This window comes from Dendronephthya gigantea, unplaced genomic scaffold (genome assembly GCF_004324835.1).
Source record: "Dendronephthya gigantea isolate DGI-Jeju-01 unplaced genomic scaffold, DenGig_1.0 000046F, whole genome shotgun sequence".
Lineage (NCBI taxonomy): Eukaryota > Metazoa > Cnidaria > Anthozoa > Malacalcyonacea > Nephtheidae > Dendronephthya > Dendronephthya gigantea.
The window spans coordinates 382233-454321 of record NW_021163056.1 but is presented as its reverse complement, the minus strand read 5'-3'; the positions used below and the strand labels follow the sequence as shown (position 1 = coordinate 454321).

General features: G+C 38.7%; 3 protein-coding genes, 1 long non-coding RNA gene and 2 pseudogenes across 4 annotated transcripts; 3 read left to right on the top strand and 3 right to left on the bottom strand.

Annotated features, from left to right (window-relative positions):
- Window positions 1-2052: 2052 nt before the first annotated feature.
- On the top strand, window positions 2053-3970 carry LOC114527724. Its single transcript, XM_028549421.1, has 7 exons — window positions 2053-2152; window positions 2510-2644; window positions 2842-3013; window positions 3125-3273; window positions 3370-3558; window positions 3746-3837; window positions 3914-3970. The coding sequence occupies exons 1-7, from the start codon at window positions 2053-2055 to the stop codon at window positions 3968-3970; spliced, it is 894 nt and encodes a 297-aa protein (XP_028405222.1).
- Window positions 3971-4067: 97 nt separating this feature from the next.
- LOC114527723 lies at window positions 4068-5401 on the bottom strand (annotated as a pseudogene).
- Window positions 5402-37591: 32190 nt separating this feature from the next.
- On the top strand, window positions 37592-40186 carry LOC114527722. The gene is made up of 2 exons (XM_028549420.1): window positions 37592-37790; window positions 39057-40186. The coding sequence occupies exons 1-2, from the start codon at window positions 37592-37594 to the stop codon at window positions 40184-40186; spliced, it is 1329 nt and encodes a 442-aa protein (XP_028405221.1).
- Window positions 40187-46445: 6259 nt separating this feature from the next.
- LOC114527721 lies at window positions 46446-47506 on the top strand (annotated as a pseudogene).
- Window positions 47507-58700: 11194 nt separating this feature from the next.
- LOC114527773 lies at window positions 58701-59151 on the bottom strand. The gene is made up of 3 exons (XR_003687444.1): window positions 59096-59151; window positions 58840-58962; window positions 58701-58762 (listed from the first exon to the last, which is right to left on the bottom strand). It is a non-coding gene; the product is annotated as an uncharacterized LOC114527773 (long non-coding RNA).
- Window positions 59152-59516: 365 nt separating this feature from the next.
- Window positions 59517-62897, bottom strand: LOC114527720. The gene is made up of 6 exons (XM_028549418.1): window positions 62840-62897; window positions 61818-62269; window positions 60114-61711; window positions 59866-59977; window positions 59650-59742; window positions 59517-59534 (listed from the first exon to the last, which is right to left on the bottom strand). Exons 1-6 carry the CDS (start codon window positions 62895-62897, stop codon window positions 59517-59519), a joined length of 2331 nt encoding a protein of 776 aa, XP_028405219.1.
- Window positions 62898-72089: the final 9192 nt, after the last annotated feature.

Genomic DNA, 72089 nt, shown 5'->3' with positions numbered 1-72089 from the left:
CAAGGTGATGTAAGAATGAAGTCCTCTCAGTATAGTGTTATAATAGATCTAACAAATAATATTAGCAGGCAATGTTTAATATATATACAGTACTGTGCAAAAGTTTTAGACCCCCAGTCAAATTGTCACTTGTTAGTAAAATTCATGGCATTGCAAGACATGCTAGGTAGAAAGACTTGTAGTGGTCTTGCACTTGGTACAGCCACCATGAGAGACCATTATTGCGGCACAATGCCCAGTCATTGACCTAACAAGCTTGTTTCTTACATCTGGATCAACAGCCTCACGTGATGTGAAGATGGTCTCTTTGATTCTTCCAGATGTCGAGATGGTCTTCTATCTTACCTCTTCTTCACTTATTCCCAGAGATATTCGAACAGGTTTAGGTCAGAATTCTTTCGTTACCCTGAACTGATTGATATTTCTTTCTGTGGGGTTTTTTTCTCTGTAACATGGTGCTTTATCTTGTTCAAAGATAAAGTCTCAACCGCAAAGCTCTCTCCACCTTTTAGAAAGTCCCAAGATCGTAAATTTTCGACTAGATACGGAAAATAGCATGTTTGGCTTGTATCTAGAACTTTCCTAATAGATGAGATGGCTTTGTGGTGGAGATTATATCTTCCAGTAAGATGGGGCACCATGTCATTCAGAAGAAAGCCTGAAAGAGATATTGACCAGCCAAGGGCTATAAGAGATTGCTGATGTAAACCTCATTGAACATTTTTGGGAATAAGTGAGGAAGAGGTCAGATAGAAGACCATCTCGACATCTGGAAGAATGAAAGAGACCATTTTGCATCACGTGAGGCTGTTGATCCAGATGTAACAAACAAGCTTGTTAGGTCAATGAGTGGGCATTGTGCCGCAATAATGGTCTCTCATGGTAGCTGTACCAAGTGCAAGACCACTACAAGTCTTTCTACCAAGCATGTCTTGCAATACCATGAATTTTACTAACAAGTGACAATTTGACTGGGGGCCTAAAACTTTTGCACAGTACTGTATATATATTAAACATTGCCTGCTAATATTATTTGTTAGATCTATTATAACACTATACTGAGAGGACTTCATTCTTACATCACCTTGCATACTTCTAATTTATTCTGCACAACTTATCTTTTTTAGTGTCGATGCAACTTCAACATCAGTTAATGAGCCAAAATTTATTGTTTTTTACCATTCCCTTTTTGCTTTATTTTCTCTTTTTTGTTTTAAATGCAAGACAGAGAAACAGGAAGTGTGAATGGAACAAAATGGTACTATGGTCACTGTTGAGCAGCAATGCTCAAATTGTCATTGGAAAACCATACCGATGGAGGAGCCAACCATTTATACTAGGCAGATATCCAGCGGGAAACATTCTCTTGAGCTTTGCAACATTAATGGCTGGCGCTTCTATCAGCAAGGTTCTTCTTGTTTTTTGGCATTTTGGTTTGGCATCCTACTCAAGAACCTTTTTTTACCACCAACGCAAATTTATTTTGCCAAGCATTGTTCATTACTAGGAGTCCTACCAAGCTAATCTGGTACAGTCATTAAAGTCTGTTAAAGATAGTGTGTGGAGTGGGGATGGGAGGTTCGACTCCATGGGCCATTCCGCAAAATATGGAGTGTACACAATGTTCTGTCGTACCTTGATGAAAATTGTCCATTTTGAATTGTTACAGGTGAGTAAATAATGCTATTGTAGAAGTATAGTATTTAAGATTGGTTGGCTGTCATGTTTATTATTAGCCATTGTTATGATGGTCATGGTTTTGTTAGTGAAATTTATTGGTGTACCCAAAAAATTGTGCCAAACTGTAATGATGACCAATGATGCATAATAAAGTTTAATTTTTTTTAGGCTAACCAATCTGGTAGCAGCAACGCAATGGAGTTGGATGGTTGCAAGAGATGTTTCGACTTCCTCATGACAGCTGCAGGATTGACAATACCTGTCTTCATTTCAGATCGGCACAAAGGGATTGTCAAGTATATAAGAGAGACACACCCTGCAATCAAGCATTTTTTTGACCAATGGCATGTTGCCAAAGGTCTTGTTAAAAAAATGCTTGCTGCCAGTAAAACGAAAGGCTGTGAAAAAATCAAGGATTGGACGAAAGGTGTATGCAATCACATATATTGGTGTTCAACAGACACCGCGGAAATTGGTAGACTTAGCCGTAATTCTCAATACTTAGACTTTAAATTCGGCAAGCTAAAAGATTTATAAATACTCAACAAAATATCTCTTGCACAAAAGATTTGAAGCTTGCACACAGCAAAAACAAATCATCTGAAAATGTCTCAAAATGGCCATTTTACAGTGGCAGATGCATACGAAGAGCCTTCAAAAGTTTCCAAAACCGATATTGGAAGAAAAATTGAACTTGTTTTCAACTTATTTGATAGTATTTTCTTTGACAGCAGTTTCTGAATACTAGGATTCAAATGTGAGCAACTGATGAGATATTTGACTTCCAACACCAATTTCTGCGGTGTCTGTTCAACATCAACTGTTAGATGTTTTAAGAGCCTGATTCTTGCAAAGTGGAAGTCCTTAATGCAGCACATAGCAAACAAGCATGAGGACCATCCCGACCATCTTTTTCCAAAATGTGCTCATGGTGAGATTGAGAAGAGAAAATGGATCAAAGTTGGTAAGTTTAGGATGAAATTGATATATTAAAATTGAAAGATGGATACTGGTATAACCACATAGAGCACTGTGTGCCTGTCGCCACTAAAATCTCTCTTGAATAAATGAGTGATTTATGTGGCAAGAGTAAAGCATCAAACAAGTGATAGCCAGTTGTACAGTATATATATCTATAGTGATATTTTCATTATTTATCAGGTACAAAAGCATATGACAAACTGCAGGGCATTCTTATGAAGAAAACTGTGTTAAATGACATACAGCAATTGTCCCCAGATGCACAGACCAGTGCTCTTAAAGGGTTCCATTCTACCTTAAACCAATGGCACCCAAAAATGCTTTGTTTTTCATGGTTTGGAACATATTGTAGGTAAGAGAAAGACTATACATTTATTCTATAACTGTTTTATATTATGATATAAACCTAGTTTTGCTTACTCTATGTATGCATGCATGTTGTAATTGTATAATTTTGTTTCAGACATATCCTAGCAAGTTTACATTTCAATGAGAATATTAATCGGAAAAGTCAAACATCAAAAGATGGAAATGCCTATGTCGATGTCACATACCCCAAATTCAAGCTGGGTGATGAAGTTGTCAGAGAAGTGAAAGTGCCACCAACATATGGTGAGTTATGCTTATTAATTTTTAGTGCATGATAATTGTTACATCCTAACATTTAGGATAATATAGTAATATCTTTTTCATTTTAATATTTTTAAGAATATGTTACTTGCATCAAAGAAGTTCTACTCACTTTGAGCAAGGCAGACCTGACCAAAATAAGAAATAAATATTTGGCAAAGGTTCCAGCAGCACTCAACACACAATTTGCAGACAGAAAATCAAAGGTTGATGCTGTGCAAGATCATGAGAAAAGAAAACAGCAAGTTGTTGAACTTTATCCATCAGGTAAGAGAAACTTAAAACTCAACATGCACTAACACACTAGTCAGTAGAAATCCCTGTCCTAGTCCTGGTAGATAGTCAGAGTGGAGGGTGATAGGCAATAGACTGCAATGGTTTATAAGACCATAAAGTTTAAGGCTTTATTTATCAGTTAAAAATTTATTGATGATCTGTGGTAAATATTTTTTAGCCCAAGAGCAAGCAACATGTAAAAGGAAACTTGAAGAGGCTGAGGCTGGAAGGCTAGCACAACCACCTGCAAAGTGGTCATTGTCCAAACTAGTAGAATTGACCCAAAATAAAATTTTGTTTTGTTCATTAAAAAATAGGTCATTTAAAATATACCCTTTTTATACAGTCCCAGGTACATACCAGCACTGTACCCTGGAGCTTTGATACAAATATAAGCATGTAGAGTGTATAGTTGACATAAAAAACTATCTAAATTTTGAGTTGGTTTACATGGTACCTAGGATCATACATAACAGTTTGCATAGTGTATCAATAGTTTGTTATGTAGTATTTGCTCGTTCTTGCCCTGATTGATATCCTTGCACCTGATTACTAAAATATTCACTTCTTAATTTGTGGTACAAGCAAGCAAGCAGTGGCCTGGTGTTCTCCCAACCCATGTAGCCAAATAGCCACTTTGGCCAGCCATCGATAGCCGACTGCTCGAGCAAACCTACAATTGAAAGCATATAAATCTTCAACTATTTAATTTATAATTATAAGTATATACATGTTATAAACGGTACATATGGCTGAAAACATGACAGAAAGGGTGCTATGGTCTGAAACAATGGGACTATGGGAGAACTCCCAATTTGTCATAAGTGATAAGAAGGTTTTATAAAATAAAGTCATTTATAAACTAAAAATTGCAAAATCAAACTTACTGGTGCTCTGTGTTACCAGGTTGTCTTCTGTATCATTTTCCATCCTTATTCCTCAGTAATGGGGCCACTTCGAGAAGAACAGTTCTATTCATTAGTGAACTGAAATCATCATGATCTGTTATGCAACGAGCGTTCTGTCCAATAAACGTAAATTTCGCAACGCATTCAATGACCTCGCGACAACAACGATATTCTCTTGCACCAACAAGATGTAGGTCATTGCAATTCCCACATATACACCTGTAAAGTAAAGCAGAACCCATTCAACCCAAAACGATTTTCGACGGTTATCAAAGATACTGTAACTTCCGTTAATTAGAAATTAGCATAAGAATAGAGTATTAAGATTAGAATACGTAATAAGCTATAAAACTGACAGGACCCTTATACAGGGGTGAAGATGACTAAGAAGCTAAGGCTAAAAACATGTAGATGTAGACGTACAAAATACTAAGATATTCTACGATGCAGAGTAAAGTTGGATAACGTCAGAGTGATTGTAAGTTATATTGATTATAAGAGTGATTGTTTAATATTTGTAAGCTATGTAATATTTGTATTTACCTTTGTAAATTTGTAGAAACCGTACACTATGTGAGGATTGATTGATATGAAATAAATATCTACAAGAACGAGTTGATCACGACTAGTTAATGAAATCTAGCATCTACAGATACAAATAAATGAAATGAAATACAAAAGCTCTTAAAGACTTACCATTTGTCCACAGGCACTTATTTTTCATAACGTTGTCTCAAAATCTCAACGGAAAGCCCATCTTCGTCTGGTTCATCGACGTCTTGCGAACTAGACTCACTTTCGCTTGCCAATGGCTTGTTTTGGTAAGGTAAATACTCGCCAGAAAAGACGTATTCATTTTCAGAATCATCGCTTGCAGCGTTACTCTCACTATTTGGTATGTCAGAAGTCGAATCGAGATCGGACATCATAGAAATTTACTTGCCAAAGTCGTAGAAAGTCATTTAAAAGTGCTAACATTTTGAGTCAAAACAACTTTGTGAAAAACAACTCTAACGTGTGACGTCACAAGCTGTTATTTCTAGTTCCCAGTCCTTTGGAAAATTCCATGTCACTTTAGGCAAAAAAAAGACAAATTTCCCGCAGTTTAAAAAAAAAATTATACCACGAGATTCCTCCTATCAAAAAGTGTCATAATAAGGTATAAAGTCGCAGACAAAAATTTCGTTTCATAGGCACTTTAAAATGGACACGATCAATTATGAGCAATTAACGTTAAATATCTATGGCTTCCAAATGGGGACAACTTCAACAATGGAAGAAAGCACACAGTTTGGCAAAGGCAAACAACCAGAAAAGGAATTGGTGGACAATTCTGATAATCTGCCAGCTATAAAAGATCTTTTGACCGAATGTTTTAAATGAACTTCATACAGCTCACATGATTCTATAATATTGACCGTTTGTTTGCATGATTTCATAATATTGACACACGATTCTATAACATTGACTGTTTGCTTACATGATTCTATAATATTGACTGTTTGCTTACATGGTTCTATAATATTGACTATTTGCTTACATGATTCTATAATATTGACTGTTTGCTTACATGGTTTCATGATATTGATACAATTAAGGTTCTATAATATTGACTTTTTGCTTATATGGTTCTATAATATTGACTGTTTACTGTATGATTAATGATGATTCTACTGTACAGGGTGAGTAAAAAAAACTGACACCTTTGAAATTCAAAGTAGCTGCAATGTGTCTGTAAGAGCCAACCAGAACGAGGAGGCAAAGAAAGACAAAAGGAGCCAACAGAACGAGAAGACCAAGAAAGACAAAAAGAGCCAACAGAACAAGGCTGAAAACGTAATGAATGCCCACATCATTTGCGACGGAACATTTTGACGAAATGGTTCATTTGGGGGTATGCCAATCATTCGTTCCCCTGAAGTTAATTGCAAATGTTAAAGCAATTGCTATGTAAAAAAGAAAGTTAGAGTAGTTTTCGACTGCAGCGCAAAATACCATGGGCAATCCCGGGACGATAAGTTGATCCAAGGACCAGATCTGAGTAGTTCATTAGTTGGAGTCCTGTTAGGTTTCGGCAGTCTCCAGTGGCCTTTACCGCCGATAGAGAGGCAATGTTCTACGAAGTTCGAGTGCCAGAAAACCATTAGGATTTTCTTAGATTCTTGTGGTGGCCTGAGGGTGACCTTTCCAAGGAAGTAGAAGAATACCAGATGAATGTTCATATTTTTGGCGTGCTCTTCTCCCAGAAAAGCACATAACGAACCACGCCAAACTATTTGAGCTACACAATGAACATATTCCTCTCGAATGGGTACTTGGTGTAGACTGGCTGGTGGAATCAGATATGTTTGGATTTCGAATTGTCCTTAAAGATAAAACGCTGACACTAAGAGGAATTTTGGCTACACTTAGCTCAATTTATGATCCTTTGAGTATGGCCGCCCCCTTTGTGCTTGCGGGTAAGAAGATTCTGCAGAATCTCTGTAAAGAAAGGTTAGACTGGGATGATGTTTATCTCTGATGTATATCGGATGAGATATGAAAGGTGGCGCAAAGAACTTTTATTGTTACAAGGATTTCAGATGCCACAATGTGTGAAGCCAGACAACTTTGGAAACGTGAAGTCTTGACAACTACACCATTTTTCCGATGCCAGCTCTGACGGTTATGGACAGATTTCTTACTTGCATTTGGAGAGCGAACAAGGAGAAATTAAATGTAGCCTTTTTACTGGGAAAGTCTAGAGTTGCCCCAGCAAAAGGTTCAACTATTCCTTGTTTGAAGCTAACAGCAGCCACATCTGTTAGGGTTAGAAATATGCTTATCAAAGAATTGGACTGGCAACTGGATAAAGAATTGTTTTGGAAAGACAGTTCAACTGTTCTACAGTATATCAAAAACGAGACGAAGCGTTTTCCGATCTTTGTGGCAAATTTTGTGCAAACGATCCGCGAAAATTACGATTCCTGCCTAGTGGCGCTACATTGAGAGTAAAATGATTCCAGCAGACGATGCGTCTCGAATTCTTAGCAGGAAACAGTTTCTTGAGCAAAGAAGATGGATCAACGGACCAAGTTTCCTACGGAAGCCTGAGATTGATTGGCCAAATTGTCCAATAAACCTCAACCTCCCTGCTGCTTGTGATCAACCACCTAACATATGCTTTGCTAGTGTAAGTGAGGAAATTCAACGCAAAGGTCTGTTGCAGCAACTTGCTGGTATTTCCGGTTGGCATCGGCTGAAGAAAATAATTGCATGGTTACTAAGAATGAAGTTCCCAGCACATCGACCTTCTGTACCGACGACAGTGAACGCTTGGAATAGCAAGATTCAACCAATTTCTCTGCAAGAATTAGAAAGAGCAGAAACATCCATCCTGAAATTAATCCAAGGAGACGTTTTACGAAGAGATAGAAATCCTCGGGTCGAAGAGTAGAACAAAGGAAGACGTGTGTGGTGCAGTACAAAATTCCAGAGTGAAACGGTCTAGTCAGTTGTGCCGATTAGATCCATTTCTCGACCAAAACTGGCTATTGCGAGTTGGTGGGTGTTTGCAGAGATTGGAAGAACTAGAAGAAGAAATCCAGCACCCAATTATTACTCCAAGGAAAGGTCACTTCACTGACTTGATCATCTGACATGCACATGAAAATACAGATCGTGGTTTGACGATGAACGAACTTCGTAATCGATATTGGATCATAAATGGTAACTCTGCTGTATCAAATGTAGACTACTACGGGCAAGTGTTTATGATCAAAAGATGGCTGATCTTCCCACGGAACAAATTTCACCTGCACTGCCTTTTACCTTTTGTAGACTATTTCGGCCCATTTGTGGTTAAAGATGGAAGGAAAGAAGCAAAAAGATAAGCAGTAATTTTCACATGTATGTCAAGTAGAGCGGTCCATATTGAAGCAGCTGTATCTCTCAAGACAGAATGCACTGAGGAGATTTATTGCTTGAAGAGGACCAGTATGTGAGATCAGATCTGATCACGAAACTAATTTGGTAGGAGCGGAAAAGAGTTGAAATTGGCTTTGCAAGAAATGAAACACGATGAGATCCAAGGTAGACTGCTAAGAAATGACACCAATTGGCGTATTACTTGGAAAAGAAACCCTGCTTTCAATGAGCGGATATGTACCTGCGCAAACGTTGGAGAAGGGTCCAGTATCTTGCGAATTTGTTTTGGTCACATTGGCATAAAGAATTCATTCTTGGTTTGCAGAAAACGTCAAAGTGGAATCAAATTAAAAGAAATATATGTGTAGGGATGTAATCTTGGTGGTTTACCCTGATTCCAAGGGTTTGGTTCGTTCAGCCTGTGTGAAGACTTGTTCGTCAGAACTATATCGACCTATTTCTAAGTTAGTTTTGTTACTAAAAAATAATGATAATCAAGGGGACTTCCCTGTCGGAGAACCAAATTTACTTTAGGAATCATTTTATTATAGACAAAAAACAAAACAAAAATATTTGATCAATATATAGTAGTTGTAAGAGTATAGAGGACTCTTAGAGGAGCCAGATGTTGCTCCCATAGCAACATGTATTAATTAGCAATTCAAATGTTAGTGTAAAGGACTAGGTTTTCATCATTGGCTTCATATCCGACAACGTTTTTAACAGTAAGCCAACAAAATAAAATATATAAAAAAGTTACATGTTAGAACGAATACTACATTATCTTCATGTCCTGTCGAAATCGCAGGGACAGCCACGGTGGACATATCAAGGTAAATCAGCCAAGTGATCCAGTTTGAATGGATGATCTACTATCCACAGATTCAAAAAGTGAGCATTGTGGCATAACCATGGTTTTTCGATTGTGAGAGGCATTACAAGATGAGGTAGGGGAACACACCCTAACATGCCGACCAGAAAGGTTGCTGGGAATCACATACCTGACCCTTAATTAAAACACTCTCGAAAAATGTCGGAAATGCGGAAAAATCGACACCTCTCTTATCCACTGTAAGACCTGTTTTTGTTTTATAGTCGGGTGCTCACCCACCATTAATTCCCACTGTGCACAGTAGTTATGGAGCTCCCCAGCATGAAAAGAACAAGGATCACGAAATAACAAAGTAGCTGCTGGGTCACCCAGCTATATATGGGGAAAATAACAAACCACTGTTAGTGGAGGGGCGACCATTCTGACCCAGTAAATTAACCAGGGGAAGGTTTTTGAAGGAGTTTCCTTTTTCAGAACCATCACTCTCCATAAGGTGACTTGACAAAAACAGCCGCAACAAGCCCGGTTTTTTTGCTTTTGTTTTTTATTTTTGTTGCATTTTCAATAACACACTTACATGCAAATAAGGACACATTCTTTCATAATACAATACAGACATATGTAAATATATTGATATGCTAACGCACCAACACACAGTCAATAAAGTTTGGGTGTAAGCGACAAATGTTTAACTTGGTGGTCCCTGCTCTGTGGGTTGTTGAATTTCGAGAGTTGGATGACCACGCCCGGACCCCAGTCGTCCTTGCTTTTGCATCCAACAGTTCACCTGGAAATGACCTTGTCTACCACAATAGAATCACCTGCCACCATTAGCAGGAGGATATGGTTACCACCGTCAGGGACGGATCTCATTAAATTGTAGACATTGACTATCACAATCTCATGTTTCTCTGCCTTGGACACAACATTTAAAATTTTCTCATAATCCTCATCGCCTAAGAAAGGCAACAACAGAGCTTGGAACTGGGCGACTGTCCGATCTAATTTTCCGCGTAATGTTTTGTAAACCAGACGAAAATAGTTGGCCTTATCATGTTTTGAGTCAAGCGAGGCATTTTTTAACGATTCGACAAGTTCCAACGCCTCATGCTTATTGAATTCGACCAGGGGCACGATGGAACTGGCAGAAAAGTTGCTGTTGGAATGGCATGTATCCCTCAAGAAGTTTTGCAACACTATAAGGTTAGAATAATAGTAATAATAACAGTATGGATTTATATAGCCATTTCTGTTAAGCTCAATAGCACTTTACAATTAAAAAAAAAAAAGAAATAGAACTATAGGTAATCTAAAATTATTATAGGTAATCTAAATTTAGGTAATCCAAAATCTAAAAAAATTGTTGATCACTATATAAACCAAGGTTTGTAAATGCATCAACTTTGAATAGCTTGCTAGCTATGATGTAGAGCAGCTCTCTGAATTCACCACACCTGGTAGCTCACTGGATTTAACTGACATCTTAACTTTGTCTGAATACCCACACCTAACAGTAACACCAACCACAAGAAATATAGCATATGTGCTGCTTGATGAACAAAGTTATAACCAAAAGAATCCCTGCACTGGACAGTGCTGGTGTATTGGGAACTACCTGTCTGGATGTTCTCAATAGATGGCCAGCATTAATTGAAAAGTTGGTTACCTTTGAAATTTTTATTTGACCTGAAAACAGCATTCTGCCGGTTAAATATGCATCCTGATACTTCTTTCTGTGTCTAAAGTAGACCATCCAAACTTACCTTCTTCAGCTTATATCGATAATAAATAAGGTAGTGAGCTTGTAAATTACTCACACTGCTATTTCTTTGCAGAGTGTTCCTTTTCCTGAGGTAGACGTGATCAGTTCATCAAATTGTGCAAGCGTATCTTATATGACATGACTGACAATGAGGAGAACAATCGGGCAAAGTCATTTTTTGATATGTATATTTCTGAGTTGGATGAAAGAGGTGCGAAAATTATACGTTTCAAGTTCTACTGCTAGAAAACTACAAATATGCTATAAAATATGACAGTTTTAAATCTATATTTCTCCTAGAATTATCGCATGAGGTGACATTAAATGACTTGGTGCAGTTTTGGACCAGTTCTTCTTCTCTTCCTAATGCAAACTAGAAGTCCGGTGCCTCGAAGCTACAAGAAATAAGATTCTTCCTGAGGCAAAGATGTGTCTAATGATTCTCATTATTGCAACTGTTCATACTTGCTATGAGGAATTTCAGAAGGCCATGGATAAGTGGTTGCGCTAGGAAAGTCAGGTTTTGGTAACATGTGAGGATATTGTTAAAAGATTACAAATAGTTTGACTTTGGTTGATATTAGAAATGTTATGTTATAGAAAGGAACTGACTTTGCAACCGGATTGCTAGACGACAATGTTCTTTGTCTATAGACCAACACACACCGAACGCGATTCGGCAGTGTGATGCAATTTTAGAATATTTTAAGTATATAAATAAGAACGTCCATGAAAGGAAATTTAAAAATACAAAGACCAAATAATTCAAGATGTTGCAACGCAAAACCGTGAATCGCAATCAAACTAATCTTTCAGTGAAAATCGAAAAATCGTATTCAGTTGTCGAACCGCGTCCGGTTTGTTTCGGCCTTCCGGATATAACTGAGTCCAACTCGAATAAAAATCTGCGGTATATACTTGTTGTGTAATTAAATAAGGGAATTCTCTAGTATAGCTCTAAGTAATATATAAGCTCTATTATAGCTCTAGTAAAAACTATAATTCATAAGCTGAACTGGCTTTTTGTTTTATGGGACCTGATATTATCAAATTTTTCTATTGTTGAAATGAAATGCATATGTGAGGCGAATTTGGTGAAATGTTACCGTGGACTTCTTTACCCTAAGTTTTAATTCATCTTTATTAGCTATATGTGTCAACCCCCCTGGTCATTCCCCGGTCATTCCCCGACCATTCCCCGGTCATTCCCCAACCGTTCCCTTCCCCGTTCCCTTCCTCTATTCCCTGTTCTAAAGATAGCCATGACAAAATAGAGTTTGATGGTCTGGGGTGAAAACAAAGTCCTCTAGGTGATTGCAAGGTATTCACAATGGTAATTAACTGACCATTCAACAGGGACTCGTCAAGTCGAACTGAATTAAATTCTGTGCCTGCTGTTATTGCCAAGATTGTGGAATCAATAACTGTTAGTCTCTCGGGTCTCCACTTCTCTGGTACAGGATGTATTTTCAGTGTTCCTACATATTTGCGACCATTGATGGTTTTAATACCAGTAATAAAGCGAACAAGTAACAACATGGCTGCCTTGATCAGCAATGAAACATATCTCCTTCTTTTGGTCACGACAAACCATGACATTCAATCCAGCTGGATGACTGAAGGATGCTTTTGATGTTGTAACATTATTTTCGTCAGCTGAGCTTGTCAAGTTAGGTTTTAATAAAATCATTGTTTGGTCAAATTCTTTGTAGATTATTTGTAGAACTTTTAGAAAGGGCAGCGACTGTAAGTTATGCCTAGCAATGTAATGTGGGCTTTCAATATACTATGAGTGAAATAGTTTGTTCTTTTAGGGTGTATGATCCACCAAATTAAGAAAAACTCCTGACCAATATGTGTAAAAGCAAAGTATGCTTACCTGGTTCATCCCACTTTCCAAGAGAAATGCATTTTGTAGGATTGTGATGATTTCCCATAACCACAACTTCAAACTCAGCATCAGCCAAAAGATTTATAATTTTGATTAACTAAGTTTTAGGGAACAAAATGTAGACTGTATTGCTATATTACTTGTTATATTTGACTAACAGACCAGATTAACTAAATTTTAAACATTCATCATCTTAACCAGACTAACTAAATTTTTAACATCCATTTGTATTTATTTCTAAACTTCTTAAACCTCTCTTCAATTACAGGTAAACATGACTTTTCAATGTATTTTTACATCTTATTTACCTGCAACAAGAAATCTCCATTGGAATTGGTAGTTATATACAATGGTCTTCCAATAAGTGAGTATGTTTTTGCTTTCACAGCATATGTTCTATATTGTTCAAATACCAATGTCACAAGCACATACTTTGTGGAATTGACAATATCTTGTAAGCTCTCTTAAACAGTCTGGTAGCACGACTCCTCACTATGTCGACCTTTCTAGGAAAACACTGCAGCTGGAATAATTTTTTTAATTTTTTTGCTTTCCTCAGATTTCGGATTGCAGTTAACATGGAAATAGTAAATGTATCACACATGTTTGTCAATCTGTAATTCCTTGCTTAAGTTATGGCATTCTTACAGCAATGCAGCATACCGAAACCATACTGGACATAATCAACATCGTCAATGGCTTTAGCAGACACTTGGCTCAACTCTGAGTGGGCCTTTCGTTGTACTGATGCTTGGTCGGAAGATACATGTATCACTTTAAAACTTGTACATTGGACTTAAAACCATGATTCTGTAAAGATTTACATCTGTTGCATGCTTCTTTGATTGATGTAAAAGTACAATCACTATGCACGCTTTTTTTAATACACGCAGGCAAACTTCAATGCTATGTTTTACATTGGAAATGGCTTCTTTGACATTGTTCGCTGTACCTTTGACTGTGCCATATTCTGTATACCCATTAATAAAGAAGGCACCACTTGCATCTGTAATGTCATACTCATTTACTTCAGAAATCCATTCACAATCTTCGTTGATATATTTCTTTAATGAAGCAGTGCCGTCTCTGAAGTTCCTCCATTTGGTTTAATGTGATCAGCGGCATAATTCCATGGAATAAAACGGTCTTACCGTCTACTCTTGGAAACATACCAATGTTCAGTGGCATAGCATCGTATAGTACCATAATACCAAAGAACAATCCATGAAATTTACGACGCGAGGGAAGACCTTTTGAAATTAGAAATGGCGCTAAGGACTTTGAAAGTTGTAAAAGTCGGTTATGAATTGTCCGTGTGTGATTTGGACGAACTGTTTATGCTGGACAGATGGGGCGACTTTACGGAATTGGCCGAAAATACCTGTGTCGAGAGTCAAACCTTAATGAGTCTCGCCGAAGTTGCACTACAAGAGGCGATATCCAAATTAGATCTAACATCGGGGCCACAGCTGAAGAATGCACAATCAATTCAATTGGGCGAGTCAAAGAACTCAAAACGTTCTCAACCAGGCGCCTCTGGGAAGCTAGGGAAGACCTTTTGAAATTAGAAATGGCGCTAAGGACTTTGAAAGTTGTAAAAGTCCGTTATGAATTGTCCGTGCGTGATTTGGACGAACTGTTTATGCTGGACAGATGGGGCGACTTTACGGAATCGGCCGAAAATACCCATGTCGAGAGTCAAACCTTAATGAGTCTCGCCGAAGTTGCAATACAAGAGGCAATATCCAAATTAGATCTAACATCGGGGCCACAGCTGAAGAATGCACAGTCAATTCGATCGGGCGAGTCAAAGAACTCAAAACGTTCTCAACCAGGTGCCTCTGGGAAGCTACAATCACGCGTGACGTCGACAAGCTCAAGAGAGCAAAGGCCCTTGGTGAACGATAGACTTATTGCTGAGAAGGAAAAAGATCGCAAACAGCGCGAAGCCGAGGAAGAATTGAAAAGAACGAAATAAAGAGTACAGCACGATCGCGACATCGCTATCCTCCAAGCAAAGAAATTGGAAGCTATAGCAAGCGCGAGATTAGAGGCAATCAAGCAATCAGTCGAAGACGAAGTTACCACCGAGAGATAGAAGAGAAGTTACCACCTTGAAGATACCACCAAGAAGACTTAAGCGTAGCCTGCAACGCAGACTATATATTGGGTTATATATAGTCTGCTAATCAGCGGCACAAAGCTTGTATGGTCACGTGAATGTTCGAATTATTTCCGTTATTATAATTATAATTATGTATATGATTTGCGCGCAAATTGCATAATTATTTGCGACAACATGGCCGCACTGATGTGCGTGCTGTGTTTCTCTGTGATGGAAAAGAAGTCAGATATAAATCTTGTAAAAGGAAAGCGTTCTCTCGACATTGGGGCCAAACTAGAAGATTTGGATTTTGTTGTCCAACCTGTTTCCAGACGTATTTGTCGGCCATGTCTCAGTCTGGTTTTTCAAAGAAACACACATCGTCAAAGCTGGCGAATCTGAATCAAAAGCTAAAGGATGACTACCTAGCTAAAGCCCGAGTGAATGGTGTAACAGTGAAGATGAAGCACCCGTCGAAGCGTAAAATTGTAGGAAGTTACGCGAACATGCAACTCACAGAGAAGGAGAGACATCGCCCAAATTCACCCAAAATGTCGTAATTGAAGAGATCTTAAAGAGGAAAGTGCGTCCGAGAAATCGTTTAGAAGAAACTAGCACCTTGAAAGGAAACTTGGAACAGTCTGGAAAGAAACTTCACTGTATATTCCATACTCGCGACGGACATGATATCTTGGAATGTAAGGCGTTTGCCCATAAAAACATCAGAAGGGACAGAGTGGATAAGAAAATCAGGACTTTGCTTCTGATGCCTTTCATCTAAACACATCGCGAAGCACTGTAAAGTCGATATTAATTGTTCTGAATGCGACAGCGACCTGCACTCTTTTTTGTTACACCGTGAGAAAAAGAAGGAAAATAATGAAGAGGATGGTGCCTCACCTCGAGGTACAATCGAAATGTACAGAATTATGCGAGAAAGCTGACGGAAAATTACTGGCTAGTAAGGTTGTCTTGGTTGATGTTTTCTCTCGTGACAGAGCAGGAACTGTTTGTCGAGTATATGCATTGGTTGATGAGCTAAGTAAGGCATCCATGATCAGTCCAGCCTAATCGGCCGGGACGCCCCTGAGCTAGTCAAAGTTAGATCTTTCATCAACGGTCCTCGAGGTGCTCCGTGGGCCCAAAAGCTGTCCCTTGGATGGACGATCAGTGGACAAGTTTGCTTACAACGCCTGGGAGGAGCTGTTCACATCTCAACCAAACGCACTTCCATTTCCGAAACGAAGAATCGTTTGAATGATGGAAGCAGCTGTTTCAAGACATCGACAAAGTTGCAAGATTCAACATTCAGAAATCCTACGCATTACACCTTTACGTCGTGTCCAAATAACTTCATAGTAAAGGAAATTCACATTAAGAAGAAAATCAAGAACGATGTATACCATACCTCTTCTGATGACAACGAGGTCACCTTATCTATTGAAGATACACGTTTCATTGAGATAATGGAGAAAGGTATCCATAAGAACGATCTTGGCAATTGGGAGCTACCATTACCCTTCCGTTCTTCGAGCGTAATCCTACCGAACAACCGAGTGCAAGCCGCTAGACGACTTGATAACCTACTGCGTACCTTTGCCAGAAAACCCAAGATGAAGAGAGACTACCTTGAATTTATGGGAAAGTAGTTTAAGCATCATCACGCCGTGCAAGTTCCAGAAAGTAAGATCGAGCAGAGCAATCTGTAGTACCTACCTCATTTTGGAGTTTATCATCCAAGGAAACCAGATAAGATTCGAGTAGTGTTCGATTCTTCCCCCGAATATGAAGGAACTTCTCTAAACAAAGAACTTCTCTCTGAACCGGATTTTTTGAACAATCTACTTGGTATACTGATTCGTTTCCGTCAAGAAAAGATTGGTGTTATATGTGATATAGAACAGATGTTCCACTATTTTTGTACAGTACACTTATTTGGGAATACATCCAGCCCAGCCGTTGCGACCTTCGGATTGAGGAAACTGTGGAGGACGGCGAGGAGAGCATTTGGAAAACCATCAAAAGAGTTTGTTCTCAAGAATTTTTACGTAGACGACAGACTAACCTCTCGTCCTACAGTTGAAGAAGTCATTGATCTTGTGAAGAACACACAAGATATGCTCAATACAGCCAACATCCATCTTCACAAAGTCACATCGAACTCAAAGGAAGTTATTATGTCATTACCAGAACAAGACAGAGAAACTAAACTTAAGGAACTTAATCTGAATTCAGACCCTCTTCCAATCCAGCGTTCACTGGGGATGTGTTGGAATTTAGAGGCTGACGCGTTTACATTCCAAGTCCATATACCAGACAAGCCCTTTACGTGTCGAGGAGTTCTGGCCGTGGTTAATTCGATATATGATCCACTTTGATTTCTTATACCTATCATGTTAAAAGCAAGATTGTTGTTACGAAAGCTAGTTGCCTTGGGAAATCAGAAAAATACGGAGGGACCACACCTTGGATGGGATGATCCTTTACCCGAGAATCTGAACCGGCAGTGGCAAGACTCCTTTATACAACTTGAAAACATCCTTATTCGTCGATGTTATCATGAGAAAGATTTTTGGCAAGTCACCAACTCCGAATTAAATGTCTTTTCGGAAGCTAGCGAAGAAGCAATTGCTACAGTTGTCTATTTAAAGGACATGAAGAACATCAGGACATTCATCTTTCAAAGAAATGTTTGTAAAAACCTTGCTCCATACGTCTAAGTATTTGACCTCTCGAACATCGACCACCATATCACATACTAGGCTTTTAAGGACATCCCACTGCATTGGAATCAGTTCAAGTTTGCACCCATTTCTTTGAAGCAAAGACTTTAAGAAAACAACAAGTTCTTCCATTGCTATGTCTCCATAGCTAGTGAGGTGTGTTTCATTTTCAGTAGGCCACATGCTAACATCCAAAACTGTCAACAGGTGTTTAAAAATAACGCTGACGTCAAGGTCTGCAAACGGGCCTTCAACGCAAAAACTTAATTTAGTGACCATCTCCCCATAATTCTCCTTTAAACTCTCGCTGCTAGAATTGAACTGTTTAAGTTTGATGCTTTGATACGTTTTATTACCTTCATCATCTTCAAAAACGTTTTGCAAAAACTTGCTGTAATTAGTTATTCGCTGAGTAGAGCCACCCAAGGAACTTTTAACAAGAATGTCCAATTTGGTCATTGTCCAATTGAAATCGCGTACACGACCACGACATAAAATAAGAACAGGATCATGCTCTTCTTTCTGCATACTAACACTGAGAACTTTTAAAGGTTGAAGGATGTCAAGATACATGGCAATGTTCAGTGGAAATTTAGCATGTCTCCATTTACTTGACAAACCCAGCAATCTCGGCTCTTTTAGTATCCTGAGAGTCTGTCTTGGCTAATGATTCCAAGTGGGTAATAAATACGCTGTAATTCTGAAGAACAATATTTAAGGCTCTCATTTTGTGGCCGATTTCTCAACAATCTCACTGAATTCACACAATCAATCGCTTGGGATTTCTGATAGAGATAAAAAAGTTTGGTTAGCATCATATCAACTTCGTCAAAGAAGGTACCCTTGGATGCATCTTGTGCGGCAAGTTCTAGCCAATGATTGAAGCAGTGGACTACAACCATTCTGCAGATTGACGTAGCAATGCTGCAAGACCTCAATGTGTTCCAGTGTTCACACTAGCGCCATCAATGTTCAACCCAAACAAGCTGCTTGCAAAATCAGTCATTCCAACCCTGCTGAAAGCTAGTTTCACGGCATTTTTTAATCCGACAGCATTGGCATGGTCAGGACTCTCGATACCAAAAAACTTTACTTCAACTCGGCCACTTCTGTTCAAGAAAAGGACGTAAATAAAGTTCTTGTTCGAGAACTCCAGAATTCGTGCTACCGTCTGTAAGAAGCGAATAATACTTAGCATTGACTAAGTCTTTGACAAGATCATCCTTCAAAGTTTTTCCAGTGGCATCACAAAAGTTGGCAGCAGCTCTGTCGTTCTTATAGTTCTCAAATTTTTTAACTCCATTCCTTTGCTGAAGAGAAAGAAGTTGAGAAAAATCGCTGAACGGACGTTCTAGCTTTGCCAGATAGTACACAGTATTGAAACAGACATGCATCGTTTCTTTATCAGATTCGGCCATCTTTGTCAGATTTGGCCATCTTTGTCAAAGCTTGCCCTATCGAACTACTTTCCACGATTTTTTCGTTAAATTTTAATGTCCCAAGACTTTCCTTCATTTCAAGATCAACTGCCGTCAAGTGCGCTCCCCGTTCACATGCTTTTTCACAGAATCCTTCTTGACAGATGTTGAACCTGTTACCCATATTGGTGTAAAGCTCCGTAAGTTTCTTAGTCGACTCACATACCTGACACACACGCATTTCACACTTACAACTTTTCTATTTTTTATTTCTTTAGTTAAAGAGCACTTGAACTCTTTTTTCCATTTCTGGACCGTTTTCAATTCTGCTGAATGTTCCATGCCCACTTTTTAATGATGAATATGTAAATACCGTATTCCATATAAAACCGATTTCAATGAAAACATTGTTTTTAAAACAATACAAGGAGCAGTCTACTTCCGGTTGTAGTAATTTAATTACAAAATGTCATTTACTAAAAACAGAATCATAACAAAATACTGTAGACATTTGTCAGGCAACAACACCGCAAAATACTCCTGAAGACTTCTTTTATTTCAATTGTTTTAGATGAAAATAGCTTACAAAGACGAAAGCGAGATTGACATATTATGAATACCAAATGCGTGGAATATTGTGTTGCCATTCGCAAAATAGACTGTTTTGCATTCGCAGATATCGAATTTGCGTTCCCAAATTGCGAATAGCGAGCTACTTACCATTTCCGACAGGTATCATGATTGTATTATAATAGAAGAAGCTTAGAACTGTCGCTGCAAATAGAAAAATTAATATCAGAACAAAATAAAGTAGCAAAATTTACTCAGTGCTTTGTCTTCCATGTACTTACCTATACTATACATTACATCTCCTGCACTCATAATTATATAATAGTCCAAGTAAATAGCCATAGGAACTATATATAGGAACTGAAGTTTTGTACTATTCCATTTTCTAAGTGTGCTACAATAGCAATTATGTAGCACTTAATACATTTTATTTTGTTAGAGAAAGGCTGGGATATGCTGTATACCTACCTGGTTGTCCACAATTGCGACTTGACAATCATCTTTCAGCTCGCCATAAAGGCATAACACGAGGCATGAATGACAAGAAAGTTATTTTGTCAAGTGGTAGGCAAATGAAGATATGCCAAATATCAGGTTGTAGGAAACAAGTGATACACCTCCATCATCATTTAGGAAATTTTCAAAAAATGGACATGGGATCTTACCTTGCAGAAATTAAAAAAATGCAGAGAAAAGATTGCAAAGAAGTACAGAAGAAGAGGTCAAGACTAATTTTAGCAAAATCTCAAATAAAAATAGTGTGACTTTAATTCCGGATAGTCCAATGTGTGATGAAATTATTGACGCGAATGAGAAACAGAATGACAATGCTCACATAAGAAGTTTATTTGAAGGTGATCTTCAGAACTAACCATATCCTTCTTCGCTGCTCTGCATGCTTGGCAAATGGGATAGTACCCAGTGTCTGCAATTAGGTCTTCAACTGAAGCACAGTGAATACAAATACTTTCATTGCCTGCACCATAGTACCACTGCACCATTGTGATCTCAATGCCATCTCTGCATGTGAGATTTTGTCTTACAAATACATCCCTGAGGCAGGTATTGTTGTTTCTATCAATTAAGTTAAAATACTGAACCACATGTATATACATTAGGCTCTCAACTTCTCTGACAACTTTATTGTTAACCTCTGATTTCAGTTTATGTTTTGAGTGCACCACTCACCATTTCAAACATTCTTCACATTGAAGTACTAGATTTGCATTCTTTGCTGTTTGCGTGCTTGGGTTAAATGGCATGCCATGTCCCTTAATCTTTGGGGCTGTTTTCAATGAAGGTCTGTGATCTTCACTTGTCTCTGTACCATACAAGGATTCAAAGTCATCATAATGTTCCCCTCGTGGCACAGGATCAGGCAAATAAATGTAGTTTCTTGAATTCTTCTATTGGTAATCTGGGAGGTTTACATACTGCACAGTCCTCTTCCAAGCATTTCTTTACGGAAAACATGCGCCCCAGGCAATGACTCTTCATAAATTGCATGAGGGCTTTCTTATCCTTCAACTTTGCTAGTGTTGTGTCATTTTGAGAAACACTTGGATCAATTACTTTCAGTTTGTCCCACATTTCCTTTAGATCTGCATCCTTGGAAGGTTAAAAAATTTTAAAGCTTTCATTCTTCAGGTGAAATCGCTTGATTACATCTCCCATTAGATCTTTGACACGTTGTACAGATTGCTTTTGCTCCTCTTTCAAGCGAGGCTCTTTCTCACCTAGACTGCGTATTTGTTTCATGTTGTTGCAGTGTTTCAACTGGTGCTCTAAATCTTTGTCTTGGAAGGCACATATAGCCAGGCCAACCGACTGCAAACCAATATTCAGGATGGACATAATCCGTCTTTCCAACTGTTATATAGGGCGGTGTTCTCACTGCAAGAACCATATCTTTGTCTCCCTTGAGAAATACACATATCAATGCTAATTTGACAGAATAATAAGTACAACAATGATCAGGTCCACCATCTGTGTACAAACACAAAATTTCCATGTTTTCACCTTCACTTTTCAGTAGGTTCCAAAGTCATGCAATGTACCCTACAGGTGAGGAAGGTTCGAAGCAGTTCTCTTTAACCCCTACAAATACTTTCCTCTTATAGAAAGAGCCCTCCAGGCTTTCTGGCAGATCAAGGTGAAGAACAACACTGGGTGTTATTGATGTTTTTGTGAAATCATGATTTGCCACTGCCATGACTTCATTCAACCCAACAATAACTCTTTTACCTCTTTCCACAGCTGCAACAGGGCAACCAGTTTTTTTTATATGGCCTTATGTTAATGTTTATGGTAATGTTTATGTTAATGTATGGACTATGGAATAAATGTTTGTTAATGATGATCTGTTTTATAGACTGTGTATATACTGATTCAGTCTTAGACCATATAATAGTCAAGAGTTATAATTGTTTGCTTTCGCTTTTCTGGGATAAAACGAATAATGACGGCAATACTGTATCAGTATCGACAGTATCATTATAAATATATAGTCATTGCGTATTTGTGTGTGATTTTGTATCACCAGATCTTTGTATATTGTTAATATATGTATATGTTAATTGGGCATGGCATTGTGTATATAAGCCCTTCGAGAATAGAGTTAGATGATATATGTATTTGACTTGTGTACAGTACACTTTAACGCTTATAACAAATATAACATGGTGGCAGCGGTGGGATATTAGTTTATTAGTTATGTCTTCGGTTAACCTACCGTTTCCTATGCTAAAGTCTACTGGTGATGACAAATGTGATATAGAAGTATACATTGAGGATTTGATTGATTATAGTGTAATGAATAATTGGTACGATTCGTCTAAACAAACAGATGCTGAAAAATGGACTAAACCTGACAAAGTAATGGCTTGTTTACGAGCTTCCTTAACGAAGTCGGCAAGAACAGTTTTGAGATATAGTTTGGGCTTATCAGCAGCAGATCAGATGAAACTGCATTGTGTGTTGTTCAAGCGTTAAAGGATTATTATCGAGCGAGTATTGGTGTTTCTGGTGAGCGACAAAAGTTTCTTCGATTGATTCAACAAGAAGGCGAAAGTATAGGAGATTGGGAATCGAGGGTGAGAAACCAAGCAGCTCAGTGCGAGTATGACAATTTTGAAGACGAACTTATGAGGGATCAATTTATAGCTGGTTTGGTGTCCGAAGTTTCTTTACGAGAAGTGGTTACTAGAGAATCAGTTCTTTTACAATATAAGGAAGTATTCAAGCCTGGAAGAGGAAAACCCCTTGGAGATCCATTGCATATTGAAATCGATTCAGATGTAAAACTTGTACAAGCCCCTCGGAGAAGAGTACCGGTAGCGAAGTTGGAAAGAGTAAATGAAGAATTAAAGAGGTTATGCGAGGAGGACACTTTAGCTCCAGTGACGCAGCCAACAGAATGGTTATCAAATATGCTTGTGCGCGAGAAGCATGATGGGAGAATTCGAATATGTATAGACCCAAGTCGTACTGTAAATAAGGCCATACGGCGACCCGTTTATCTTACACCAACCATTGAAGAGCAATTGCCTTTTCTAACGAATGCTAAAGTTTTTACAGTGGTTGACATTTCGGAAGCGTTTCACAATATTGAATTGGATTATGATTCATCTTTGCTTACAGCATTTCAAGGCCCGAATGGATGATATTGATATAAGCGAATGTCTTTTGGCATTTCATCGGGACCTGAGGAGTATCAGCGATGTAGAGATGATCTTTGACTGTCAGAAGAAAAGATTGAATTTAAGTCAGATTCGGTTATCTTAATGGGACACAAACTAACGAATCAAGGAATTAAACCGGATTTTGAGAAAGTCAGCGCAGTTTGTGAGATGCCAAGACCTGTGGATAAAGCTGGCGTGCAGAGATTTTTAAGTATGTGTCAAATTTGTCTAAATTTTGTCCAAATTCAAATGAGACGGTGTTACCATTGCAAAATTTAGTGAAACAAAGTGTTGAATTTAATTGGACAAGGGCTCAAGAGAATGCGTTTGTTGCAGCGAAGCGACTCGTTGCATCAAGTACAAGTCTGCGCTATTATGACGTTAAGTTGCCAGTTACCCTACAAGTGGATGCGTCAGACGAAGCTATTGGAAGAGTGCTTTTATAAGAAGGAAAGCCAGTTTGTTTCACGTCACATACATTAAACAATACAGAAAAGCAATACGCTCAGATCGAAAAAGAGTGTTTAGCCATTGTGACTTCTGTGAAAAAGTGGCACCAATACCTCTTAAACAAGATATTGTTGTGCAGACAGATAATCAACCTTTAGAAACGATTTTTAAGAAGCTTCTAGGAAATGCCACTCAAAGGCTTCAAAGAATGATGCTACAACTTCAACAATATTGTTTTGAGGTGGTATATAAAAGAGGAAAAGAGCTTTATATAGCTGACACCTCATCAAGAGCAGCATTGGAAAGAACTGGTTCCCCAGATTTAGAGACTGAAGTCGTATTTCGAATGGAACTTTTAGAGATGGATTTAAAACCGTCTATGATGTCAGATGATACATTCAAAAGAGTACATGAAGAAACGATGAAAGATTCAACATTGACACAGTTGGTAGAAGTGGTAAAGAACGGTTGGCCGTTGAACAAGTCAATGTTATCACTGTGTCTTCGACCATTTTGGTCTTTCAAAGAAGAAATTACAGTTTATAAAGAATTATTGTTGACATTAAGAAAATAAATGTTGAAGAAGATTCATAAAGCTCACCAAGGAGTTGATAGCAGCATCCGACGAGGGCGAGAAGTTCTATTTTGGCCAGGAATGTCAGCTGATATTCGTCAATGTTGTGATGCATGTGGAGTTTGTGCCCAGTTTCAGAGAGAGAAACCGAGGGAGCCAATGAAGTCACATGAAGTGCCTGAGTTACCATGGGTTAAAATAAGTGTGGACTTACTTAGTTAGATGGAAAGAACTACATGGTGATGGTTGATCATTATAGCGACTTTATTGAGCTTGATTATTTGAAGAATACTACTGCCAATACAGTTATTAAAGCCATGAAGAAGAATTTTGCGAGACATGGAATCCCGAAGGAGTGCGTTAGTGATAATGGGCCACAGTTTGTAAGTTTTGAATACAAATCGTTCGTGAAAGAGTTCGGGTTTTTATCAGTGACATCCTCCCCTTACTACAGCCAAGGCAATGGTAAAGCGGAATTGGCGGTTAAAGTGGCGAAAAAGATCTTGAAGAAGTCTGGACATGAAGATCCATATCTGGCGTTGCTAGCATATCGCAATACTCCACAACAAGGATACACATATTTGCCTGCTGAAAGATTGATGTTGCGAAGATTAAGGGATATTATTCCAGATATTGGTGCGGTTACGACCGCGTTCAGTTGATGATTTGGTGGTTAAGGAAGATATTAGGAAGAGAAGAAGGCAGTCAAAGATCCAATATGATAAAAAAGCATCACAGCCAATTAAGGAGTTGGAAATTAAGGATCATGTTTGGGTGAAACCGTGAGAGAAGAACAAGCCATGGAACTATGCAAAAGTAGTTGAGAAACCTGATGAAAGGTTGTGTGTTATGCAGACGCCATTAAAATTAGTGCGGCGTAATCGTAAACACATACAGAAGGTGAAGTTAGAAAAACAAGTCAATCAAGATACAGAGGTCATTTCGTTGCCGGAAAGTGATGGTGAAGATATTCTGGTGGAAAAAAATGTCGAAGGTGTGTGTGGTGAAAGCTCTGGTACGGTGCCCGGAATAGAAGAACGAATAAATGAAGGAACAAATTCATTACGAAGATCGGGTAGAGTTCGTAATAAACCTAGTAAATATAAAGACTATATATACGGTTGAACCTGATATAATTTGTTATTATAATTTGACAGGGGAAATAGAAACAATGAAAATAGTACATTAGGTTTGTTATTATTTTATTATAATACTTTTCGTATAGGCATATAATAATTTATTTAATAATCTTATAGTATTTTTTTTTGGGAGGAGAAAGATATTAATGTATGTATATGTTAATTGGGCATGGCATTGTGTATATAAGCCCTTCGAGTATAGAGTTAGATGATATATGTATTTGACTTGTGTACAGTACACTTTATAGCTTATAACAAATATAACAATATGAAATGCATAGTGATTAGTTGCTGATAGTTTTTTATGTATTTATTTTTATTTTAATTTTTAGTGTTAGATATATCCATGTTACCACGGTCCACCAAGCCTTCTAAAGTTACATAATTATATATACGTTATCTATACAGTTAAATACCCACCTACTTGCAGCCAGAGTCAGAGGTCCTAGATAATTACTTATTGACTGGGTAGGTTTAATAAATATATCTTATAAAGGTTGCTATTTTCTTTAGTGAACATGTTGGGATAAGGCAGATAGCAAAATCGCTGGGTCTTGGTGAAGATGTAAAAATTTCTGTAAATAGGTGATACACATTTATATTTTAACCCTTCCCTGCTGAAAGCAGTTTTGCTATTTTACATTGGCCAACGTCAGACGATTTTACTTGTCAACTGAGGATGGCAGGGAAAGAGTTTTCTCACTAAAGGCACTCTTGGCATTATACTTTGTCAAATACTCATCAATGGAAATGTCCTTGGCATCTCGATGTTAGCATGACTACAGTTGGGTTTGAATTTTGAAACAAATTACAGGCTAGATTGCAGAATACCCGTCCACAGTCGTGGACAACATTGTTTATCCGGATACGTAGTTAAACTTACAACGCAAAAAACAGGGTCAGCGGAGAAAAACAGTATTGTTGTGATATTATAATTTACTGCATTCCACCAATGTGGATACCTGGATACACAGATAAACAATATAATAACATACAGCCATTATGTGTAATGGATACGCGGATACACAGATAAACAATGTAATCACATAGAGGCATTATGTAACGGATACAAGGATACACAGATAAACAATATAATGACATAGAGGCATTATGTAGTGCATACGTGTTTACACAATGAACTCACTGTGCATATAAATCCAAATTGATCCAAATCGTCTCAGGTATACACATCAGCTAGTCAGATTCAAAAGTCCACACAAGTGTTTTAGGATTTTTTACCTTAAAACCTGAATTTACATATTTACAACTATATGAAATATTAAGCACTTCAAAACTCACAATAAATTTCCTTAACGTCTGAAAGAAATACTGCAAACAAGTCTTTCCCCTTATGCTCGTAATGCCACAAAAACTCAGCTAAATGAGAGGAAAACGCAATCTTTTGAACACCAAACGATGGCAGTTTGCATTTGGCCTGTCTCCAGTGCCCTTCAATTTTGTTAGTATGATATCCATCATTGTTAACGAACTCTTTTGAATGGTTTACTAAGCGATGTTCATACCCATGTTTCTCTAAGTTGTTGTACGCCTGCCAACAGTCCGACACTATAATCGACCCTTTCGCAATATGTCTTTCAATTATGGGCAATAATGTCTACTCGTCTCTTCTCTCCAGGGCTACCATAAAGCTTTGTCTCGACTCATCCTCAATTCCACCAAAAACCCACTGACCTTCCACACGATGACCTTGATGATATTTTCTTTTCCCAAACTTGCTTTCATCAATCTGTACAATCTTGCCAGGACCGCCAATTGGAGTTTCGCGCTTCATACGCGTAACTTGACATGTTTCTCGACAAAAGCTGTCCCAGTCAACTGCCGTATGAGCAGCAACATTCAACTCGTGTAGAATTTTGTCTTGTTTCATATTGCGGCACCACCAATATGTAAATTTTAACACTTCTTCAAGGGTCATGTTGCTTTTTTCAAACCAGCTGCCTTTCTGAATTGAAATCTCCACATCTTTTGCCGTTCACGCTTTTACGGCATTCCCATTTGTGTTTATCAGAACGATCTTCGCATTTAACCAGCTTCATGCATTCACCACAAACAATGACAACAGAGTCTACTCTTAGCTATTAGTCCTTCATCCATACACCATTGTATGATTTCCTCTTTGCTTCTGAGCACTTCATCTCTTAAACGGTCATACGTCCAGTGTTTTAACTTTTCCTCCCGATTATAACTCTGATGCCTTTCTTCTCCCCATTGTGTACCCACACTTCTCGCTTCTGATGATGAAATCTCTGTTTGCGTTTTAGTGTTTTTCAACTTTTTCGCAGATTTAACGCATACTTGAACCGCCTTTTCCATATTTGTCAAAAACTGTTTTACTCTCGGTTACCTCTGGAGTCGCCTGTTTAAAATTGAGTTTGATTTATTCTCATATGTAATTTTAGCATTGTTAATTAGTAGTGACATTTCGCGTCACCAGACATGTCACCTATATAGTATTGCAAAGTTTAGCGTCTCACTAAAAAGCCAAAATCCATAACACCTTTGTCTCTCTGACGGGTCGTTTATATATTTACGAAACAGCAAGTTAGATAATCGATATGGCAACGAAAAATCCGCTCACGAAAATTGCTCGGCAACACGAAGTGACATGAACGCAGCTGCAAAAAAGAATTTCAGATGTCCCATATAACTTCAACCACCTTTTTCCAGATGATATTGAGACCTTTCTACGCCACAAAGCTTCATCAATAAATAGCTCCATTAGATACATTGTACCCACGCCCTGCTTTCAACAACATTGTTTTTGTCAGCAAAAAATGGTTGTACAGTTGCTACTGTTACTCACGAGCAACCAATGAACATTTACACAATATTAGTTGGTTATCCGGGCACTGGCTAATCATCGTCAATTCAACATGGTTGTTTGGGGCCCCTTCAGTCTTTGTTTGACGACGAGTTCGCCAGCTTCGTTCTTGACAAACCTACTTCGTCCGGCTAAAATGTTACCAATAATCAATCTTCATCATTGCCACATTGCCGTCATCAAGCAAGTGATGTTTTTGACAACACATACGTTAACTGGAAGTAAAGTTTTTGTCTTTCACCAATCACAAGCCTTGACCCAGTTCCTTCACGTTACTCTTGCTGTTTGTGTTGTCAAAAACGTAACATGCTTAAGCTCACTAATGAGGGCATTGCCATCTCCACAGGATCTGAATACCTGCAACTACATATAAAATGAAATATTGGCAAGATCCCCAGTGTCTTAAAACATTCTTCAATTGAATTTATAATGCCTTCTTTACATATTTCAGACTCAAAAACGAAAGTTTGACTGCCACTTCCTCTGGATTTGACTTGTATTAGGGGTCAAAATACAGTACATAAACGACTTCTTTCTCAGTTACCAACTTGTCCTTGCTACCATCTGTTAAAACACTGTAGAATTTTGCTTTTGTCCAATCTTCATTTAGCTGTTGAGCAATAAATTCGGCATTCACATCAATAAGTTCACCACATTGTTTTCGGTTATTATAAACATTGCCTAAATCAACACACTGACGTTTCTCCAATGCAATTAAATCTTCATATATCGTAAAGGCAACTCTTTTCTGGCAACAAAATACGCGATGTCAAAGTTCGTTATAGTTTGATCTAGCTGGGTTTCATTTAACTTTGAGAAACCATCTTCCAGAGTGCATTGACTGGGCTGAGGTCTGAGCAGATCTTTCATATTCTTAGATAGTTCACCTTTGGATTTTAAGTCCTTTTAATATAGAGATCCAAGGCTTGCTGATGACACTTTGTTGCCGTGTGATCTTGTGGGTTAAATAAATTAAGGTTACGTGATCCTTGTATCCACATATTAGAAAAATCACGATTGTGCTTTATCCTGTCTTTAAACATTGTACACACCATGCACTTCATCAATTTGACATAGCTGTGACCATTTTCTTCATACTTTAGCCACACAACATTGGTTAGGTGAACTTGACTGAGTAGCTATTTCGTAAAGCTCTTGAAGCCGCCTCATATTGCGTGCCCTTGTTATGATTCCCATTTCTTTCAGCTTGGCTTGAATCTTCTGGGGACTCATATTTTGTGCACCATCTAAGTGTGGTTCTTGCGGAAAGCAAATGTTGGATGTTTTCTGCCCGGCTTGCTTTGATTGTTGATGACCAGTATTCTGCATTTCATTTGGTATATGGTCTTGGTTTTCTGCTATACTCCTCTAGGTTTTCAAAGCGTTTGCTTGCTAGAAGAATATCTTTCTCTGCGTCCCACTTGTTGGACTTGTAAAGGTGAATCTTTCTACAGTCATCATTGTTCTTTTCAACTCCTTAGGTGCATTAAAAAAATGAATTGGTCAAAAAGTGATAATATAAATGTGGTCATGAAGTTAATTCTATCTGTACCTTGGCCACAGAAGTTTCTTATTCCAGCATTTCTCTTCACGAAGTATGAGTTGTGGTAAACCATGATATGAAAATATGGTGTCACTTTCTTTTTGCTGTATCCATGACCTAACCCTTCAAGTGATACAAAAAGCTGGGTCAATGATTTTGCCTAAATTGAAAAAAGGGAGGAACTTCCTTTAGATGTGAAACTGCCTTTAGATGTCACTTATTTCACTAGATATTTTTAGAATACAGTGTTATGTACACCAGCCCTGTTAAAATATATTCAATAAAATTATCATATACCCGTAATATCAATTTAGATAGCTTATGCAGATTCCATTTATTTAGGCCATTGTTTCACAAACAGTCCTCTGTTTTGTGTTAACAGGTGGTAATTGTGGTATATATATAAAATGCATAGAAATAATAGACATAGAATGCGTACTGATACCTCTTCCCTTATAAAAATTTGTCTCAAAAGATGGCGGATTTATCAGGGCATTTTCCCTTGTCTCAGACTCCTGCGAGGAGTTTTTTGTGCGCGGTCGCGACGAGCGAGATATGAATATGAGCGAGTTTGAGAGAAAAGCTTGTTTTTGTTTTTGTCACACACTGGAGCATTAATTGGTTTTGGTTTTGACTACATTGTTTCATGAATTGATTGATGGAGTGTGATAGCTGTTCCTAGCTTTCGATCAATCTTTTTTCAAGCGTACATAAGTCATAATACGGAAAAAATGGAATCCTGCTTCGCTGTCGACATTATAACGCTGTATTTTTTTGTGGGAAAAATGAAAATTACCTACACAAAGACAAGGCATAACTTTTAGAATGTGGAGTACATAATTAACACTTGATCTCCTCTGGTACTGAGGTACGCTAAATGATGTTTTTGATTGTATTAAACTCGTTTTATGTGTTCTTATTTATTCACAAAATGCACGAGAAGCGAAATAAAATATAGTCATAGTCATTTCTCTTCCCACGGCTTCGCAATTATTTATGCAGAAATCGCTCGTTTTTACGTGAAAACCTGTTAAAAATCTATACAGTTTTTCGTAGCTATAGGCAAAAAGGTTTTTAACCATTTATCGTTGCATCAAAGCAAGGTCATGGGACAAATAATCAAGTTCAAGCCAATTAACAATTTATGTAAACAAACGGTTGCATGTAAAAAATGCGAAAATCCTCAAAAAACAAAGCACAGTTGAAAAATTCTCTGGACAATAGTAATTGACAACCTATTACAATAAACATTATTCTCCACTAACTATATTTCCTACATAACAATGAATATATATGGCGATAGGCCGGTGGTTTGTCAGTTGTGCTCAACAGTGAAAATCGACTCTTTCTCGATTATCGCTTGTCGCTTTTTCTGGGTTTTTTTCTGTTCTGCAACTTAATGCCGAACTGGGTTTGGCATTTTTGCCTCTGTGCTAATAATTGACTGTAAAATATGCTTCTACCCAAAATTAAAGTTTTGAATTAAGTTTGAAAGATTTCTCACTCCTCGCGAGATTCAAAATGGCACATTTATAAGGGCACAGCATGAAAAATGTGGGACACGTATTCGGGCACAGCATGAAAAATGTGGGACACGTATTCGTGATAAGTACGCATTCTATGTCTATTATTTCTATGATAAAATGCAAAGATATGCTTGCAGGGAAGAGAAAGCATGTGACATAAACATGTGTTGTAAAAGTTTGTTGAGACATATTTATCTATCACAACCACATACCTTTTGAAAATATTCCTCCACTTTAGCCACGTCTACATGATGTTAGTATGTTATAAAGCTCATTAAATCCTAGGCAGATAAAAAAAGATTAAAAAAATTTGAGAGTTCAAGATTTCATGACCAGTTTTCAAGTGTGTAAATACGTTTATTAGTACTAGGGAAAATTACAATAATTGATCATGCATCAAGTATAACAGTTCTACAGACTATTTACAAAAACAACTTAACTAAGACAAAGTAATGTCATTAGTTGATGTGATGGATGCGGGCCTCCAACTTCGACTGCCATGAACACACACCATGTGAGCTTTACAAACACGTTTGCTGATTTTAAATTGTCAGAGTCATAACCGGCTTCATTAAATTTGAAAGACTATTGCGACAGATTACGAGTGACATTCCTGACCACAATCAGGTTTGTGATTTGTTCACCTCGACTCGAAAACCCCATTTCTTTTCCTTTCACGCATCTTTCTCATCTTACGACTGAACGGATTTTGTCTGATGTTGAATGTGTTTTACTATCGAATGAGGATTTTTGCTTTAACGGCAGCAGGGGCAGAAAACGTTTCAAAATCAATTCGGAAAAGCATTTGACCAAAAAATGCTCAATAATTTGTATACAAAACGAGGATGATATCTGTTTGGCACAAGCTTTGGTTGTTTTGATTGGGAAAATTGAAATGATAGGTGTAAGGTGTAAGAGTGTCGTGGACAGTCACCAACCGTTGCAAAGTCGAAGGTGAATTACATCAAAAGGCCAGTGTTTCATTAGGATAGTGTGGTTCGGAAGAAGTAAAACAATTTCAAGTGTATTTATCCGACTATCAGATAAACATTATTTCCATAGAGCATCAGGATGCAGTCATTTATTCGGGCCTGGATAAGGAGAAAAGAATTTATTTGTATTCGCACTATAACCATTACGATGTGATTACAACCATAACAACTTTTTTTGTTCACAAAAAGTATTGTCATACGTGTAAAAAAAGCTACGATAAGAATTTCCATCATTGTTGTCCTGGGGCATGTAAATTATGTTACACTCAGACATGCCCTGTTGTGTCATGGCTTACTTGTGCGAGCCGTTATGTGTTTTTTTAAAAGTCAGGAATGTTTCGATAAGCATAAATGAAAAGTAGGGGATGCAAAATTTATGATTCACAAAATTTCGATTTGTGAGTCTGGTGAAATGTCTTCATTGTGGGCTTGTTGTAACACAGGATAAGTTAGAGAACCATCACTGCGGCAAAATGCGGTGTTCGATGTGTCAATTGTACATGCCCCCAGAAGATCATCAATTCTACATGCAACCTGTGAAGAAATCGAGTGAAGATGATGGTGACGACTGGGTTTGCTCGATACTGATGCCAATGATGATGATAACGATAATGATTTAACTGAGAGCTCCTCTTTTTCCGTTTCGAATGCCGACAAGAAAACGAAACACATTAACCCAATTTGTGTATCATACACAACGAAGCATGAGTACGAATGGGTATTTTACGAATGGGTATTTCAAGGAGATAAGACGAGAGACGAGTTTTACAAGTGGCTCTTCAGGAACAAACACGCAAACTGTATCGTGATGGTGCATAATTTCCAGGGTTATGACAGATACTTTATTCAAAAGTACCTGCACGAGCACGGTATCCTTCCCGAAGTCATTATGCGTGGGGCGAAGATACTCACGTCAGAGGTCCCATCTTCAACATGAAATTCATCGTTGAATTTTTCACCGATGCTGCTTGCTGCTTTTCCGAAAACCTTCGGGCTGTTAATTTATGATAGTGTTCTAAGTTCACACCCGTTTGTTTTTCCAAAAAGGGGTATCCTGGCTGAGTGTGATTTGAGGGTAAATGAATCAATCCCAGCTTCTTTTAGAAACAAACGTATCCAAGAGCCACGGTGGCTGTGGTTACTACACCATGAGGCTTAACATATGAGATAAACAGGTTTTAAGGTTTCGCTGTGGTCTTCCTCCTAACGCGTTCTGTGAGCGTAATATACGACTTGAGGCAGTCTACTGGACACAATGTCACATCTTGTGGAAAAGCTGTAACCATCTGATCTGGACAAGATGTTTTAGTTGGAGTTGTTAACGTGAAAATAGTGTCCTCTGGAGAAAGCCGGTGATGAGTCAAATTGAGTTTTGAGAGTGAGGAGACACGTTTAGGGCATGTGATAGCCAGTAGTGTTGCTAGTTTAAGAGAGAGTTGCTTTAACGATAAATCAGAGTTGTTACCTATCTGTTTGATGTGCTTTGTTACCTGGATGCACGTTTCATGTATAGGAGTATTGAGGTAGAGAGGGGGTCGAATGTTGAGGATACCCCTCATTAAGTTAAGAACATAAGGGTGTTGTCTGAGTGCAAACCTATCAATCTTGGGGTGCGTAGAAGATAACGCAAAATGTAATACATTAATTGATTGGTATTGGAGACCCTTGTCAAAGCAATCGGCTAGAAAGGAGAGGGCATTCCTCAGGGATGCTGAAAAAGAATCAACTTTCCTTGAAAGACACCAGCTGCACCAGCGTTTCCAGCTGGAGTCCTATGTTTTTTAAGTGGAATGTCGAATTGCTGAGATAAGTAATTGGGCAACATTTTCCGAAAGGCCTTCTGCCTGATATGGTTGCCGGAGATATGAAACACGCCCAGATGGAGCCGGGAGTTCATTGGGTGGATCTGACGAGGGTTTGTCGGATTTATCAGAAGTTTCGTTGATGATGGAAGGAGAATGGGATGCTGCACTAGCCGACCAAGTAAAAGGGGCCACCAAGGCTGAGCCTGCCATATTGGAGCCATAAGAACCACTTCCACCTTGTCCGACACTACTTACTTTGCTGGGGAAAGCATATTCTTCTAGGTGTTTCCAATCCACACTGAATGCGTCCGAGTGACGTGCCTCGGGATCTGGCCTCCAACTGATGTAATTGGGCGTTGACGAGTGAGGCGAACAGGTCTGTGGAACAGCCCTTCAGGAAAGGGAAAATAATTACTGGGTCTATCATCCAATTGCTGTTGTCCCAAAAATCTCTGATTCCCAATCTGCAATCACATTGGTTTTCCCCGGTATATGATATGCTATTACATAGAGATCGCGTTGGATGCACCAATCCCAAAGTTCTAGCGTTACTTTAAGAAGTTCCGGAGAGTCGGTTCCACATTTGTGTGATTCACATACGCAACTGCGGTTGAGTTGTCCATGTTCAGGGATATTATCTTCGAACGTTGTTTCCTGAAGAGAGACTGAATTTCCACCATCGCACCCTTCAATTTGAGAAAATTTATATGGAAGAGTCTTTCTGTGGCAGACCACCTTTCGTTGGTCTGAGCATTGCCTTGAATTTTTTAAGGAAGCATTATTGGACGGAAGGTTTGAGTACACACGGAGTCACACGGCCCTGGGTAGTTAGGCTTACTTTTGTCAGCTGCCTTTGATGGTGCCAAATTTTTAGCGAGGCTGCAGGATAATTCTGCCTCTTTAGAGGCGATAGACCGGAAATCCTTGCCAAAAAGCGATTTCCTGGCATTGGGTAAGGGGCGATTTGCTAGGTAGATTTTCAAATTGGTTAATAGAGGCAAGTATTTTTTTGCGACATAAAGTCAACAGTTGTGTATTAGCGGAGCCCAAAAATATTTTTAGCTCTGAAGAAGCTAGATTACCGCCCTGTTTGAGTTGGTTGTGCAGTGAACACCATGGGCCAGTAGCATTAAGCATAGATTGTTGGACATTAGCCAGTTCCTTGTCTCGCTCCTGAAGGAGTTTTTTGTTTTGAGGAGCGACATTATGCAACATGGACTGGTCTAAAGTTGGACCCAAAAGTGCATCTACGGCAGGAACGGCCGTGTTTGTCAAGTATGTCACATACTTGGTCGTAGGATAGCCTTCTTCGGAAATTTTTTTCCAAAAAGGTAGTAAATTCACTAGAAGGGGCCCAATAAGTGTCTGAGCCTTCAGGGTCATAAAGACTGGCTGGAATATTCCTTGTCGCTTTTGGTTGTTGCTGGAAGGTCTCAGCTTGAGCGCTGATAGCTGTTGGTATTAATGCCTAATTAGTCAGGTTGGGTGGCTGCATAGCTGAATTTGGTGGCTGAATAGCCAAATTTGGTGGCTGAATAGCCGAATTTGGTGGTTGAATAGCCGAATTTGGTGGCTGAATAGCTGAATTTGGTGGCTGAATAGCCGAATTTGGTGGCTGAGAAGCCAGTTGACCCTGTTGTTCTGAGTCTGGGCGATCGAATTGTTTCTCGCCAAAATGGAGAGTGTGTCAGCGTCTCGCCATTAAACAAACTGTAGTTTTCCAAGTCGCATATTCTTGCCTTACACAAGCTTATGTCGGATTTTAAATCCTTTAGATTGGCCAAAATAGCACTGAAAATCTCCTGATGCTCGTCGCTAGAGCATGAAGACTTGTGTTGTTTTGCATGCGACAAATGATGCGACAAATCTCAAGAACTTTTACGAATATGTTGGCTAGACATAATTCGCCAAAACAATGGAGGTACCTAGTAAAGGTCTAAAAAATGGAAAAGATTGCCTTAAAAAAAAGACCAAAAAGTGACCAAAAAACCCTCTGTGAAAACGTACCTGTCTGTGAGTGAAGCACAAGGTAAAAAAGCCACAGGGGTATGAGTGAGTGAGTGAGTGAGTGAGTGGGTGGGTGAGTGAAGTGGCATAGCCAGCCCGACAATTTAGTCATGCTATGCTAATATTTTGGCATTCATCGACTGTGAAAACAATAAATTTCTAAAGAAATGAATAATGAATCGTCAGCCTGGCTACGCCACTGGAGATTAATAGTTTCTGAATTAATTGCTGATAGAACTATAAAATTTTACAAACGTTATGTTGATGATATCCTTGTCTTAATTAAGTCTTCCAATATTTTCGGTGTTTCAACAAAGTTTAAAGAGTATGCATATGGCTATTGTCACCGCTGAAATTGGTAAAATTTAAAAAGGCTTTTTGCTGCAATTCTTTAATCTTGGCCTTCAAGCTTGATCAAAAAACATTCATAAATAATAAACAAAATATGTCTTGTACAAAATTTTTTTTCACTGTTCAGCACCGTTTCCTGACATGTAAAAATTTATAGCTGCAAGAAATGCTAATCACACGGATACATGCATATTGGATATTCACACCTCCGTTTGGATTACACAAACTTGCGTCTGTTCAACGCTGCCATGTTCGCGTTTCAAATTTCCACACACCGCTCTGAACTGGTCACATCTACACCCGTGCTGTTATAAAGTGTTATTTTCTGCAGGCTGAGGTACGAAAGAAGCAGAAAATGTTTTCTCACACAAGGCTGGGAGCCCAATTGTGAATCGGGTGGATGCGGGTGGTGCGGGTTAAGACAGCACATGTTGTTGTTGCTTCCGCAACGCTTGACAAAAATTTTTTCGCTCTGCGTTTTATTCAAATTTATTCAAATTTCTTTGCGATTTTTCGCCATCTTTCCACGGTATTTTCATTTTGCTATCATGGGAAAGCCTAAGCAATCAACCTTGAGATCCTCTCGTCTTTTGAAAAGACTCGAGTCTCATAACCAAAGCCCAAGTTTACAAGATGATAGGCTTGCTAACGAAGACGAAGGCCATTCTGACGGCGGCAGAAGTTGTTCAAACTCGGTTGGTAGAGAGAGAAACGAGCGTGTGAATTGTGGTAGCGTGGACCGAAGTTCCCAGCGTCGAGAGTCAAGGCACAGGTCAAGGAGTCAACGAGTTTCTCGGTCACACGAAAGAAGTAAACATAGCCATAGCCTTATTAGTTCTCGTCGTAGCGAGAGCAGAAACGAGGAACGCGACGGTAGTCGAAGCCGAAGGCGGCGTAGTTCTCGCTCGAAGGACAGCGTAGAAAGGCCTCGAAGTAGATCCGAAGATCCACCGGCGTGGGCTAAAGAGATTCTCGAGAACCAGTAAAAAACTGCGCAGGATATGTTGCGTTTGCAAGCGGAGGTTGCCACGACAAAGTCGAAGGTATTGAATTCCACAGCCGTTCCAAAGGTCGCCGAACCGGAATTTCGGTATCAAGGCAACAAGAAACAGTACAAACTGAATAAGAACGTCCTTGAGCACGTAGATCGAGCACTCGCCAGTCGTGATTTGGGGGAGATATCCGCAGAACTATCCCAAGGTAAGCAAATTCTTGTGGAACGTAACAAACATATTTTGCTGGCGGAAAAATACGGTTGGGACACGGTGCATTGTTATACGGCCGAGCCCCTCGCTAGTGATTCGGAGGATGAAAAACGTTTTAAAAGAGCCATAAAGGAGGGCAAGCAGTTGAAAAACGAGAAAGCGGCCGAAGCGGTACGTTTCAAAGCCAAAAAGCAAATACGCGCTCCGGAAAGGCGCAATTTTGGCGGCGACATGAAGGCATCATACTCGGGGCAAAATACGAGAGTGCCAAAGTATAACAGCCAGTCTTCACGCGACAACCGCATGAGTGCTATGACGTGTTTTCGTTGCCTCAAGCCAGGTCACCTCGCACGAGAATGTCGTTCAGCAAACTCACGCTTCGTCATCGCGAGCACAGCCCAAGCTAACCAAACCAATATCTGAGGAAGCTTGTGGTGATGAACCCGAAGTAACTTTTGACTGTTCTAAAGTTAACAATAGTTCTGTTTATGTAAAGGGTAGACTGCGTAAGCACCTGAAATTTTGGCAGGATATTGGGGCCAGTAAATGGATTCTAGATATTATTTTAGCACCGGTTATTATTTACCTTTTGTCGCACTACCACAGCCAAAACTGTTCAACAATCATGCCAGCGCTATTGGCCAATCAGAGTTTGTTTCTGCCGAGATCAAAAAACTTATTTCCACGGGAGTTTTAATCAAAGTGCAGGAATCTGACCTAAGCGTTTGTAGTCCTCTAAGCGTAGCAAAGAATGCTTCGGGAAAGCTTAGACTTATTTTAGACTTACGGTACATTAACGAGCATCTCAGGGTTCTGAAGTTCAAATACAAGGATATTAGAACTGCCAGCGACCTTTTCCAACAAGGCGACTGGTTTTTTAAGTTTGATTACTCAAGTGGCTATCATCATGTTGAAATTTCGCCAGACCACACAAAATTTCTTGGGTGCGCATGGGTGTTCAACGGACATAAAATGTTTTTCAAGTTTACTGTTCTCCCCTTTGGGTTAGCTTCTGCCCCATATGTATTCACAAAGATTCAGAAAACCCTTGTGAAGCACTGGAGGGAGCAGGGAATTCGTATCTTTACATACTCGGACGACGGCGCGGGGGCTGAGAGTAACCTAAAGGATGCTCGAGAAACTTCAGAAAAAGTTAGACAGGACATCAAGGCCAGTGGTTTCGTGGAAAACGAGGAGAAAAGTTTGTGGGAACCTGTTCAGTACGGAGAACTTCTGGGATTTATTATTGATCTGGTTTCAGGGAAGTTTATCGTTCCTGATGGAAGGGTAGCAGCATTTAAGGATATGCTCCAACATGTTCTGGATTGTCAATTTGTCGTATCTGCTCGTCATATAGCTAGGCTTACTGGTTCTCTCTCTTCTATGGGACTTGCTCTTGGCCCTGTTGTGCGCCTGTGGACCAGAGAGTTGTACAGAGCGGTTCAAGAATCCTCATCTTGGGATAAGAAATTCCAACTAGAGGAAGATGCTAGAAATGAGGTTATGTTTTGGCACAGCAATTTTGAAAACGGTGGTCAGCCTATCTGGTCAGCATCTCCGAAGGTCGAAGTACTGACTTATTCTGACGCAAGTGACGTCGCTTGGGGCGGATATGCTGTGGAACTTGGAGACCAGAAGGCAGTAGGAAGTTGGTCCAAGGAGGAAAGTGTAAGGAGCTCAACATTTCGTGAACTTAGAGCAGCTCGGCTGGTCCTGGCTTCATTAGCATCACAACTCGCCGGCAAGGAAGTGAGGCACAGAACTGATAACCAAGGAGCTGAGAGGATCATGACTGTCGGGAGTCGGAATCAAGACCTGCATATGGAGGCTGTGTTGATCTACCAGATATGTAGGCAGCATAACATACGGCTGACGGTAGAGTGGGGGAGTCGAGATTGGAATGACACTGCTGACGGATTGTCCCGATTGGACGATCCGGATGACTATATGCTGGATCCCTCCTGTTTTTGGGTTGTTGACAAGCTCTGGGGGCCTCACACAGTGGATCGTTTTGCCAGTAACAAGACTAAGCAGCTACCACGTTTTTCCAGCCGATACTTGAATCCGGGTTGTGAGTCAACCGATGCTTTTACGGTATCATGGACCAACGAGAATAACTGGATCTTCCCACCACCTTACCTTATTCCACGTGTCCTTCGCCACATGCACATTGGGAAAGAAGTTGGAACTTTACTAATGCCATATTGCCCTTCAGCACCTTGGTGGCCTTTGCTCGTCGACAAGAGTGGTAGCTGGAAAGCGTTTGTGAAAGGCAGCCTAAGAATTCCCACTTTCGATGGAGTATTTGTTGCAGGCTCAGCATCTAGCAGTACATTTGCAGACGGTGTTCCCCAATACCAGATATGGGGACTGAGAGTAGACTTTCCCTGAAATTGATTGGACATTGAACAGTTTAGCACTTGTAAATAGAATTTTGGAAGCACTTTGTTTAATCAAAATACTTGTTGTTTATTTAGTTTGTGGGAGTGTGCAGCCGCATAGTAACGTTACGCTAGCCCTGTACATCGTTTCCTTAATACAACAAGAACGCTCAGTCTCATGCATTAACTCGGCATTATACGGAATCGACTGGGTGCACCTGAAGAATGGTCATGCTAAACCAAGCGAACACACGGTCGTCAAACAGGTTGTCGAGGCAGCCAGGAGAATCCTAGCCAAACCAAAGTGCAGAAAGACACCCCTATCAGCTTCCCATGTGAGGAATATTATCCAGCGCTTGGAAGGTGGGCCACTTGGTGACCTTCTATTAGCTGCATTCATCGCTCTGGGGTTCTACGGGTTCCTATGGTGGGATGACCTGTCTCACATTACTCCCGAGGACTTGGTATTTGAACCAACCCATCTCACAATATCACTGTCCAAAAGAAAGAATGACCAGTTCCGAGAAGGATCACAAGTTCTCATCGCTCGTTCAGACGAGACCCCCTGCCCAGTGGGGGTGGTTGAAAAGTTCCTGACACAAGGAACGCATGACCCAAAGTCCACTCTCTGGCGAAGAATTCAGCGCACAAAGAGTGGACACAAACTCCGCAGGGAGCCGATGTCGTACAGCAGGGCTAACCAGCTCTTTAAGAACGAGCTAAAGATGGAAGGTCTCAACCCAAAGCGTTATGGGCTTCATAGTCTACGGTCGGGTGGTGCAACGACGACAGCAGCTATGGGTATTCCAGACCGACTGCTTCAGAGACAAGGGGGTTGGCGTAGTTCCAGGGCAAAGAACAACTATATTGATGAATCAGATAACTCTTTATTGCTAGTTACTAAGTCTATGCAGAGTGCATAGCATTATTACTTAGCTCTATTGTTGTCAGTTGCGGCGGAATGGCTGCAGCAGCTCCCAGCAGTGTGTGAGAAATAAATTTTTGGGTATTGTCTACGAATATACCAATCTCTTCAGTCTTGATATAGAGCATTTTATAAAGAATAAAGCCATTTCGCTTGGAAGCTCAATTGGTTACTTTGTGCCAACTCTTTTAACAACAACCGCATTTATCCTTGCGAAGAACGAAGCCACAGTTGAAATCGGGAACCAGGAACAAATACCAAATATTTTTACCATGTTCGTCGGCTATCCGGGGACTGGAAAATCAGCAGCAGTGGACCACAGGGCGACAACACCTATCTTGGCAGTCACGAAACCAGATGATGATCTACTTACAGGTAGAGTGACTTCTTCTGCCCTGGTTTAGCAGATAGCAGATAACGGCAAAGCATACGTTGTGTCATCAGAAATATATGACGTACTCAAACTGTTAAAGTGAAATGATGAAACTGCCAGTGGCAACAAGGTGAGGCATCAACCCACGCAATTTGATATTAAGACAGCAATACTGTCCTTTCTCAGTCCTGTCGACAATCCTTGTCTTGTCGCCTTCTTCCCTTCGACTGGTAACCGCAACTAAATTTGATAATGCCCTGCAACAGTTGTGTCAACAGTATTGCACATTAGTTGTTGCAAGAGTTGTAAGAGCTCCAAAACCAAAAACGGTTTTCGTGAAGAATCATTTTTCGTCCTATTAAAATTGCTCCCAGTGTTTAGGCATTATGCATTATGACAGCTAACATGACGTATTATTTGTATCATCATATCATGATCACAGGTAAACCTCGCCCAGGGGAGTTGATTTGGCACTGTGCTATGATTATATTTTGAGTTTATCATTGTGTTGGGTTTAACATTGTGTAATGATTATATTTTGAGTTTATCATATTGTGTCATCATTATATTGTTCAGTTTAACAGTTTACTTCGATTATATTGTTAAGTTTGGCACTGTGTCATGATTATCTTGTTGAGTTTAACAGCATTCCATGATTATAATATTAAGTAACATTGTCTCATGATTGTTGAGGTTGATACAGTGTTATGATTTATATTGTTGAGTTAAATTGGCATTGTGTTATGATTATATTTTGAGTTTATCATTGTGTTAGGATTAGTCTTGAGTTTAACATTTTGTCATGATTATATTATTGAGTTTGGCACTGTGTCATCATTATATTGTTCAGATGAACAGTTTACACTACCATGATTATATTTTTTAGTTTAACATTGTCTAATGGTTATTGTTGATAAGTTCCAATATAACCAAGGAGCAGCGTGGCAGCGTCTTCAAACAACTTAGCATCAAATGTGGTGTACCAGCTGCCAAAATAGACAAAACACTTCTCGACGTTTCGACCTGAGGGCCTTCATCAGGAGAGTTAGTATGAAAATAAATAGGGGAGAATACATTTTTTGCATGGGGGCAAAACACGTGATAACAAGAGGTACGCATAGCGTACATGTGGGTAGCCTCGAAAACATCAGCAGCGATTACAGTAAAGCAAAGCACTGCAATTTATATAGTCTATTTTATATTATATAGACAATAGTCGAGTTAATTTAGATATTACTTAAGATTTTTATTTGTCAGTATATTCGTCAGTAATGTACCTGCAAGTCAGCAAGCAGTCAGCAGTGTTTTTTGTTTCAATATAGCAGCAGTTGCGGCTGTTAATTATTTTATATACCCGCACAATGTCTCGGTTCAATTTCAATACCCGCACAATGGCTGGGTTCACTTTTGGTACGTGATCTTTCATGTAAATAGTACCCTAGTCTATGATGCTGACCACTGCGAGCAACAATGGCAGGGGTGGAAAAAATAGCGGCCCATGAGACCATTGGTCCCAGAAATTTAGGAGGAAGGGGGGAGTAAGAAAGAAAAAGAATAGAAGAGAAAAAATGGGAAGAGAAAAGAAAGAAAGAAAGAAAGAGAGGAAGAAAGGGAAGAGAAAATAAAGAAAAAAGAAAGAAGGAAAAAGTAAGAAAAAAGAAAATAAAGAAAGAACGAAAGAAAGAAACATTGCTCAGCATTGCAGCAATATTTCTAACAATATTTGAATATTGTTTATGGGATAATTTAATTAAATTATTCTTCATTACTTCCACTATTCCATGACCTAATTATGTTACTGTGCACTGCCGCACCTGTATATGACTTTGCAAGTGGTCTTGTGCAGTACCGGTACTGGAGTCTGGAATAGTGAAATCACCCAGGTAACCAGATCAGGTAATTTAATTCAAGTAATTTTTATTTTTATAATTATGAACACTAAATATAATATAAATGAGATATTAGTTGTTACTAGAAGGCTTAGACTAATAATCATTGGCATTCATTGGCTTCATTGCCAATAATCAACAATTCACAATTGAGTCGTAGGATTTCCATCTGGCATCTTACACTGGAATTATGAATTTATATAACTAATAACTGAATAAACTCATGAATGATTGAATATTGAATAATTTATAATCTGTGTTAAGTCAATAAGAACAATAACAATAATATTAATCTTATTGGAGTCAATTGTAAAGTTTCATACTTTATATTGAGCGTATAGTTGTTTTATATTAACATCACAGATTAAGTCTTATGCTCATCAACTCACTCCAGCTCGACTGCTTAACTGCTTTTAGTCAGGTGGCATATGTTACAAAACGAAGTCCCGTGGGAAATATGTGAAAGAAGCAAACCACCTATCTAGGTATGTTATTGGGATCCTAAGGAACAAGTAAAATGTTGTCGTCAGTTCTATATCTTGCACCGACGGTTGTATCGCAAGTTTGAAATGTGACGTATATATACATCAACATGGAAACGAGGCTGTGCTTCAAATGCGTTAAAACGATTGTTAATGATAAGAAATGTTTTCCAAATTCACTGATACTGTACGTTTACAAGTTCGTAACATTAACAAAGTAATGTCGGAGGTAATATTTGCTTGGTCACGTGACCATTAAAGCATGAAATCAAGGCTGCAAAGTAATATGACCATTTTTAATTTTTTTCATTTTGAATTGCACTGAAATGATCATGCTTTAAAACTAATATTCGCTTGAGAAAAATACATTCACTTATGAAAGTGTAAACCATTGGTTGCCGTTTTGGTCATTTATGGTCAGGTCATTGATGGTCAGCGGTTTCTATCGGTAATTTTGAATCCGCCATTTTGTTTTATAGTTCATCTAGTGAAGGAATGCGAAATATTTTAAGTTTTCTAATCTTATGGATAATGTGTCTAATTGTGAAACTATGGAAATCGATAATGCAACCATAGATTTTCGTTTATGTATTATTTGTCAAAAAGGAAAGAATGAAACGCTTGTCGAAAAGCCAACTTCTCGTATGTAAAAGTTTTGAAATTCATTGAAGAGTGGGCTAAGTATGGTAACTTGGAGTATTTTGAAAATTGGGAAAAACTTAGAAATATTTCATCGCAGGATCTTGAAAAAAATCATGTTTCATGGCATCGATCGTGCTACAAAAATGCTGTCATACTGGGATGTTGAAAAAAGCACAAGAGCGGTACTATTTATTAATATATTCCGCTGACTTGCATAAAACGGCAGTAATTTATAAATGTGAATTCAATGTAATTTCGTGTATACAATGTTTTGTGAAAAATCTCCTTTAACACAGATATCAGTTAAACTCAAATCACGCAAGAACACGTAAGAATGCAATTTGATATTTCGTATAGCAGTCAGCATGCAAATTAACACCTACTTTTTCACATCCATTTTGAAAAAAGATCTATTTGTCGTATGTAGGTATGAGAGGCAGTTCGTTGGTCCTGATGAGTCTGGACGAAAATCAAAATTGCAAGACGACGATAGTCGTCAGTTAACTCGCTCAAAAACATCTCCATACGACAAGGATGCTTGCTTGCTTTTTTTTGCGAAGAAGGTGCAGGCTACCGGCAAACATTGCATAATGTTAGCACCCTCTCTGCTGGCGAATCTCTCCGTACCGCTATAGCTTTGTCAAAAAATGCCAAACTTTCGGTCAAACAAGGAAACTGGGTCGTGAACAAGAACCGTCAAGTGCCATTCTGTGCAGTTGGCGCAGATCATGCTCTGGAGCATGTTAACCGGTCCATGAAAGTCTCTGGGGGTTTAGTAGGCATCACATTAAATCCCAATGCCAGAGCGAAGTATTTTTTTATCCCTCCTGAGCTGGCAAGGCTAGCAGGCCAAGCCAAAGACACGGCAGGAAATTCGTCTAAGACACAAACGCATCACCATACCCTGACTACAGCAGAAATATCACAGCGAGAGAAGAATACCAATCAGCTCATTACAACCATCCAAAACTTCACAAATCCATTTTCGGAGGAGAGTTCCGACCTCTTTAATATGGTAACGAAGGTAGTAATGTCTGAAGAAGTTAAGAAAGATTTGTGCCTGCAAAGTACTATTGGAAAGGAGATATTTGATCACTTCATGGAAGAAAGAATCAAGTTTTCCAAACTCAGCATCTGGTCCCGAATGAAAAAGCGCAAGCTTCTTACCTGGAAGAGCATGGGAAAAATTATTGAGTTAAAGTGGATGACAAGGTGGTTGAACTCAAGGAAAATCGCTCCCTTTTTGCCCGCATGAAGATGGTCTGTAAAACACGTCCCTCTATCGACATCAAGGAAGCTGTCGGGCAATACGAGTTCTCCATAGTACCAAGGTCAATGTTTGCAGCGGATGGCACCATGATTCATTGCTCTTCAAAGAGCTCTTTGTTGGACATTCTTGAAAAGATTGAGACGGAAGGAGATGCCGATGTGTCTATTCTGCAGGAGAGAACAGTCCAGAAGGTTTCCATTGTTGACGCGATGGCTGAAGTACAAGCGCTTGATAAGCCAGATTGGGTTAAAGACTGTTCTCACCTAGCTAATCATTTTACGACGCAGATTTTTGAGAAGTACAATGGCAGTGACGAGGTGCGACTTATCTTTGACAGGTTAGTTATTCAGGACTTAAATTATACTGATATTTTTCAAATGTCAGAAATTGTTTAAAATGTTGTCATGGTTAAATGGAGAAATAATCATGTTATTTCTAGATATGACGTACATTTGTCGCTGAAGACAGCCACCCAGGGTCTAGACAGGGAGGAAAAGATCCTATCTACCACAGGATTACAGATACAACTAAGATATCAAAAGTCCCGATGAAGAAACTGCTATCCCATGTCAAGACCAAGATGGAGTTAACACAATATCTTGCGGGGAAGACTTTGGAAAGAGGGCATCAAATGGGGAAGCATGTTATAGTGGCATGGGGTTGCCAGTGCAAGGCAACCCATAAAAATATGGCATACCTCAAGAGCAACCAAGAAGAAGCCGATACGAAACTGTTGCTTCATGCTGTTGATGCTACAACCTCGGGAGCTACGAGTATCAACATAGTTTCTCCCGACACAGATGTCTTCGTCCTAACGCTCAGATGGTTCCCACAGCTGTGCCATAATACTGCTTTTGTGACTGGGAGAGGAAAGCGCCGCCGTAAGATCTAGCTCGGTCCAATCGTACATTCTCTTGGACCTACTAGAACTGCAGCACTTCCTGGGTTTCATGCTTGGAGTGGAGCCGATATTACCAGGAGTTTCGCAAGTAAAGGAAAGCTGAAATGCTGGAAAGCATTCTTGGAGGCTGATGAAGGTAGCATAACCGCACTTTCAGATCTGGGTACAACAACTTACCCCACATCTAGTACTAGCGATGCTATTGAGAAGCTAGTCTGCCTGCTGTATCTGCCAAAGACGAGCCTCTCAAGGGTTAAAGATGTTCGGTGGTCGTTATTCAGAAAAAAAACAAGCTGAATCAGAAAAACTACCTCCAACGTAAGCTGCACTGAAAGAGGCTATATTACGAGCACATTACCAGACAATGATTTGAAACAACGACATAACCAGACTTGCCGTCGCCAGAGACATACATACGGGTGGAGGATAGAGAAAGGTAAATTGCTTAATTGAAAGCCTGCTTTTCATTGTGCCTAAAATGGCAGCGCAAAAGTTGCGTTTGTCTTTCTTAATATATTATTTAAGATATATTAATTGTTATAAAGGTGTGACATGTTACATATGCCTTCAGTATTGTCGTTTATTTCATTAAAGATAAATGGGTTCCAGTGATGACACAGCTACAGCCAGCACCTGATGCGGTCCTTCATTTAGTAAAGTGTTGCTGTGCTAAGAAGAGATGCTCCACGAATAGATGTCAGTGTCGAAAGGCTGGTCTTAAGTGCACTGATCTTTGCAGCTGCAATGAAGATGATCAGTGTGATAATATTGCTGACAGCAATGAAGAGAAAAATGATGAGTCCGATGAGGAGATGTTTTGTGAAGAAGATGATGATAATGAGCATTGAATTGATAGCTAAAGCTACGTTTACACCCTTCGAATTGTGTGGCCTATTTAGGTTCTCCAGAGAATTAATATTGTCAATGCAGTATGAGGACTGATGACGCCTGTTATATATAATTTACATAGCAGTACGTCCAAAATAGGCCAACAAGTTGCAGTACCTAAAAGTATCTTAAAACCACCAATGGTGGAACTTTGTTGATCTGTAGGCTTAAATTAAAGCTTAGAATTTTAATGGTGAAGACTAGTTTCCATGCTCTAAATGTCGTCTGATTTAGATTGGTTACTTTAGAGGCACATACCGTACCACATACATTTCAAAATAGAATATAAATCATTCAAAACGTTTTGTTACCTATAAGCAGTGGCAAAATGTCATTACTGTCCAGCCTCGTTTTCATGCTTTAATGATCACATGACCAATTTATATATTACAGACAATAATAACATGTATGTCATACTGTATCCGTAGATTTGTAAAACTTTTCATATCATTAACAATCGTTTCAACCCATTTGAAACACAGCCTCGTTTCCGTGCAGATATATAAAACGTCACATTTTGAATATACAATATTATTTGTAGGAGCAGGTTAAAAAATTGCCGACAGCATTTTCCTTGCTCCTTATGATCCCCATAATATATCTTGATAGGCGGCTTGCTTTTTTCACAAAGTTCCCACGAGATTGCAGATGCCCCCTGACTATTTTGTTGATACTCTCCGGTATGAACACGAATGAACATTTCTGGTAAACAAATTTCCAAATGCCGATACCAATACTGTTGCAAGTTTCAATTTTATGAATTATGAAATAGAATGACCTATTGACCTTATTGACCTTTCGAAAGACAAACTGCTGGCCAACGCTTCTAAATTGCAGGCACTCGTGGGAAAGCTCCCAAAAGTCGCAAGGAATGCATGTGGTGAGTGATTTAAATGGATAAACACGGAAAATTTAACAGTGAAAAAAGGCTCATAATTTGTCGAGTTCAAACATGTATGTAAACAATCGCTTTTGGCAAAGAACTACCGTCAGCACGTAGTCGATCGGCATCCAGAGGAGAATTCAAGGGATTTGTCTCCCTTCGGACAAAGGAAAATCAATTTTGGTACAACAGCTCTAGAAAAAAAACGAAGAGGAAATGAGTTAACAGATGAGCTCGTAGAGAAAATTTCAAAGGTGTCAGAGGCAAAACAGAATGAGGATCCTGCTAGCTCTACGGCCGAAAATCAAGATAAAGATATACCCATTGACAATGATCATAAAACCCCAGTACGACTAGAAATACAAGACGCCACGCTGGTACCTACATGTACTGCAAGTATGCCAATGGTCCCAATGCCTTCCCTTAACAATGAAAAGCTTAATATCATAATCAATGAGATTAACATAGTAAAGAAAAATGTACTTCAACTTGTAAAATCAAGTGAATGTGAAACGAAAAAAGTCGCACAAAATAGATGCATCGAACAATTAAACGAAGAGACGGAATCTTTACTGGCCAAAGTTACCTTGGCTAGATCAATAAATGAGATCGAGTTGGCCGGCTTTGTCTATACCAGTGCGAAAAATGAACTGTCCTGCTCTGTTTGTGCAGAACCAAGTACCGTAATTGAGTTCAGCCAGAGTGGCGAGTTTGCTTATGATGAGTCAAATGGTTTATCGTTTTCTGAAGATGAAAATCACCCTGATCAGTTCAGAAACCTGAAAAAGCATGTTAAAACGCACATTACAAAGTTAAAGAAGCACATTTGCAATCTAAAAGCTGAGACTGACTAGCAAAATGTTGCTGCAAGAAATAAAGAAAAGAATTATGAGGCTGCCATGAATTGTGGACGTCTTTGCATGAAATCATACCTGAAGGGCTGTCCATACACCGATTACGAAGATGACGTGCTAAATTTAGAGCAAGCAAAAGTAGGACACATGAATCATTCAAAAAAATTTCCAGCTGCCTTTCGACCACATGTTTACACTGTGGTTAAAACACGACTCATGAGGTTTCTAACAAGTAAACTTCAACAAACTGGCCATAGACCTCCACTGGCTGTATCTGTTGATAAAGCAACATAAAAACATCGTTCAAGACAATTCCTTGGTGGTGTGACGATCAGCCCTGACAGCAAAAATCTTCTTGAGGTAATTAGCTGTGGGCAGCCTATAGTAAACGAGGGCAGTACTGGGTCAGCACTTTGTAAAAACATGAAAGGTGGTTTAGACAAATTTGAGATTGCTGGTTGCCAAATTGAGAGTGCCGTATTTGATGGTGTCTACTTTCGTTGTAGTGTACAAAAGCACTTCAACGAATTGTATGGATTGAAAGAAAGTGATATCCTGTACAGTTATGATACTTTGCACAAAAGGGGACTTGTGGATACGCACATGTGCAAAAAGGAAGAATTCACATAGATTGTTGATATTACGCACATTTGTCAACAAGTGTCTCACTTATTCAACTGGGGAAGCAATTACGAGAAACTTGTCGCAGCAACAGCATTATGGAAGCTCCATCTAAGAAGCTTGGTTGGATTTTCTGAAACAAGATTCGCCAACAGCCGAAGACAAGTTTACATAAACTTACACCATGAATTCCCAGCTATTAAAACTTGTCTGGAGCAGCAAATTATGGAGGGTGTACGGAATCGTTCTGGAAAAGAGCCAGCAAAGGCAAGAGTCAGAGAGAAAGCAGACAAAGCCAGGGAGCTAAAAGAGAAAATTCTCAATGCACATTTTCTACTAACACTGTCTGCTTTAGCAGACACATATAGCCAGTTCGGTGTTGTGGTAAATATAGCCCAGATGGTTCACTTGTTACCGCATGAAAGATACAAGCTTTTTATGGAAGCTCTGGATCATCTTGATAAAATGCAACCATGCCTCACTGCTCACGCCAAATGCAACTCGCTAGCACCAGAAGGCAGAAAGCAAAGGTGTTTGTGGCCGTTGAATCATGGAGATAAATTAAGCCTTAGGGAAAAGAATGAAATAAGAGGAATCCCTATAATTTCGCAACATGGAATCCAGGCAGCTGGTCTACAGAGTGAAACGAGAAAACTGAGCACTAGAATAATCGACGACGACAAACATGATGCAGAAGCAAAATCTGATAAGCAGATACTGTCGTTGTTGATAGAATTACATGATGGACTTAAATCAGAAGTGTATGACCAGGAATCAACAAATGTTATCAAACTTACAAAACATGTCTTGGACTTACCGACTCTAAGCTACACCAACCAGATGGGGGACATATCAAGGTAGCTGTAACAAAATTTCCTAAATTTATTAGAGCAGTTAAAGAAGTGTGCTGTTCCAGTGGAGACTCTCCAAGAGCAATATGGAGAATTTCTCACCACCGCAGATAAGCTGTTTGTTGGTATGATAATGCAAGCCATTGCTGTTTGCTGCGTAAAGCAGTCTTGTGAGTCCATTCTCGAGTCTCTGGTTTCTACATACGAAAACCATTTTGACTCCAATAGAAATATGGGAGAGGAGAACGTTAAAGAGGAATTTTTCATTGCAGTGAACGGACCGAAGCTAGGTCGCTGCAATAGCGTTGTTGAAGCTGCGATGGACAGATATTGGAAAGGGAAGCAATAGCACTTTTACAGAACATCCCTCTCAGACCATCTTAAGAACTTTGATGGAGACTCAAAAGTGCTGCATAGACTTTATCATGAAAAAAGCAAACTGCAATGTATGGAGTAAATAATTGTTTTATATTCTTGTTAGTTAAGCTTAAAGGTCTAAACGATATACATTTAAATAGGTGATTAGTGGAGTGTTCAGAGTTTCTACCACTCAAATAGTATAAAATGACACACAATTTACTGAATTAGGAACTAAATGCTCAGTAAGTCAATATTAATTTTTATTTAATATTTGTTTTAACTACTTAAAGGAAGTGAGAACTGAGAATGTGCATTTACAGTATACTGATGTTATATGTGACTTAAATAACCTTTAAGCTATAAGATGAATAGAATATATAATGTTTAAATGTTATTGCTTTAAAATAACAAATACATGGGCATGATTTTGTGTATGAGACATGATATTCCCAATATTGTAAATAAAATCGGAAAGCCCTTTGTCTATATGCATTTAATGTTGATTTTGGCACACGTTACACACGTTCAACAATTGCTCGGCTAGCCGAGCACAGTGAGCACGATCTCCTTTTTGGTCTTGTTAGCTGTCAAATACTAGCAGAAATTTTTTGACTTTCTTTTGCGGTCCCAGAAAGTAAAATATTTTTTCCATGCACGCTTGTAAAATCTGATTGTAGTCGAAATTGCTCGACCACAGTAGATAAATACGCGATTAAAATAACAATAACCCACAAAAAGCAATACAGCTTAACTTAACTTTGCTAAAAATCTGAAGCAATGCAGTCCACGCCTCCACAAAATCACAGTGGAAACTCAAAATCTTTAATCTTGGCAAAATAACAACTTACTATATTTTACAAACTACTTACGATATTTTCCGGAAGTCATAATGAACGGTATTATCGTCATCTGTTTGTTTATCCGACCATCGCTGAAGATCTGGACATTTATTTAATACCTGCTAAGACATTTTTCAACTCTCACATAGTTGTTAGCCGCGCATGCGCAGCGGCTACCCACAAAAATAAGCCAATAGAAAACAAAAAATCAAAACAAATTGGAATACACATTACATTGCAAAAGAGGCGCCTGATTGTGGGCTAAGAATTGCTCGCAATGAGGGAAGCCTGCTTAGCAACGAAAACATATTACAACCAGTTTGGATGTGAACAAAGAAATGGTAGTCATATTACTATGGGTGAAGTAGCTTAAGTGAAAGAGATTCTTTCATTTATGCCAGAGGGATGGAGAGTGCCAAGACTGTGGATGAGTTGTATTTCTTGTCGTTTACGGCTATCGTTAGTACCGGAAATGGGGCAGAGGGCTCTCATTTTCATGTCCGTGACACAATGATTACCAGAGGTAAAATGTCTGGCAACACGCTTGGTGTTATCGTGGTTGTTAACCGACCTACGGTGTTCACTAAACCTTACCCGTAGAGATCTTCTAGTTTCACTGATATATAGTAAACCACATTTGTTGCATGAGATGCAATAAATGAGGTTGGAGGAAAGGCATGGGAAATGGTGCCTGATGAAAAACTGTGAATTGGGAGCCGAAATAACAGTGCTGGAATCGGTAAATGAGCATGTTTTACATTGGCCAATGCCACATGGGAATGTGCCATTGGGCTCTGAACAGCTTTGCTGTAGAGAGCTGTGAACCAATGTGTCCCAGATGTTTTTGTTGTGCCGAAAAGAGACTAGGGGGTTATCGGTGAAAATGGAAGATGTCTCGGGATCATTCTGCAGGATATGAAAATTCCTAAGTAAGATATCCCTAACAGCAAAATTGAAGGGATGATGAGTAAGAACTAAGGGAGTAGAATTAATGCTAGGGGTGCTAGAGACAGTCTCTAAAAAAGGGTGTCTAAATGGGAAATGTCAGAGGCCTTAGATAAGGCAGTGTCAATAAGTAGGAAGGGATAGCTGTGCGCAACAAAAAATGTTTTCATCTCCAGACATTTGGACTGGAAGTCATCATCTTCACTGCAAAGGCGGCGGAGACAAAGGAATTGTGAGAAGGGGATAGACCTCTTAGTGTGGCTGGGGTGGAACGTAGAATATGCTTGTAGAACACTGAGGTAGAGAGCCTATTGCCATTGATGGAAACCAGGATATCTAAGAATGATACACTGGTCTCACTGATCTCCCATGTGAATTGGAGTGCTGGAAGAAATTCATCAACAAATTTGATGAATCTCTCCAACTTAGCATGGGAACATGATGCTGTACCAAGACAGTCATCAATGTACCTTCCCAGGTAGTCGACATGAAATAGATCAACTTCCTAAACTTAGGCCCAAAAGGCCATCAAACCTTAGCCCTTTGGAATTTGAGGCTCTCAAATCTCTTTGTAGTTGCACTGACATTGTCATCAAATCTGCTGATAAGGGGCATGCCTTGGTTGTCTGGAGGGCTGATTTATACTGTGATGAAGCCCACAGACAACTTAGCGACACCTCTTTTTGTTGCAGGGTTGATGAGGACTTGACATCCCATCACCAATCCATTGTTCGATCCACTGTTCATCCACAATCTTCACTCAACCTTCTTTTACCAACACCCCTTGCACCCCTCTCATCTACTTTCTCCCCAAAATCCACAACTCAACAACCCAAGAAGACCCATTGTGTCTGCTTGTAGTTGTCCCACCGAACACAATTCCAGCCTTCTAGACCATGTCATGGCACCCTTAGTAAAGGATTTACCATCCTATATCAAGGATACCAAACATGCTTTCCAAATCATCAACAACATTCACTTTCAATCATCTCACAAATTCATTTTCACAATGGATGTCAAATCCTTTGTACACTGTCACCCCCCACCAGGATGGTTTGAAGGCCCTCAAATTCTTTTTAAACAAACGCCTCACTCAGGAACCATCGACAACTGTTTTGGTCAGATTAGCAGAACTTGTGCTCACTACTCTCAACAATTTTTCCTTTGATGGTGAGCATTACCAACAGATAAGTAGTGTAGCAATGGGAACTAAAATGGGTCCCAATTATGCCAACTTGTTTGTTGGTTTTGTGGAAAAACGAATCTAAGAACAGTACACTAGCCCTCTACCTGATTACGTGGGAAGGTACATTGATGACTGTCTTGGTACAGCATCATGTTCCCATGCTGAGTTGGAGAGATTTGTTGATAAATTTGTTGATGAATTTCATCCAGCACTCCAATTCACATTGGAAATTAGTGAGACCAGTGTATCATTCTTAGATATCCTGGTTTCCATCAACGGCAATAGGCTCTCTACCTCAGTGTTCTGCAAGCCCACTGACTCCCATAGCTACATCTTGTATTCATCCTTCCACCCCAGCCACAGTAAGAGGTCTATCCCCTTCTCACAATTCCTTCATCTCCGCTGCCTTTGAGTGAAGATGATGACTTCCAGTCCAAATGCCTGGAGATGAGAACATTATTTGTTGGGCGCAACTATCCCTCCCCACTTATTGACACTGCCTTATCTAAGGCCTCTCTGACATTTCCCGTTTAGACACCCTTAGAGACTCTTGTCTCTAGCACCCCTAGCATTAATTCTACTCCCTTAGTTCTTACTCATCATCTCTTCAATTTTGCTGTTAGGGATATCTTACTTCGGAATTTTCATATCCTGCAGAATGACCCCGAGACATGTTCCATTTTCACCGATAACCCCCCAGTCTGTTTTCGGCACAACAAAAACATCCGGGACACATTGGTTCACAGATCTCTACAGCAAAACTGTTCAGAGCCCGATGGCACATCTTATGTGGCATTGGCCAATGTAAAACATGCTAATTTACCGATTCCAGCACTGTTATTTCAGATACATTGTTATGATTTATATTGTCGAGTTAAATTGGCATTGTGTTATGATTATATTTTGAGTTTATCATTGTGTTAGGATTAGTCTTGAGTTTAACATTGTGTAATGATTATACTGAGTTTGGCACTGTGTCATCATTATACTGTTCAGTTAAACAGTTTACCATGATTATATTGTTGAGTTTGGCACTATATCATGATTATATTGTTGAGTTTATCATTGTCTCATGATTAGTGTTGAGGTTTACACTGTGTCATGATAATATTATTGAGTTTAACAGTTACCCATTACTATATTTTATAGTTTAACATTGTCTTATGATTAATATTGAGTTTAGCACTGTGTCATGACTATATTGTTCAGTTTACAACTATCCCATTACTATAGTCCCATGGTTATAGTATTGTGTTATATATACATACAGTACATACTTTTATTGGTGTGCCACAATACTTATTTCTACCTGGAAGAGTCTGAGCACTCAGAATCTCCTGAAGAAGAATCCTTGGATCTTCAAGAAATGCTACGCAGTATAGAAAGAAGCCAAGTAACCATCCAAGTATATTTAAAGAAGTTTATGGAAAATCAGATGATGACAACCCTGAATTGAGTCAATTGGGGCGAATGTGAGCCAGGCAGAAGACATGGATACAGAAGATCATGATTTTGTTTTAGATGATGAAGTAATTATTGGCAATATTGGTGATGGTAGTGGTGATTATGGGTGTTGTGAGTGGTGATGCTGGTAGTGATAATGGAAGTCATACAGGTGAGGAAAGCTGTCCCCAAAATACACACGACAGTGAAGATCCAATGCATACTTCTATAACCAGGCCATCTCTAGTGCTCAACTGACTTCAAAAGAGAGTGCTACAATACTTGTGAATTTTAAAAACTGGTTGACCAGTCCAGATGGCGGACGGAAAGATGAGAAGGTTGCCAGTCAATGCAAGCGTCAAGTCGAGATGGTGATGGAATTAATAAATCTGGATAAACCATCAGTTAGTGGCTTACTGTTAAAGACTATGCTCAGAGATAATTGGCTAACAGAGTTTGAGAAAGTGAAAAAACCAGGAATAGGCCGTTGGCTGTGTGGCCAAATTAAGGCTAGAAATTGAATTCCGTCGCCCCTACCGCGGTGCTAACATATTTAAACGGGAATTAGGTAAATAAAATCTGCTGATTTCAAATATGTTTGTTCCCACACGTCAAACCACGCAGTTTTTTCATAATGTACGGCCAAAGTTCAGTATTTTTATCAACTGAGCGCCATTTTGAATTCTTCGGTATCTTTGATCTTTCGATTTCGTTACTTGAAGTATTCAGACGTACTCACGAAACGTAGGCGCATAAACAATCGAATCAGAAAATATGGATGATTTCCCAGAATAACGCTTCTTTCACGGCAATATTTTAATCATTTCGAAGATAAATCTGGCGAATTGTGACATTTAGCTTCACATTCAAGTTAGTACAGTCGATAAAATCTGGAAAAATTTTAAAACGGCTAAAAACATGGCTGGGAAACAAAATCAAATCACGACAAAAATTTGGTCATGTAAACTCTGATATTCTACAAATAATTCTAAAATACGTATAATATATATATATATATAAAATAAATACTGGGTGTATACAAATACTGGGTGTATAGAATGTTAGTTTTCATCCTCCATATCACTTCCCAAATCATCGTCCGAATCATCTTCAAGGCTTTCGCTGGATGCGTTGGGGCAATTTGTGCACCCAACGCACTGGCACATTTCATTGCACTTGTTGTTTGACTTTTTACAGGAACATCTTAAGGTTGAACACCCTGCCTTACATTTACAGTTGCAATCTTTGAGTAGCACATCTGGGGCACATTTCTTCGTCATCCACACCACATCAATATTTCCCTCCTCATCAATTTTCCATCCATGAACAGTAGGTGAAGGTGCATCAATAATCTGAGTTGTTGCCCTTTTCCATACTGCTGCCTGGTAATTTGCCCGCTGCATGTGCTGTAAGAGACAGTCCTCGTTTGGAGGCAAGGATTCGTCAGAGAATTTGCCCATTCTGAATAGATTATACCTTGCTTCGTTGACAGATTCGGTCTCCTTAGCCCCATATAGCATACATGTCAATGACTCAAGGTTTTTCTGGATGCGTTCATCTACTGTAAAATCATCTCCTAGGCGAGCAAGTGTATCAAGAGCTGTTTCGTCATTGGAAACCAACTTCCAGGTTGATATTTTACTTCGACCATAAAACGAGCTAGTGGAATCACACCCTAAAGGTGGTAAAGGAACGAACATTTATCCAGATTGTACTAGCTTTTTTTGCTGGTAATGATATGAACTATTCATATATTTTAGATTATAAACATTATAAACATTTGCAGACTAATTATTGCTTACCGGTATATGCATGAAATCCAACTAACGCTTTGCCTTCTTTCTCACCAATCTGCTGCTGAACACATCGTACATTTATGATACGAGTTTTCTCATTCACACCGGTCTCAAAGAACAATTCGCATTGAAGAATATGGCAAAAGTAAAGCATAATAATGAAGACGTCTGTATCGGGGCTCTTTATCAAAATGTTTCCATATGATTGAGATGCATGATTTGCATGCAGCAGCATTCTTGTGTCCGCTTCTTCATGATCACAAGATAATGTCGCTATTTCTCGAATCGTGAGAGGTGCACCTTCAATACCCGGCTTAAGGCGATGGCATTTGTCATCATGGCAAACGTAGACTACAATACCGCTAAACATAAATGATGCGTATGTACTCCACTGTTCAAACAAAAACCGAACAAGATCTTCTTTGTTTCGACCATGCTTAAGAAATTTGCTCCATTGTGTCGGCAGTTTCTGCTCAGCTCCGTATATATTGATTACTGCCAATCCACCGCTTGCCCGCTTGTTGCGTTCGAGGTTTTTGATGCTTACATCTGATATCGGTCTACCACAAAATCGACACGCGAAGACTTGTGATAAATCGCCAAGTTTATCATCCTTGAAAACAACTGCTCTGCAAGTTCTCCAAACGATGAAGGTAGCTTCTTCGTGGACTGAATGATTGCCATTCCATCAAGAATAACTGCGTTTCCAGCCGGAAGACTATCGATTATGTGATCTTGCACACTTGACTCAATTGATGTCATCAACTTGCTCTTCTGGGTTTTGTGCAAAGTGCCCATCCCGGTTGAAAGAGATAAAGGAAATGGACCCAAGGAATAAGTTAGAACTTCCTTCATGTCAACATTTCTACTTTGTGCCAGCAAGAGCATTCGAGCGAATAGGTTACGGTTATTCTTAAGGGTGGCTTCAACACCTTTTGCTGAACTAACTTTAACTTTCTTAGTCATCGATGAAAAAGTTTTCAACTTCAGCTTGGGAATCGTTGAAAAAATATCAGGCTCTTGAACTAGTAATCTGTTCTTAGAAAAGCAGTCACGCATTCTTCTCCTCGTTGTTTCGTTGTTAGTAAGTCATTCTTTACTTCTTGTGTAGCAACTAAACCACTTGACAAGTGAATCATTTCTGTTATATCATTATCCGTTTCAAAAGGATTTATCATATTCTGAAGCGTGTTCACTATACCCAAGACATCTTTCTCATGGCGAGTTCTTTGTGGCATGTCTAATTCCTTTCTTTTCCTATAAAGTTGAGGTATAAACATTAAAACGACGTTGACTTCTATGAAAAAGAAAAATTAATATACGGGACCTTTTAACTGTGTCAGTGCCTGCCATCTTCATGCATTCTCTGTGATAGCATCAGATTGAGAAAGAATCCATCGTTGCACCGCACCCCGGTTCAATGTTATTCCAACCATTCCTGAAAAAAAAAGTGTGTACTCTTAAAATCGGTGCATGGACATGCAACTGGAGAACTAGAAATCAATTAGGTCTTACCACCCGTAGTTTTCGAATCTCTATTTAATGTTTGCTCAATAGTCATGTCACACGCGATTGAGGAAAATCCATGATTCTGTTGGCGTTGCACAGTCCATTGCTGACGTAGATCTCCCAATATTGCTAAAAATAGAAAAAGTGGAAACAAGTATCTATTCAAAGAATTGATGAAATAGCACGACACACTAATCTTGTGTACACCAGCCAAATTTTGATTGGAATATAAGGCAAAAAACCATAAGGATGCGCGTGTTACCTGGATGTGTATCTGGTAATCTTGTCATTTCAAGCCAATATGCCGTTCCATAGCGGCCAATAATTCACTCGATCACATCCGAAGTACCATGTTAGCATTGAACGCATAGTCGAGAGATGAAGTTCCCAATTTCCTTCTCGTGTAGCTCTATAGGAGTCGATACAACTTATTTCCCCAAAAAAACAGTTGTTGCATGCCTCTTGATTAAATATATCTTAACCACAAATTTCCAAAATTGAAGGTAGTTGTTATACAGTAAAAGAACTAGGCCGATTAATATTCTCACCTTACAAATTGAAGTAATATGCCTGTCATTTCAAGGTAAGTACTCCACAATGCAAACGTTGGGTTGCCTTCACTTTCCTGCACAACAAAATCCTCGTATTTATCAACAATATGTGAGAATGGTTCAGCTGTAAGGCTATCCTAAATTTCTCGTCTGGAAATATGTTCAGCAGGTCAGACGCGACTGAGTAGACATTATTGTAATCCTCAGAACTGAGGCTATCCAAAAATGCTTGGAAGCGAAGTCTATGCAGAGCTTCACTCATTACTTTGTGGCAATGCATACTTCGATTATAATGCTTTCCTGTTAATACACCCTTAATTTGTCCTTGTCCAACAACATCAGATTCGATAAGTATATCCTAAAAATATTACAGACATTTGTTACATAAACCTATATAGCTATCCTGCCCTAATCTCAAAAATCGACAATTAAATATTGTGATACAAGGAAGTTACGGTATGGAGAAAATATGCTCTTATACCTGTAACCCAGCATCCCTGAACATGTTCCCTATTGCACTCAGGAACGACATTGTCGCATGAAATTCGCCTAGCCTGACAACAAACCTCTTCATAAAAGTCGCATCTTTCCACCTGATAATATAGATAAAAACAAAGAATGTAATGCACGGAAGCGAGAGGTATGCAATGAAACAGGCTCCTTAGAAATTCTAATAACTCAAGAAGGTATCAGTTTGGTAAAAATGCCATTCGGCACTTTAGTATTTACCTAATCTGTTGAATCTTTGCATAGATTGCTTCATCAAAAACTAGGACGATGTGCTCTAGTGACAACTTATCTGCAATATCCACGCTCTTTAAAAGCGCTGTATACAATGTTGAGTATTCACTGGGAGATCCATCAATTATTGGTAGGTATCTGATTCGAGACATTGGCGGTATTGCTGATTGCCTTAGAAGAATGTTGAAACCTGTCCAACCAGGAAGTAACGTTCCGTAGTGATTCTGCAGCATCTTCATCACAAAATAGGCAATATCTAACCTCCTAGCAAGTTCTTGATGCAACGGGTCGTCTGTTTCGAAAATGGTTGATGAAACTGATGTATTTAGGAAGCTTGGTGTCTTCTTTTTGCCAAGGCTGTACGGAACCATAGCTTCACTTGGAGCCTGGAAAGTTCTCCCACCCTTCTTCAGCTGCTGTGAGACTACGGCTGGTTGATTGTCAAATGATTCCTCCCGTTGAATTAATATACCACCAAGTATATGGGTTTGCGTTCTAGAATCCTCCGAAAAGTCGTCGTTATCATACACCAGACAAGTAAACTTATGTTTTTCTGCGCCTTTTGGGATATAGCAGTCTGATTTTATAGCTAACCTAGCCAAGTCTGTTTCATATGTTAAAATGGCAGAGTGACTAGAACAGTGGCCAAAACCATTCAAAATTTGCGTGAGTTGTGATGACCGCGTAAGCTGTCTTACAGCCATACCTAGTCCTAACGACTTTGGTGTTTGTTTCCTTCCATTTGACGCTATAAACAACATGTCTTGACAGATCGACATCACTTTTGTCAACTGTGACTCTTCTAGTTCAAGCCGAGTCGACATTGTTGGATAATCTGAGAAGCCTAATGTCCAAGCAATGAAATTAAACAACAAAATTGGAACCATTTTATGTACTTGGTCTGTTGAGAGATCGACCGAGGATGGTGGCCAAGTTGCATTCATTGCAGGTGCTCTTTTTATGGCATCTTTTAAAGCCAAAGCAACATCGTAGAATTCTTTCAACGTTACTTCCTTTTTATCCATTGAAGCTTCAGCAATCATTTCATCATCGCTATCGCTCTCAAATTCCTCAGTATCTACTGTTTCACGGGTCTCTGCTACTTCACCTACAGATAACTCTTCAACAAAGACCAGTTCACTTTGATTCCTGGTTGCAGGACGATGAAAGACAAGTTGTGGATAGTCTCTTTGTAGTCTAGCCTTCAGTCGAGTAGGACGGTAATTGGATGCATCAAGCTTTTCAAATTTCATAACTTGTTCCACAAAAATGTCGTGTAACACCCTCATTCGCATTATTTGTTTTTCTTCAATAAGCCTTTTGTCAATTATTTTCGAACAGAAGGCGATGTAGCTTGATTGGTATAGTTCATCAGTTGGCTTACTAGTTGTGGATTTTCGGGTCAGGAATCTGCAGTAATCCAAATGACAATGCCTATGGTAGCGTACTTCTATAGCAACACAGTCTTTACCTCTAATATGTGCTAAAATCGACTCGTCTTTTTTCTTTTCTGCAGCCTCCCTCAAAAGTCCTCCGTTGAACGTTTCCGCCAGAACAAGCTTATCTAATTTTCGTTTTCTAGTAACCTATAAAATATACGTCAGTGATTAACTATTACGGTTTGAAAGTAGTCGAGCCGCGTTCGCAGCCACTTAAAAATATATTTGTTTTGTAAGGTAACTTTTAGATCACCTTGTCCACTTTGTACGCATCTTGTCTTTTACAAATTATGCACCGTTCTGGTAGAACGTGTCTGTTTCGTCTGGGAATCGCTTCACTACCGCTAATCAATGTCCGTGGTGATATACGCACAGGTGCAGGTGCTGGTCGGTTGATAACAGGAGTGCTCGGTTCACCATGGCTGGATGCTTCAACAGTCATTTCCTTTTTCTTCATTCTTTTCTCGGCTCTTTCGATTTTTGTTTTATCACAGAAACGAACATAGCACTCTTTGTGATATCGCGCATTTGCAATTTCCTCTGGCACTAGCTCATTTTCCGAATCAAGTGACCAATGTTTCATAAACTCAGCAACATTTGCGGCGATTTTGCTTTGCTCGCCGTCCAAATTGACCCACTTTTGACAATACTCGCTTATTTTAGCAAATGTATGCGGTGTTAACTGACACAATTCACCAGACTTTCCTTTAAAATGAATAAAACATTGCCGTTTGGTGAATGGTGTTTTCCTGATAAGGGCTAAAACTACGATGTGTGGATTGTGGGGCAGGCAAAGACTGTTAGATTTCTCATGCGGAATAACGACTCAGATCGACCTATGTCAAATGTGTAATTAAAATGGAAATAACAACACACCGAACTAAACCAATATGAGCATATTTATTTCCTTTACACGTCTTTTATAAATACCTATTTCTATATACAGTATAATAAAACCTTGGCTTGTCCTTGAGTAATACTAACACCAAGTCCATGAAGAAATAAGCAATTTAATACTTGGAAAATCTTATTAATTACTATATTGGAAGTTATAGTACATAATCTTGTTATATTTCTGTAATGGAAACTTTTATATACCCGTATTGTACAAAAAATTCTATAATATACGAGATATACACAATGCGTTTAACGCTCGCGATGTCCAACATTGGTCACGATTTGAGTACGTTTTTCATCCAAACTAACCCTCGTTTTGAACTCATTCAGGTTTTATCAACTGTGTTAACTTGAACGAGAAGAATTCCCTAGATTTACCTTCGAAATGAATAAAACATTGTCGTGCAGAAAGCGTTCTTCTTGGTGGTTCATCCATATTTATATTTTATTATTTGAGTTATTTAATATGAGCCCACGTTTCTCGAACACTCTCGATACTTCAAGTAATGTAGCCGAAAGATCAAAGATACCGCGGAATTCATAATGGCTCTCAGTATATAAAAATATAGAACTTTGGCCGTGAGTTGTGCAAAAACTGCGCGGTTTGGCGTGTGGGAACAAAGATATTTGAAATCAGCACACTTTATTTTCCTAATCCCTGCTAAAATATCTTAGCACCGCGTTGGGGGCGACGAAACTGAGTGTTTTCGCGTTACAGCCAACGGCCTAGAACCATGAAGTCGTATTTGGGCACACTGTCACAATTCTTTCTGTATATGCAATGTGAATGTGAAGGCTTGTTGAGTTCCTTGAAAATCACCCAAGCTGATTTAGTAAGCCTCTCAAACCAAGCTAAAATGTGGGCAAGTTCTTGCCTTAAGTTGACAAAGGACAGGTTTTGGGAAAAATGTGTGGAGGACCTATCAAACATGCAGTGGCGTAGCCAGCAACGATAATTGGGGGGGCGAATATTCATATATTCATGTTAACAGACTGTAAAGACAATTGATTTGAAAAGAAATTAATCCTGTGTATCACGAATATATGAATATGTGCCCCCCCCCAATTATTCTGCTGGCTACGCCACTGCAAACATGAAAACACCTGAGCAAATCAAAGAATTTGACTCTTCTAAAACTGTACAGGATGCAATAAAACTACTTGGCGATTATAATGTAAGTGCTCATGTCTTGACACAAGCTGAATACACCTGTGTACGTGACCTACTTATTGACTATGATATACACTGGCGGCCAAAAAGAACTGCTCAAAGCAAGTCAAAATGCTCTCAAATGAACGTAACCGCCCATCTAACAATATATACGAGTAAATATAGACTAGATTAGATGCTAAGCTATACGGAAATGAGAGAATTATCCAAAATACCTATGAAGCTCTCTCCTATATCCGCTTCTTTTTTATGAATTTGTATCTAAGTAGTTCTTTTTGACTGCTAGTGTAAAATAAAAGATTGATTATCACGATTCCTGTTACATACGATAATAGCAACATTTGAGCAGTTATTTTTGACCGCCAGAGTATATTAACAATGGGAGTCGTTCTGGTGTGCTAGCAAACATGAGGTTAGAGGAATTTGAAAAGGCTACACTGGAGGAAGGATGCTATGTTGTTTGAGTCAAAAAGCACAAGACGTACACAACACATGGCCCAGTTAATATTGTTCTACAACCAAGACTCCACACATATATGAAAATTTTTATTTCAAAAAATGCGAAACAACCTTCCAGATGTAAAGTTATATGAAAAAAGAAATGTGTTTCTTAGCTGGAAGGGATGCGAGATGGATTCATTACATGTTGGGGGCCAAATAGGCTCATTCTGGGAGAAAGAATTCGGAAAGGCTGCATCTGCTGGGGGTGCAACAGCATTCCGAAAGGCAGCTGTTTTTGCCGTTCACAAGAAAAACAAAGATCTAAGAGGTGATTTAGCTTCTCTTATGGTCCAAAATGTTCAAACAGCTGACAAGTTCTATTTACTTGCGAACAAAATATAGAAAATTTTGCAGAAAATATAAGGAAAAGTACTATCACATTAGATGAAGTAAGACAAGTGTCAGGAGATCATCCGTTGCTAAAGAACATTGGATACTCAAAAATAAGGAACAAAGTACAATCACTTTTTGAAAAACAATGCTTGTCAGATGGTTATGATGACACAGGAAATGAAAAGGAACAAGATAATGCTTGTAAACTTCCAGTAGAAAGAAGAGACAATTGAAGATCGCCTCAAGAGAAGTGGAGTTGTGGGTCATTAAGATGCATCCTCAGGTACAATATGCACATTTTTAAATATTTGTATGATTATCAGAAAGCCCAGGAACACTGGAAGGGTACAAAGTGTAAAAATAGGGTTACATTACTGCTTGTTTGACTTAAAGTGCTCCTAACACAAAAATGAATTTCACCTTTTTGAAATCTTCATGAAACGTAGATAACAAAAATACTAAACAAAATTACATTTGAGGCTTTTTTAGCCAAGTAATAGCTCTTTGAAATTCAAAATATTCAAATTTTAATGGCAAGAGATTTTCAAAATTGCAAGGCCGGGAAATTGGTAACTAATACGTCACAGTAGGAACTGGTCTGGCATCTCGCGCTTTATCAACAGTAAAACCTTTATTATAAACAAGTGAGTATATTATTTTAACTTCGGTGAAAATGGCTCATCCAGCTCAGATACGGAAAGCGATAGTTACCAATTTACCACTCCAGTTGGAATTATATTCCCAGGCTATACTAAATAGACAGAGCTAGCGAAGCGATCGCCAGTGCTGACCATCAAAGTATAGACGATGATGACCCTAGCTTTGGTCCATATGTATATCGGTGAAATCGTTGCCGACGAAAAATGGCTTGATAGTCATCACAAGAAAAAGCAGCCTTATGACGATCGTTTACAAGATCTCCAAAGGAGACTTGATCGAATTAAGAAACTGGAAGAATGGTTTTCGTTTAAATAACGTATTAGTTGCGCATCTGGTTGCGTGACTTAGCTTGCATGTTGCGAGACAAAATTTCTTACATGCATACAAATCTATAGCAGATTATATTTCATGTGTAAATTTGGCTGTCGGTTAGAGCCAAATAGAACATGGAAATTGAGGAGTACAAAGAAGTTCTGAAAAGCGAGCTTGTTATACAGGAATTGGAAACGGTGATTCAAAACGGCACCAGCATGCATTGTCGCCCATCCTGGGTTTAGCCATAGATAAAGGAAGGACAGATGTCCATCTTCTTAACAAAAATGTCCCACGGCAGCCATCTTGCTGGCAAGTGTAGATTGCGTGGATATTCGTCATTTGTCATTACGTAATTGCTTTTATAATTTATACCCTCTGCACTCTGGTCCTATTGTGTCTATATATGTCGTCTTTCAAATTTCAATTTTATTTATATCCTTACTTATTTGTTAACAATTAAATATCGGCTAAATGACAGAAATTATAAGAAAAAAAAGTCGTAGAAAGGCAGGCACAACTTGGTGCTCAGCATATACATGTAAAAATAATAAAGCTGTAATGAAAAACCTGCATTTTTTCCGCTTTCTGAAAAACCCAATAAGGTAAATTTGTATGTCGCATTTTTATGTTTTCACTTTTCAACTAAAATTCAGAAGCTGTTCTAAATATATTTACTACTTAAAGACATAAAAACAACGGTATATCTTTGCTAAAATTATCTTAGGTCAGAACAGTGGGTTATTGCCTGTGGTAGGTATGACCTAGCGAAGAAAAATGCAAAGTATCGTTATAATAATTGCAAGCTATGCGAGGTCCATTTTGAAAATATTTGTTTCGTGAATATCGAGGAAAGAAATAGACTTCAAGAAAGCACTGTTCCATCAATATTTTACGGCAAACGAAAGTTAGTCTTTGCAGAAAATGAAGAACTATTAAACAGCGCCAATAACGGTATGTGAATTTCATTATTGGACAAAACGAATTACTTACAAGTAGATATAAACAAAAACAGTGCGTGACATTTTACAGCGTTTGTAACAGATAATATATACAAAATTACGGTCAAATTATACTAGACTGTCCTGCCCTGCAACGAATATAATAGCTTTCAACATGCCTTGTATGACATGCAGCAATTTGTCACTTTCACATGCAGTCATTTGCCTCTACGACTAGCGTACTGTATAAACATGTCTTATATACAACCTGCAACCGATTGGAAAAACAATCATTTTAGTCTTTAGAGAGTGGAAATTCAGCTTTTACACTACGTCTGTCATAAATTGTTTTTTTCATGATGGTTTAAACACGAAATATTTAAAAAAAACGCTTACTAAAAATGTACAACTAGCTGGAATGACTATAAGAACACAGCCACAGGTATATATAATTTATTATGCTGTATGTCAGTTTAAAAAAAAAAACACTTTATGTATAATATAACAACCTCGACAAACTGGGGTCGGTAAATTTTAAATAACATTACTCAAAAATGGAACTCTATTTTTCACTTTGAAAACTACTCAAAAGATCATATAAAAAGATCATATAGTTTTTTTCTTTTTAATCTGTCTTGTTTGGATGACAATATATTTATAATTTTTTTGCTTCATAATATAGCATGTATAAGAGCGAAAACAAGCCTTGCCGATCGAGTCCAGAAGAAAATATTATGACATGCATAGAACGTACCTTGAATGCTTCGTTTCAGGATTTCAAAACTTTCCCCTTTCACTTTTTTTATTCTCACAAAAATTCGCACAACACCTTATCCCTTGGGCAAAATTCAGCGACATTTTCCATCAAATAAATGCTTTAAAATACCCGAAATATGTATAACATGAAAGTGTTCTAGAGGAAGCCATCATTTCGAATTAACTGACAACGACAGACAGCGTGATTAATTTTTCATAATGACATACAGACACGTAGGCATCATGTGACTATATATATTTGCCAAATAAGGGCACACTTCACCATAATTTATATAGAATAACCAATTCTTATATATATATATATATATATATATATATATATATATATATCACAATATATGCTGCATATTATCAAAGAATATTATTATCAGAAGTGTAACTAGAGATTATTTTTGTGTCCTTATATTATATTATGGTATAAATGAGGCTATTTAAGTTAACAAGTCAAATTTGAATACATACGAACAAATTATGTTCCTTATAAATATAATTTTATCCAGGGTGTCGCCCCAAAACACCAAAACTATTGAAATCTTACATAACATTGTTAGAGTCTGAATAAGCGCCCTGTTGCGACCCACAAGTGTATGTTCAACATAAGCATTTTTACCATGCAATAAAAAATTTTATGGCACGGATTAGTTTTTTCCATACTTTACTCCAGTCTCTAGCTCAAAAGTCTTATTAAAATTTAGATACTGAAATGCAGGAAACACCAGAGCGTTCATCTGTGATGATCGAGGACATAAACGACGATGTATTTGAAGGTACATGAATACAACAATGTCAATGATCCTTACAGTTCTCAAAATTAACTATGGATAAACGTTTGCGTAAATAATTGCAGCGACGTTTAGACCCCTGGAAACACCAGAGCGTTCATCTGTGATGATCGAGGACATAAACGACGATGTATTTGAAGGTACATGAATACAACAATAATTTTACTTCTCGAATTCAGCCAACACCATTACCTGTAAAAATCAATGAATATTAATCAAAACTTTTATATATTCTATAGTCAGCAACATGCCAGCTACAACGTTGTATAATTTGGGTGAATGTTCTTTCAAAATTGACAGTTTTGAAGGTAGCTACAGGATTATAATTTTGTATAACGTAACTGGGTTAAGTAGGTAATCCAACTATCCATAAAAAAATCATAATTCTTCATTCTGCATTTGAATCAAAAGCCCTTTGTAAAAGAAGTATTATTCGACAGTATTTTATGGCTATGTTTAACATTAATACACTTTAGATACCAGAAAATACATTCCGTCGGTAGACGCACAATGCCAGACAAATCAAACAATGTCGAATGACTCCCTACGAAAACAAAACGTAGCCCTAAAACGAGTGATAAACCGGCAAAGAAAACAGTTATCGAGAATCCGACGGAACATGAACATGAAGAAAGGCAAACTGTGTAATACAGATAAGAAGACAGTGATGAAAGTTATCCGCAACCTTTTACCACCCAGGATTGCTAGCTTTGTGGAAATGCAAATAAATCTGCATTCTCGTCGCAAGAAAGGCCAACGTTACAGTCTGGAGATGAAGGCTTTTGCATTGTCCCTTTACCACATTAGTGGCAAAGCATATCGATTCCTTTCAAAGTGCTTCTACCTTCCTTCCAAGTCAAGTTTACTAAAATGGGTATCAGGATTGCCAGCAAAACCAGGCATAGTAGATCATGCATTCAACGTTATCGAGACCAAGGTTAAAACCATGAGCAACGCAAACAAAATGTGTACCCTAGCACTAGATGAAATGTCCATAAAGTCCCACCTGTACTACGACTCGAAATGATGGTGACACGAAAGGAAATCTTGTGGCAGATTTTGCACTGGTTTTCATGGCATGCGGGATTCAAGAGAATTGGAAGCAGCCCCTGGCTTATTACCTTGTCAACGGCAGCTGTGACAGTGAAATGGTCAAGAAGAAGCTTTTTGAATTGCTTGATAAACTTGAATCTGTTGGTTTGAATGTTGTGGCGGTCATCTCCGATCTGGGTTCAAATTTCCAAAAGTTCATCAATGCACTTGGCATCACACCGACCAAACCTTGGTTTATGCATAATGGAAGGAAGATATTTTACATCTACGACCCGCCGCACATAATGAAAGCCATCAGAAACAACATGATGGACCATAATTTCCATTTTAACGGGAAAATTGCAAGCTGGAAAGATGTTGAAGCCCTCTATGCCAATGACAGCAAGTTGGCAGTTCGATTATGTCCTAAATTAACAGACAAGCATATGAAACCGAACGGATTTCAAAAGATGAAGGTGAACTTGGCAACTCAAGTATTGAGCCACACAGTTGCTGCAGCTATTTCAACCTATATCAGTCTTGGTAAGCTACCATCCACCGCATGTGGTACCGCAGAGCTCTTGATGAAGCTTGACCAAACATTTGACTGCCTTAATAGCTCATCCCTTCAAAGCCCAAAAGTATACAAAAGAGCTATGACACCAACATCACCACACAAAGAGTTCATGGAAGAAATGATTGCCTTCATCCCAAAAATTCAAGTAATCAGCAAAGACAACAAGGATGTAACCAACCTCTTGAAATTTCTTAATGCCTTAAGAGTTACATTGCGAGGAACGCTACTCCTTTGGAGGCAGCTTGAAGCGGCATCTGTCAAGTTTTTGTTGACAAGGCGTCTAAACCAAGATCCTGTTGAGAACTTTTTTGGGTCTATACGTCAGCAAGGAGGCAATGCTGACAATCCTACGCCAATCCAGTTTTGTCGCGCTTTTAGAAAGCTATTTTATGACCACTTGAAGCAGTCTTCGGGGAATTGCGCAGCAGATGATGGCAGCATCCTGGTGTCACTCAAGTCTCCTCTTAAAAGGATTTCAAAGGAAAGTGAAGCCCAGTCCCAAGATCAATCTTTCCAAGTGGATGAGTCCGACTACCGTGATCTTGCAATTGATACAGATCAGAGCAAGGCTGGTGACATCATGAATGGCATCACATATGTAGCTGGCTACATTATTACCAAATGCTTTAAAAAACATAAATGTGACACATGTGTTTCAAACCTTGTCACTGATGAACTTGATAGCAGTAGTAAACTATTTTGCTATTTCAAGGGGTATGATTCAACAAAGACATTTGGTGGGCTAACCGTACCAGCAGATCATTTCACACAGTATATCACTGCTGTTGAAACAAAGATAATGGAGTTATTTTCCACTATTATGAAGAAGAAAGGTGTTGCAATTGAGATGCTTGATCACCTTCCACGTCTGGCAGTTCCTTGTCCTAATTTTCCTAAAGATATGTTCTTCGGCTTTATCTCAGGTTGAGAATCTATTACATCTTGAAGTTCGGAAACAGAGCCTTGTCATTGCCAAAGTCAAAGGGCAAAAACAAAAAATATTTTAAGGTGCAACATTTGTAAAACATTTCACTTGTGCATTGCCTTATGCATATTTGGATATGAAATTAAAATGCATAAATTAATAAATATTGACAAGCAATGTAATAAGGTGTCCCAAAAAAATTTACACTATAAAAATTATCTTACATGCAATGAAATATTTGATGAAACTTTAGCCTAAAACATTAAATCTGTGCTAAAACAATTATTATTTTCTTTGCTAGTTGAACCAAGTTACCAAGATTTCTCGGTATTTGAATACTATTAGAATATAGGAGTTTTTTTACAAATTCAAGAAGATATACTATAGCACTCAGGCATAAAAAATTATATAGTGTCACTTTTTGGGACATCATGTATGATGAATATATGTAATGAACTCCATGCTTGAATTTGAAAATGTACAATACATTTGAATTGTATAGTAGGGAGTTGTACATTCCTATTCCTATTAGTGCAATTAGTAATAGCAGGAGCTGTCAATTAAAGCACTCAATTGAACTTTAAAGGACTTTTAAGATATTATTCTATATAGAATGTTTTTATATATAAATATTAAAGACACTGAATGACATTCAAATTATATGACAGTAATGACACGCGGTGTGGAAGTATATAAATACGTTTTATGATTGTACATATGAATATTTGCCTCAGTATTTAGCAAAAATGTTCAATACGTATACTGGGAGTCCAAAGTTGGATTGTTTTTATATACCAAATACAAATGTTATAAATTATAACACAATATATTCTGTCAATGTCTAAGAAATTAATCTGATAGATGATACATACCTTCTTTTTGTGAATTTCGTTTTCAACATCCTCGATTGAAGTAGTTCAATTCAAAAAGTTCAATTTATAAAGACGACAAAAACTCGCGGCGCTGAAAGAACAAGTTGTTTTGCGCCCACGCCATAGTCGGCCAATTTAGGCGGCCATGTTTGCAGCAAGTGTCGTGGCGTGTACATGACGTGTACATTTGGGGGAAATTTGAGGACACAAAAATAATCTCTAGTTACACTTCTTTATAATACGTATTCTTTGGTTTAGCAGTGTGTGTTTGGACAGATGGTCGTCACGTTTAACAGCAACAAAATTGCGCTCAAATATCAAGCTGAAGATTGAGCTGAAGATTATCTAGCCCAGTTGGCTTCTAGCTAATTTGGCCGATCTATGACTTTTTTAGACTTTGTTATTTTATCGTAAATGAAAATATTGGCCCAAATGTATATTTTGAAATGATCAAGAAATTTATAAATTTGTAGATTCTGTGGTTGGGTAATGAGAACCTTTGCAATAGAAGATTCCCCTTACCAGCTTGTGCATAATACACTCAGTGAATAATACCCGCTATAATGTTTTTCTAATGAATGAAATAGACCGGTTTCTATTGTGACATCACAACATCGATTTCACACCAATCCCTTTTGCGCGGTTTTCAGTTTTCCTACATTGCAAAATGCCATGTTTGAACGGGAATAACTTCTAAACTAAGATAGCTATTGCAATTCGGTTTTCGAAAATCGTATATACTGCC

What these genes read in the sequence shown, in the direction of transcription:
- LOC114527724 (XM_028549421.1), top strand. Translation starts at nt 2,053, where the DNA reads ATGCTTGCTGCCAGTAAAACGAAAGGCTGTGAAAAAATCAAGGATTGG. An exon ending in GAGAAAATGGATCAAAGTTG is followed by an intron (nt 2,645 to 2,841) that starts GTAAGTTTAGGA and finishes ATTATTTATCAG; the next exon opens with GTACAAAAGCATATGACAAA. An exon ending in GAAAGTGCCACCAACATATG is followed by an intron (nt 3,274 to 3,369) that starts GTGAGTTATGCT and finishes AATATTTTTAAG; the next exon opens with AATATGTTACTTGCATCAAA.
- LOC114527722 (XM_028549420.1), top strand. Translation starts at nt 37,592, where the DNA reads ATGTTGCGTTTGCAAGCGGAGGTTGCCACGACAAAGTCGAAGGTATTG. An exon ending in ATCCGCAGAACTATCCCAAG is followed by an intron (nt 37,791 to 39,056) that starts GTAAGCAAATTC and finishes ATCTGGTTTCAG; the next exon opens with GGAAGTTTATCGTTCCTGAT.
- LOC114527720 (XM_028549418.1), bottom strand. Translation starts at nt 62,897, where the DNA reads ATGGATGAACCACCAAGAAGAACGCTTTCTGCACGACAATGTTTTATT. An exon ending in ATGTTTTATTCATTTCGAAG is followed by an intron (nt 62,270 to 62,839) that starts GTAAATCTAGGG and finishes TTCATTTTAAAG; the next exon opens with GAAAGTCTGGTGAATTGTGT. An exon ending in TCAGGGATGCTGGGTTACAG is followed by an intron (nt 59,743 to 59,865) that starts GTATAAGAGCAT and finishes TAATATTTTTAG; the next exon opens with GATATACTTATCGAATCTGA.